Source organism: Lactuca serriola, chromosome 5, assembly GCF_051521515.1.
Source record: "Lactuca serriola cultivar US96UC23 chromosome 5, Lser_US96UC23_V15, whole genome shotgun sequence".
Taxonomy (NCBI): Eukaryota; Viridiplantae; Streptophyta; class Magnoliopsida; order Asterales; family Asteraceae; genus Lactuca; species Lactuca serriola.
Window position 1 is genome coordinate 216382813 of NC_136412.1, and position 72089 is coordinate 216454901.

Sequence of the window (72089 nt, forward strand, 5' to 3'; positions counted from 1 at the left end):
CATTTTCGTAGATATAAAATATATATACAGTTTAAATCATTTAAAACATGTATAAAATCGTTCACCGAGCATAGACAACAAGTAAACAGACAATATGCACACATAGCACGCAGTAAATAATTCATATCTATGTGTAAGTTGAAGGGGACTTGCACTCACCTGAAAGGTGATGACTCAACACTCGGACAACGCTTCGATACTCTCAAAACGATTTTCCTTCGATAAAACCTAGTACCAATACCACTAGGGTTTAGTCTAACGATAACCGCGACAAATTAATTAGTCTGACTATTATTAAGCGTTAATAACACTCAATATAACTCATAATAATAGCCCAAATAATTATTTTAAGGACCTAATAACATTCCTATAATTATTTGAAAGCTATATTAAAAATTGCGTAAGCGTAGCACACTTACAGCGAATTTTATCGAAAAACGGAACTTAATTGGAGCAACGTTTCGAAACCAAAAGGCTCTTTTTCACGGGACTCCGGGAGCCTTGGGGCTTCCTTAGGGTGCTAGGGGGTTTACCTAGGCTTAGGAGGGGGTTAGGGGGTAGTGAGAGAAAGTAGAGAGAGAAAGTTGTAGTGGAATGTGTGAAAAATCCGAGAGGCTTCGCTTCCCTTTTATAGGCCGCAGCCTCGGAGTACGCTGGGCGTACTGAGGACCTTACGCGGGGCGTAATTCGGATAGAGATTACAGGTGGCGAAGGCTCGATGGTGCGACGTGGCTTCTCTTGGACCGAGGAAGGCTAGAACGCGGAGCGTAGGGACTTCGCACGCGAGGCGTACTCGGACGTTGGGCGTCTTTGGATTACACGGGGCGTATGCGAGGACAGGTGTCACCCATCCGAAGCAAGGCGTGCTCAGCAAGCGACGGCTGAGATTTGGCCACATCATCGCATCTAGCAACAGCTTCGCAAATTCGAGTTTAATCTTTAAAAATTCGTAACTTTCTCATAAGAACTCCGTTTTTGACGTTATTTATATCCACGCGAAGGTGGGAACGTACTCTACAACTTTCGTTTAGACTCTGTCGGCTAATTTTGACTCGATTTTAAATTTTATATTATTAACAGGCCGAGACAGGATTGGTCCGTTAAATCCTCATAACTTCTTCATCTGACGTACGTTTTCGCCCATCTTTTTCTCGTTATGCTACTCTTAATGAGATCTTCGATTCTCGTTCAGGTCGTGTAGGCCAAAAACCGCTCGATCTAATATTCGAATTTCGGGCTGTACACTACTAATCCGAAACTTCGAAAAATCATAACTTCTTCATACGAAGTCAGATTTGGGCGTTCTTTTTATCGATGTTCTTAGTTTAACATACTCTACGACTTTCATTTATATCGCTAAGGCTAAAACTCGGTCTATCGTAAATTCACTATTTACGCTTCCCGGTGTCGTGTCGGTTCCGTCGCAAAACTTCAACGGGTCATAACTTCTTCGTTATAACTCGGATTTCAGCGTTCTTTATATGTACGGAAACCTTGTGGCATATTCTAGAACTTGGTTAAGATTTTTTATTCTAAATAATCTTTTGTCGAAAAGTCATTTTCGACCCCTATTGCCTCTAATTGACTAGCCCAGATTTGCGGGCGTTACAATTATCTCCCCCTTAGGATGATTACGTCCCGGAATCATCAACGAAACAGGGCTTGTATAATGACTCCATACGTCATCTCTTCATCCTGGGTAATAATTATAACTTCTACATTCCTTCAAGTCTATCTCTTAAACTCATTGACTGGAAGAGTACTCGATCGTGCACCTGCTCTCTATCTCAGGCTAGACTCCCAATTATGACCTTCAAGTCACAATCTCGATCCTTACTGGATACGAACTTGATATGAGTTATTTTATCACTACTATGGATCGATATGTCATATTCTAATGACCTATCATCGTATGTTGCAACGCTTAGACTTAGGTCTCTTAGAGTCATATTTCGGAATGAGATATGCCTTCCTTCATGGTCTAATATGAGATAATCACATTTTAACATGTAGCATTTCTAGCTACCAACTTCTTTAACAACGAGCACGATACTTCTATTGATTGCTTTGATTTCGATTGTTTGGTTTAAGTCGGACGCTACATCAAACTTGGTTCTCTAAACCACGTAACCTACTTATCGTAGTCGGAATCAATGTGATATGACCACTAGGGTCGGAATATCAACAATCCTTTTTAGTCATTACCGAAACGATGGTAACGACATACTTGAATAAAACGGTATCAATTACTAGCTTCTTGGTAACCTTGTGACTTTCCCTGATCCAAGTGTGAGTCTTGTGCTTCCGGTAGTATAGGCCTCTACTACCATTCACACCTACTCATACTCGTCCCAAGTATTGTCCCATAGTTTTTCCAAGTCACCATACAAGAAAACCACACTACAACTTAACACATCAGATAACAAAACAAAGGTTTTATATTATTTCTTTAAATGTTTACATAGGTGTTCAAGTTCACCCTAAACTATGCCCCTAACAGGCTACATCATATGAAACTATCTATATGGCTTCTTCATAACTTGATCTCTATATATCCATCCTTACTCCTGATTCCTTGCATCGTCAGCTGCTTCGTCAAGGATCATTTGAAATGCTCTTGCCTTTGGTTTTGGCGGCACATTTGGCTTTGTAGCCCCTTCTCTCTTTGGGCAATCTTGCTTGAAGTGCCCTTCCTCGTTACATTCGTAACACACCCTTTTTTTGAATTTACACTCGTTGGCATAATGCCCATGCTTCCCACACTTGAAACAAGTCACCTCTTCACCGCATTTTCTAGAGTGTTTCTTTTTGCACTTCTCACACCATCTTTCTTTACTTCCTCCTCCTCTTTCGAACTTCTTCGAGAATTTTCTCTTCTCGTTGTACTTTGAAGATCCTTCAGTTTTCCTTTTCTCTCCCACCTCTGCTCTCTCCAGACCCTTCTCTCGTATCTGGGTTTCCACATTTTTAGCAGCCCAGATGGCGGCTTTCAGAGTGGTATTTTGCTTGACCATTGGACCAAAGTCCGCTGGTAATCCGAGGGCAAACTTGTTAACCTTGGAGAGTTTCGTTGGGACGAGGTGAGGAACAAGCTTCATTTTCTCAGTAAAGCTTGCAGCGTATTCAGTAACGCTCATTCTTCCGTTCTTTTGATTCTGGAATTCGTTGTTGATCTCCAGAAGATCCTACTCAGAGCAGTATTGCATCTTCAACTGTACCAGAAAATCCTCCCACGACATCTTTCTTGCGTCACCTTTGGGCATTGAATCATCCAGTAGCTTCCACCAGCTTAGTACTCCAGATTTCAACAGAGGAACCGCAAGAGCGGTCTTCTGCCTGTTGCTACACTCGCAACTCTCAAACATCGTATCCATCTCAGAGATCCAGTTCATGACTTCCACTGGCGTCGGGCTTCCTGATAGACTCGGTGGTTTGGACGCCATGAAATCCTTGTATTTGCATCCACGTCCATCATTTCCTCCATCCTGGTGGTTTTGCCTAACTATCGGTGGGTTGGCTTGACCAACAGTCCCACTGTAGTTTCCCTCCTTAGTCTGCCCTTCGTTCAACTCGGGCTGTTTGACCTGAATGGTCGCTTCCTCTCGATTTTGCTGGAGCAAACGTCTGGTTTCCTCCATTTGACGATCCAACATCGCCTGGATCATTGCTTGCACTCCAGCCATTGTTATTGGCTCAGCAGCGGCTACCACAACCGGTATTTGCTCAATCACTGGGGGTTGGTTTCGGTTCCCATTTGCATTCACGTTTCCGCTACAGGTTCTTGCCATCTTGATCTATACACCGAATAAGGTGAATCTAGACCTTTACTTAGGATTGATGTTTAAATCATCCTTATCACTCCGAAACGTTTACATGCTAGTTCTAATATCGTAGTCGTACGTTTAGAATCCTAAACACATAAGATTTCCAGATCCGGTCGGCAACAGACCATAGATCCGAACAAATAACAGCATATCAGGCACAAGCATTTGCACATAAAAGCATTTTAGGCACAATTCCTAAAATAATCTAGTGCTCACACCTCACAATCATCGCTTAGAATTCTAAGTTTAAGTCTAGAAATAAATCCATATTCCTAGTTCGCTTAAACTAATGCTCTGATACCAACTGTGACATCCCCATTTTCATGGTTAGAAAAGACCAATTTTGTTTATGCTTTATAAAAATCATAGTACTTCTTTTAATAAAAATGTTGTGGAATTTGTTCCCAAAAAAACATAATAAATACGTTATTAAAACATTTTCGAAGAAACGTATTTATTTCATTTTAAAACGTTTGGGATGTCATCGTTAATATAGAAACATAAGCATAAACAGAACTTACAATTATTTACACTAGTGATCTACATCACTTTAAATCTCTCAGAGTAATGTCACTTCATATCGTCACCTGTGATATAAATAAACTGAGTGGGTCAGGTTGGGAAACCTGGTGAGTACATAGGGTTTTCAACCCACAATAATATAATTATTATGTTTAATCATCAAACAGTTAACCCAATTACCCATCCCCATTATCTTCTTTATTCTTAAGGATCTACCCTAAGAATCAGTTATTTCTTGTTCATTCATTCCTAAGGAGTATCCTAAGGAACAGGTATGAATTCCATCGTTGTAAATGACACGTCTGTCAAGCACAGCCTGCTAGTTCTTTCACTAGGGCACAACTACGAAAATTGTGACATTCTCTATGGGGCGCATATGCCGAAATAGTCCTTTAGGCGCATCTGCCGAGGTTATGAGGTTCTCTATTAGGCGCTTCTGCCAGTAGAGTCCTTTAGGCGCTTCTGCCGGGTTTTATTGACAGTATCGTTTTCGAGAGTCCACTCGCAATACATATCAATGGGTTTTTAGAGTATACCAGTGAACACGTCGTTCACAACACCTACAGGTTGCGAGCCTACTAGTGTTCCACTGGAATGTCTAGAATAGTCTGTGGTTGTCATCCATACTCTACTGAATGACGAGGCCATCATTTGGGAAAAAGGCTTCTCACATCGTCCACCTCTCACCCACACCTCACGGTCTATTTTACCTCTCAACTCATCATCCAACTCATATTTCATCTATTACATCTACCCATGTCTTACCCCAACATTTTCGTAGATATAAAATATATATACAGTTTAAATCATTTAAAACATGTATAAAATTGTTCACCGAGCATAGACAGCAAGTAAACAGACAATATGCACACATAGCACGCAGTAAATAATTCATATCTATGTGTAAGTTGAAGGGGACCATGAACTCACCTGAAAGGTGATGACTCAGCACTCGGACAGCGCTTCGATACTCTGAAAACGATTTTCCTTCGATAAAACCTAGTACCAATACCACTAGGGTTTAGTCTAACGATAACCGCGACAAATTAATTAGTCTGACTATTATTAAGCGTTAATAACACTCAATATAACTCATAATAATAGCCCAAATAATTATTTTAAGGACCTAATAACGTTCCTATAATTATTTGAAAGCTATATTAAAAATTCGTAAACGTAGCACACTTACAGCGAATTTTATCGAAAAACGGAACTTAATTGGAGCAGCATTTCGAAACCGAAAGGCTCTTTTTCTCGGGACTCCGGGAGCCTCGGGGCTTCCTTAGGGTGCTAGGGGGTTTACCTAGGCTTAGGAGGGGGTTAGGGGGTAGTGAGAGAAAGTAGAGAGAGAAAGTTGTGGTGGAATGTGTGAAAAATCCGAGAGGCTTCGCTTCCCTTTTATAGGCCGCAGCCTCGGAGTACGCTGGGCGTACCGAGGACCTTACGCGGGGCGTAATTCGGATAGAGATTATAGGTGGCGAAGGCTCGGTGGTGCGACGTGGCTTCTCCTGGACCGAGGAAGGCTAGAACGCGGAGCGTGGGGACTTCGCACGCGAGGCGTACTCGGACGCTGGGCGTCTTTGGATTACTCGGGGCGTATGCGAGGACAGGTGTCACCCATCCGAAGCAAGGCGTGCTCAGCAAGCGACGACTGAGATTTGGCCACGTCATCGCATCTAGCAACAGCTTCGCAAATTCGAGTTTAATCTTTAAAAATTCGTAACTTTCTCATACGAACTCCATTTTTGACGTTCTTTATATCCACGCGAAGGTGGGAACGTACTATACAACTTTCATTTAGACTATGTCGGCTAATTTTGACTCAATTTTAAATTTTATATTATTAACAGGCCGGGACAGGATTGGTCCGTTAAATACTCATAACTTCTTCATCCGACGTCCGTTTTCGCCCATCTTTTTCTCGTTACGCTAATCTTAACGAGATCTTCGATTCTCGTTCAGGTCGTGTAGGCCAAAAACCGCTCGATCTAATATACGAATTTCGGGCTGTACACTGCTAATCCGAAACTTCGAAAAATCATAACTTCATCATACGAAGTCAGATTTGGGCGTTCTTTTTATCGATGTTCTTAGTTTAACATACTCTATGACTTTTTTTTATATCTCTAAGGCTAAAACTTGCTCTATCATAAATTCCCTAATTACGCTTCCCAGTGTCGTGCCGGTTCCGTCGCGAAACTTCGACGGGTCATAACTTCTTCGTTAAAACTCGGATTTCAGTGTTCTTTATATGTACGGAAACCTTGTGACATATTCTAGAACTTGGTTAAGATTATTTATTCTAAATAATCTTTTGTCGAAAAGTCGTTTTCGACCCCTGTTGCCTCAAATTGACTAGCCCGGATTTGCGGGCGTTACAATATGTGCATATATCTTATCACAACTAGGTGTAGGTGTACAACTATATTTTATTATGATCAAATCATATGAACTATTTAAATTGGGAGTAATATTTGATAGACTAAACACTTGGTGATCCAAAATGTATAGGAACTAAACAAAATGCCTAGAAGAAGTAGCACTCGTCCAAACCTTAACTAATGACCAGAACCATAACAACAACAACAACCACAACCTCCACCACCAGAAACAAACCCTCTAATAAGTACATCAGAACTTGAAGAAATCATAGCTCAGAGAATCACTGCAGCTCTAGCTAATGTCACAAGAGGAGGAATTAAAAATGATGGCAATGTAGGGACCGCCAGAATGTGTACCTACAAGGATTTTATGAATTGCAAACCTAAGAGCTTCCATGGAACGAAACAGGTTGTTAGCTTGACTCGGTGGATAGAAAAGGCAGAATCAGTATTTCAAATAAGCTTCTGTCCCGACGACTGTACGGTACGATTTGCTGTGTGTACCTTCGCTGATGCAGCGTTAACATGGTGGAACAATCATGTTAATACAATAGGAATTGATGCTGCAAACTCCATGAAATGGGAAGAACTGGAGAGGATGCTAGTAGAGGATTATTGTCTAAGAGAGGAAATACAAAAACTGGAACAAGAGCTGTGGAACCTAACAATGAAGGGTTCCGAGATAAATGCTTATACCGCTAGGTTCAACGACCTTGCGATAATGTGTCCAGCTCTTGTAACCCCCGAATACAAGAAGATTAAGCGATATATCTGGGGTCTAGAATCACAAATCAAAGGAATGGTGATCGCATTGAAGCCTTCAACATATGACAGTACCAAGTGAATAGCTCATTAACTGACCAGCACAGAAATCCAAGTGGGATTTATAGCTGACTCTCCAGAATCTGGTACGAACAAGCGCAAATTTAATGGGAAGAATCCCATATAATCATCTGAGGAGAGACAAGATGTGGCAACTAATTATGCAGCCACAACAACAATACCCATGCAACCAAGGAGGTATGCTGGAACATTCCCAGGGTGCTCTCGGTGCAACCGTCATCACCTAGGTACCTGTTCATGGTGCGGTCAATGTAACCATCAGCACGCAGGTGACTGTTATATTTGCATGAAGTGCAAAAAGAGGGGACACATTGCGAGTTATTGCAGGAGCACCACACCTATAACAGAAAATCAAGGAACAAACATTGGAACAGGCTATGATGGAGGGAGAGCGTGTTTTGAGTGTGGTGAAATTGGACATATCAAGAAGGAATGTCCAAAGTTAAGGAGTCAAGGAAGTTAGGCCGTGGTAGGGCATTCGTAATAGGAATCAGGGAAGCTATCCAGGACCCATCGGTGGTATCTGGTACAAAATAAATTTCAGGACAAAATTATTCTAACGGGGGAGAATGTAACACTAGTCAAAATAGGTCAATAACAATCACATGTGATTATGCCAATCATGTAATGTGATGTTGTTAAACTAGTAATGTGATAAACCTACTATGTAGTTCGTGATAAATTCTAATACAAGTATGAAATTTTATGATACAACTAAAAGTATACGTCCATACGTTTCCAAAATTATAGAGAACGTCTAAATCTGACTTCGCGTGAAGAAGTTATGATAAAACGAACACTATAAATCTCTATAATAAGAGGAATTTAAAATAGAATTAGAATTAGCTATTGGAGTCTAAAAGAGAGTTGTAGTTCTCAGAATTACCTACGCATCGATATAAAGAATGTCAAAAACGGAGTTCGTATACAAAAGTTACGACCATCCGAAGTTACAGTTGTCTTAGAGCATGACACGTGTCAGAAACCCTAATCTCACTGGACTCACGACGTGAGCATAAAAACCCACGATGTGAGGATTCAAACTGCCACATTTCGAAGCTAGAAGCCTACGAAACGATAACCCAAAAGCTCACGATGTGAGCAAGGTTTTCTCACGACGTGAGGACGCTGGTTGACATTATTCGAGGCTAGAAAATACGCGTTAAAGCTATGGGATGACTCTTGACATAGCTCACGACGTGAATCTATCATTCTCACGTTGTGAGGGCCAAAAACTAGCCTATAAATAGAGGCTTCGACCTCATCCATTCCTCACACCTAATCTCTTCTCTCTCTCTCTCTCTCTCTCTCTCTCTCTCTCTCTTTCTCTCATTTGCTGAAGCCGTTTCGCTTCTCGAGCTCGATGATCGCAAACCGTTGACTGTTTTCAGTTAGATTCTATCGAAGCACAATATTAAGGTGAGCTTCACGGCCCCACTTTCTAATATTTTCGGGGGGAAAACGCATGCTAACTATTGAATTAAATTTAATATTATGTTTATATGATAGTATGTTCGTATCAACATATATAGTTATATTAACAGGGATATAGTTGGTGTGTCTCATATATACCTAAAGTATATATATGATATTTTGAAATCACACAACTATGTTAAACTTGTTAGCATTTTAGTATTATAGAAGTATACTAATATATACCCGGAATTATACTCGGGAATTTTATATATATATATATATATATATATATATATATATATATATATATATATATTATGTGTGATGTAGCTTATGAGTTATACTCTGGGGTTCTATATATACTATGTTGTGTGATAGACCCAGAGTTATACTCAGAAGTTATATATATCATTTTTTAAGTATGTTATATGTTATTATTGATGGTTTTATGTCAAGATAAAACCTGATATGTTATATGCTATTATTGATGGTTTCATGTCAAGATAAAACCTGATATGTTATATGCTATTATTATTGGTTTTATGTCAAGATAAAACTTGATACGTTATATATTATTGTTGGTTTTATGTCAAGATAAAACCTGGTTTTACTTCAAGTTATAGCTGTTATACTGCCTAAATGTTATGAAATTAGGAGTAATGTTTAAAATCATAGTCTAGTAACATAGGGTTTTAGACACAAAAATGCTTTTGTTGTTAGAACTATAGAACGCCATGAAAGTTTACATGAGCTATTGTATTCGTCAACTAAAATTAGAAATCTTAGTGGAAATCCTCTGACCTGTAACCGTTAATCCCGTGTGAGCAAGGAAGTTGTATATGGATCTATACGGGTTGACAACCCTACCCGTGGTTGCTAGATCCAACCCAACGGTATTCGGGTGACGAACTTGCCTAATTTACTACCTTACGACATTGATGAAGTGGGCGGAAACTACCGCAGGGTGTGATCGTTGTACTACAGTAAGGTGTGATCCTTGTACTACCACAAGGTGTGAATCTTATACTACCGCAAGGTGTGATCCTTGTACTACCGCAAGCTGTGATCCTTGTAATACCGCAATATGTGATCCTTGTAACTACCACAATGTGTGATCCTTGTAACTACCACAAGGTTTGATCCTTATAATAATAATAAGAGGTATAAAACTAAGTCATACAGTCGCAGCTATAGACTCATGGTAGCGCAACTTTAGAAGCATTATACTTTGTCGATATACAAGTATGAATGTTAAGTATAAGTTTCTCAAAGACTTACACTCTAAGCATAAGAATCTAGTAGGTATATTACTTGTATATTAAGTAGACCACTATACCTATTCTACTTACTCGTATAGAATTAAAATAGATTTATATGTAGCGGTTTTACTCGTATAGAATTGAAATAGATTTATACGTAGCGGTTTTACTCGTATAGAATTGAAATAAGATTTATACGTAGCAACTTTAGTTTGTATGGGATTAAAAACATTTGTATGAGACTTATAAGTATATTACTTATTTGGTAAGTAAACCATTATACCTAGGATATATATATATATATACACACACACACACACACTAAATGTTGGAGAGTCAAAACGATACTTTCAAAACTCTACTTTTGAATTGAGAAAAAGTACTATTTCTACTTAGAGTCAAAACCTATGAAATCACCAACTTTATGTTGACGTATTTTAAATTGCATGTGTTTTCAGGAAGTTGATAACTATGATATGAGAAATGACGTTACACCGCCTGGTGTTTCTGCCGACGGCCGGGGTGTGACAGAGTCCGTATGTAAAAGTTATGATTTTTACATGGTTATTAGCAGTATCATCTTCGTAGACTATTTAATTTAAGATCGGTCGAGAATTCGCCAACGGGGTCAAAAGAAAAGTTGTAGTACTCGGAAATACCTACACGTGGATGTAAAGAATGTCAACAACGGATCTTGTATGCGAAAGTTATGAATTTTTGTTGATTGAAGTTTTAACTACATTTTTTCTTGCTACCCATGCCACTACGTTGGGTGTACCAGAAAAGTACTCTGGGCGTACACCAATATTACGTCGGGCGTAATCATTGTTGGCAGCCTATAAATAAGTGGCGAAAAACCTTCATTTACTTACATCTTTTAAATCCAATTGCTTCTAGACTTCTTTCTTCTTGAGTCCAAGTTATTCTAGTCCTTAGGGGTGTTTAGCAAGGCTCTGAGGCATCAGAGAGCCCCAAAAATAGAAGCTTTCAGGTCAGAGTTCTGCCAGCGCAATTTCCCGGTTTTTGCTAAAACCTCTGTAAGTTAAGTTGTACTTACTACTCTTTAAGTGTAACTTATATTTATAGTCATAAGTCATTATTATGGACCAATAAATAAGATTTGTTAGTAATTTCAACTTCATATTACTCCTTGATCTACTTACCGAGATGATGTCTAGGTTGGATTTAGTGAGGTGTTTAAAGTGAGATTTCCAAACAGTATATTTTATATGCCAAACAGACCCTGCATCCGATATGATCCTACCTGGTTGTCTCTTATCAGCTATAGATCAATAAACATTAGGATTATTGAGAAATATAGACTATTAATTAGTCATAAAGAAATATTAGACTAAGACTTTGTGATAATGATACTAGGTTACGTCAGAGGAAAAGTTAGTTGCTAGAAGCGAAGCACTATTCGACTTTCCAGTCATCACTTTAACAAGTGAGTGCATAGTTACTTTCATCTTACACATTGTGACATCCCCATTTTCACGGCCAGAGAAGACCGATTTTTGTTTATGCTTTATAAAAATCAGAGTATCTCTTTTAATAAAAATGTTGCGGAATTTGTTCCTAAAAAAACACGATAAATACGTTATCAAAACATTTCCAAAGAAACATATTTTATTCATTTTAAAACCTTTGGGATGTCATCGTCAATACAGAAACATAAGCATAAACAGAACTTACATTCATTTACACTAGTGATCTATATCTCCTTAATCTCTCAGTGTAAGGTAACCTCACATCGTCACCTGTGATATAAATAAACTGAGTGGGTCAGGTTGGGAAACCTGGTGAGTACATAGGGTTTTCAACCCACAATAATATAATTATTATGTTTAAAAAATCAAGAAATCAACATAATTACCCATCCCCATTATCTTCTTTATTCTTAAGGATCTACCCTAAGAATCAGCTATCTCTCCATCATTCGTTCCTAAGGTTCATCCTAAGGAATCGTCACGAAGTCCTTCGTTGCCACAGTTTACACAACGAGCACTAAGTCTGCATAGTCGCCAGGGTTTAGGCATCAAGTCTGCATGATCACCAAGGTTTAGGCATCAAGTCTGCATGATCACCAGGGTTTAGGCATCAAGCCTGCATGATTACCAGGGTTTAGGCATCAAGTCTGCATGATCACCAAGTTTTAGAGTTCACCAGGTGAACACATTGTTCACAACACTTACAGATTGCGAGCCTGCTAGTGTTCCACTGGACTGTCTAGAATAGTCCATGGTTGTCATCCATACTCTGCTGAATGACGGGACCATCATTTGGGAAAAGGCTTCTCACATCGTCCACCTCTCACCCTCACCTCGTGGTCTATAACACTTCTCAACTCATCATCCAACTCATATTCCATTTATTACATCTACCCATGTTTTACCCCAACATTATCGTAGATATAAAATACATATCCAGTTTAAATCATTTAAAACATGTATAAAATCGTTCATCCAGCATAGACAGCAAGTATTAAGATAATATGCACATATAACACGTAATTTATATAAAATACTTCATATCTATGTGTAAGATGAAAGTAACTATGGACTCACTTGAAAGGTGGTGACTCAGCACTCGGACAACGCTTCGATACTCTAAAAATAATTTTCCATCGATAAAACCTAGTATCAATACCACTAGGGTTTAGTCTAACGATAACTGCGGCAAATTAATAGTCTGACTATTATTACTATTATATAAGCGATAAACGATACTTATATAACTCATAATAATAGCCCAAATAATTATTTTAAGGACCTAATAACATTACTATAATTATTTGAAATCTATATTAAAAAATGTGTAAGCGTAGCTCACTTACAGCGGATTTTAAAGAAAACCGGGCTTTGCTCGGAGCAGCATTTCGAAACCGAAATACCCTTTTTCTCAGGACTCCGGGAGCCTCCGGGCTTCCTTTGGGTGCTAAGGAGGTTCCCTAGGGTTTAGGGGGTTAGGATAGGCTAGAGAGAGAAAGAAGTTAGAGAGAGAAGTGAGAAAGGTACAAGAAATGAGGCTGGCTCGGCCTCCTTTTATAGCTGCGAGGGCCTCACTACGTTGGGCGTTCAGAAGCTCTACGCGGGGCGTAGCTTCGGATAAGGCGGACAGATGGCGAGCTTCGGATGGGGCGACGTGGCTCAAGCTGGACCGAGGAGTGCGAGGCATATGCGGCGAGTTCCGAGCTCCGTACACAGGGCGTAATGCGAGGACTACGTGTCGCAATCCGAAGCGAGTTCTTTGATCAGCATCGGACGGCTGGTACTCGGCCACGTCATCATCATCGCATCAGGCTTCGCAAATCCGAGTGCAAACTTTAAAAATTCGTAAATTTCGTGTACGAGCTCCGTTTTCGACGTTATTTATATCCACGCGAAAGTGGGAACGTATTCTACAACTTTCGTTTAGACTCCGTCGGCTAATTTGGACTTTATTTTAAAAGTTATATTATTAACAGACCGGGACACGATTGGTCCGTTAAAAATTCATAACTTCTTCACCCGACGTCCGTTTCCGTCTGTATTTTTGTCGTTATGCTACTATTAATGAGATATTCTATTCTCTTTTAGGTTGTGTTGGCCAAAAACCGCTTGATCTAATATTCGAATTTCGGGTTGTACACTGCTAAGCTGAAACTTCGAAAAATCATAACTTCTTCATATGAACTCAGATTTGGGCGTTCTTTTTTATGGACGCTCTCGGTTTAATGTATTCTACGAATTACATTTAGATCACTTAGGCTAAAACTCACTCTATCATAAATTCACTATTTACGCTTCCCGGTGTCGTGTCGGTTTTGCCGTAAAACTTCGACGGGTCATAACTTCTTTGTTATAACTCGGATTTCGGCGTTCTTAATATGTACGGAAACCTTGTGACATATTCTACAACTTGGTTAAGATTATTTATTATAAATAATCTTTTGTCGAGAAGTCGTTTTCGACCCCTATTATCTCTAAATTGACTAGCCCGGATCTACGGGCGTTACACACATAGATGTGAAGTATTTAACTACTTAGATGCTATGTGTGCCTATTGTCTGAATTTGCAATACTTGTGCTCGATATGATTACTTATACTATATTCAACTATCTTATAATGCATAAAGTATACTGGGTAGTAAAGGGTTATATGAAGTAATATATAATGAGGGATTGTAGCCAGTATGGTATTATTGCACTACTAAGGACTAGTAATCTAGTAGGACATAAAGGACAACCACATACTACTGTAGAGAAGTCTGGTCAACATGGACATGTTTGTAACTTGTAGATGTTTTATTAAGTCCTACATGGGCAGGTACGAAACCTGTAGGTGATGCTAAATCGTACACGGGGTTGGCTTGCAACCTGTAGGTGTTAATCAATTATACACGGGCAGGTTTACAACATGTAGGTGTTAATCAATCAAGCACGGGCAGGTATACAACCTATAGGTGTTAGTAAATTATCTTGTAGGCAGGTCTACAGCCTGTAGGCATTAATGAACCATACACAGTCAAGTTCTCGACTTATAGGTGTCACTAAATTATACATGGGATGGTCCCCGACCTGTAGATGTTATGGAACCTAATACGAATAGGACTAGGAACTCTAGGTATGAATGAATTATTCATGTGGGGTACTCCATTCACCCCATGGCTATCTTATTAGCACATATTGCTAATGGACTAGCGAAGGAATATTGTTCACTTAGAGATCTTTTAGGATAGATCCTTTGAGATCATCGATCTAGGATCAGAGAGTGAGAATAACGAGAATGGGTAATCGGGTTAATTGTTTGATGTGAATTATATAATTGTAACAAACTGATCATAATATTGCAGGTTGAAAACCCTATGTACTCACCAAGTTTTCCAACCTGAACCACTCATTTTATTGTATCACAGGTAGCGATCTAAAAGATATATTCTACTGAGAGATTTGAGCAGTATTAGGCCACACTACTAGAAAACAGTCCTTTAATGACGCGCAACCAATGACACGCGCTGATAGAGGACATGCATTTGTGCGTGCCCTAAAAAATAATGTCATTTTTGCAAAATATGAAGGATAGAGGACACACATTTGTGCTTGCCCTAAAATTAGTGTCAGAAAAGAAAAAAATGAAAATGCGGAGGGCGCCTTTCATAAAATGTGTGTCATCTAAGTGTGTGGCTTTATAATTTTTTAATGAAACACGCGTTTTGAGCGGGATTTCACCCGCCTATTAGATCCCAAAAATTAAAACTCCCCGCCTCTTCCAATTAGCAAGAAAAAGCCCTAGGGCGCGCCTTCGTCTTCATAGCAGAATTGCTCTTGCTTTCGTGATCAAATGCCTCGCGACGCCGATTGTTTTCATGTTTCCAATATTTATCTCAGTGTTTAAGCCACTATAGGGACTGGTGTTATGCATTTTATTTACTCATTGACTCATACACATTCTACAATTAGGGAGCTGAACTCACAGAGTCGGCGATTGGGAGGTCTACGACTCCTCACACTCAAAACGCCGGTGATTTTAAGGTTTTTTGTCCCCGATATCAAAGAAGGACTAGGATTTTATGTTTTACACCTCAAAAGTGCGCACCTAAGAACTAGCGATTTTATATCAGCTTGTTCAGGAGAACAAAGATATCCGCTCTTCCTCGTCGAAAGGTCAGTTCTGGGGTTTCGAAACTATAGGGCTCCCATTAGACTAGCATCATGTTCTTCGCGTACTCTGCTTGCTTCAACTTCTTCGTCTTCCTTCATTTTCACCAAGTTTAGATCTATACATCATTTGGGTTTTTCATTTTCAGTGTCAACTGTTGCAAATTATGTAAATCCCTTGTTCTGTTCTCGAAGAGGAAAACTTATGGCTCATACAATTGCCAAGGCCACTCTTGGCCTCACTCATCCTGCCGAAATCGAATCCCCCAAGGTCCCATTCTCAAACTTGATCTTTCTTTTGACTTATTAATGCCCTTAAACTGTTCGACGAATTGCTTATCATTTTGTGTGCGTCTATCTGTCTATGAAATTAACCAATACGCATACACAATTACACACTATCCTAATTTCATAACCTTGACCGATTTCCCATCCTACTCTGATAATGTCTTTCTTTTTCTGAAAAACGAAAGATATCTTTCGCGTCTTGGAACCAAACGGGTCAGCTTATTTGGGATTGGAAAAGCCCCAATAACTTAATCTTCTTCTATTTCTTCTTACCAAAGTATGGGTGAATCTGTTGCTTCATCTGCTAAAGCTTCTCAAGGTAACAATGTCGCTGTTGCTCATGATTCTTCACAAGACTTAACTTCTGAATTGAAGCTTACAGCTTCCTCAGCAATAGCAACGGGTATATTCCATTCAAGAAATAACAACCTAAATGCTCAAATTTTGATCTAAGTATTGCTTAAAGATTCATACTATACTATGATGATTATGGTGAGATATAAAATAGTTTTTTTTGCCATATTAAGGTCATTAAAGAAGTTAGCAACAGTCTTTCTTTCTAGAGAATTATAGTGTTATCTTTTATTTAATTGTTCGGTTGCAACACTGCTGCCTTGATGAATTCATTGCATCTTTATCAAACTTTTGCAATAACAAGGTCAAGCTAGTGTATGATCTTTATATGCATTTATAGTGCCAAATCTTGATCATAGGTCAAAGAGGACAATTACATTCAAAGAATATAATTTATGTACTGCATTTATATTAAAAAAAATTCAACATGTTTTGGTTTTACAGATTGAGGAGTTCCGTAAAAAGAAAGTTGCAGCTAAAAAAGTTGCATCCAGTAATTCTGTTAATGGAGACTTACATGAAGTAAAACCTTCAGTTGCTGATGCTACATCCGATTTAAGTTCAGAACATGTTGGAAACAATGAAAACAAAAAAAAAGACATTCATGTTATAGAATCCCATTCCATGCATCCAACAAATGAAAATCCCATAAACACTTTCAATAAACCTTCTGCAAATCCAATCCAGACATATTCAACTGATAAAAAAATAGATCATCCACATCCAGAAGAGGATAATAATCATAGAAATTTGAATCATTAAAGTAATACAAGGCTTGAAGATGCCCTTAGAAACAGTAAAGATAACCATTTGAAGGATTTTACCTCCACAAATCCTTATACAACAGCACAAGCTTCTATTAATAAGTCTTATCCTAAGATACCTTCATCTTCTAACAACTCAAATCACAATGTTCAACAAGCCAATGGCTCAACATACAGAGGTAGGTAATTAACTAATTATTAATTCATATGCTATTTCATCTGATCTCATATTCTCATAAAATTATGAATTTGATCATCTTTAAACTTTCAGATTCTTTGTTTGAAGTTGTGAAATCTCTACAATATCCTCCAGTTTCTGATAAGAACCCTAGTAATTTTCTTGATCATCCAGTATTGGAAATCAGCTCTGAATCTGTATCTACAACCTTCAGATATGATGATGTAGCCTCAACAGGATTACCTTCAAGAAGATCGCATCCATCTGTTCTGGATTCAATTCTTCCAAATGAAGAAACATATAAAGAAATTAATCTATTCAGCTCAAAATTTCACCCCGTTGATGCTCCTCATGTTACTTAAAGTTTTATTTATTTATATATTTATTTTATATATCTTCTTAATTTCACTTTTTTGATTATAGGTGCATTGTTAGGGACATATGAAGATAACAGATTTAAATCCGAGTCAAAGAAACCTTCTCTCATGTCAATTGACTTTCTTAACCTTGGAGGTGGACCCGAGTTAGAAAAGAAACTCAAGTACATAGAGCATGTTTGCTCAGGGGTAATTTTGGGAAAAGAGCTTGTAAATGCACCTCCCAATGTACTTACCCCGGGTTCATTATCCATCTCATTTTCATCTGTTAATAGAGACATAGAGTTAAAATATATATTTTCATTTTTCTTTTTTAATAATTGTAACAAGGGTATTAGCGGAAGAAGCTGAAAAGATTACTTCAACAATCAATTGTGATAAGTTATCTGATATAGGTTCCGAGTATGAAGGGTAAGATTGACAAACTTGTACATGTTTCAGACTTTCAGTTACCAATTGCTACTATGATTCCCCAATATTGCTTTAATGTCATCATGTGGATCCTCAGAACTGTATACAAATCACAAATATATATATATATATATATATATATATATATACACATGATATATCTATATCTTATGTGTCATTAGGATATGGAAATCAAAGGAAAAGTAAGAAATATACAATGTAGTTGACAAGAGAGTCTCCTTAAGTGGGCCCAGATTTCCAGATGGGACAAAATGTGTCCCAAAACCTACATAAAGTGCATCAACTGGATTTCAAATTATGTTCCCTGTGATTCCAAGATAAGCACATGTGCATACAAATGCATAATCACATGAACATGATATTTCCTAGATCTTGACACCCACTAGAGAGATTTTTATTGAAGATTAATTAGAAAATAAAGGATCAGATCAAGATTACTTGAACTATAATAGTGTATGATATTCATAGTTTTTTTGAAGGGTATATATGGAATCATTATTGGAATAGATTGTCTAAAGTTTCCCGAAACATGGAAGATCAATGAGATTTCCATGATAAGTTTTCAGTTATGAAGATATAAAGATCATTGGTTTTTACATATATGTGATATGTTTATTTATTTGTATCCATATCTGTTTTTGAGGCATTATTTATTTGTTAATCTTTTATCAAAGAAGTTGAATCAAAGAACGCCTTAGTACATGATGGATCTGATTTGTGCACAATCATAAACTAATATTTACTAATTATTTATAAAAAGTTAACATAAACTTATTTCTTGTTATAGAGGTGGATTGTCTTTGAATATTCAACCATACAAGGCAACTAGAGATAAAAAAAAAATTCAAACTTTGTCCCTATAATGTTGGAAAGCTACAATAGATGAAGGCATTGAACTGGTAAATTTTTAAATTTTTGTTAGAATAGATGAAGGCAATAAACATTGAGGTAAGTTTTCTAAATTCAATTTGGTACAAAAAAAACTATTTTTTTCTGCCATTCGTGGATCAAATTGGAACATGGTCACATCCCTTCACCCCTGTTAGTTATTTCCTATGATGCAATTGGTAGAAGTTAAGAAAATTACAAGCAAAACCAGTTTGTGGATGTGGGTTATCTAATGGGTGTATGATGTTGGTTGAAGTAATAAAAAAAATATCACACAAAGTTTCAATTATCTCTTGCACTAGATGCCATTTGTCAACATAATAAAAAATGCTACTTGTCCTCGGAAGAATACACATTCAGAATACCATTAGTGACAGGTACCTTATCTACCTTGTTGCTCATTCTTCTTAAAATACCAAATTACCCTCTTAATTTATAAGTGAAAAGCTAAAAGGGGTTTTCTGGAAGCTCTTAAGGAGTTGATATCTTACAATAACCCTATGGTTGTAGCAAATGTTGTTGCAGCTCTTGCAGAAATTCAAGATAACAACATTAAACCCATCTTTGATATTACCACCAGTACACTTACAAAACTTCTTACTGCTCTCAATTAATGCACTAAGTGAGTGTGATTCTTGAATAATGTACTTATCTTTTACTAAAATCTGCTATGAAATATATATGTTATCCTAATATGCTATCTGTTACAGTTTTTTGTTCTAAAATGTTGTTATATTTATAGGTGGGGTCAAGTCTTCATATTAGATGCTCTTTCCAAATACAAGGAAACTGATGCTTGTGAAGCTGAAAATATAGTAGAGAGAGTCACTCCAAGACTGCAACAAGCAAAATTGTGTTGTAGTTCTTTCAGCTGTTAAGGTGGATTTGATTACTTGTTGTTTCAAAATAAATTACTTTTCATGAAGCATAGGGACAGTATTGTAATTTACTCTTTTCCTCTTGTATTTGTAATATATCCATGTTATGATTTCTCTACTTTTGAACATGTTTTGTTATATAAGTATTTTATTTTGCATTATGAGACTTTAAATGTGTTATTTAATTTTAAAACTACTAAATTTATCAAAAATATATATTTTTAATACATTTAAAATTATGACACGCAAAAATGTGTGTCATCTGTCTGTATGAAAGGGTCTTTAACGATACGCAATGTGAGTCGTAAACGCGCATCGTAAATTTACGACACGCAAATGTGTGTCATCTTCTTTATGACAGAGCCTTCCTTGACACGCATTGCGTGTCGTCAGCGAGCGTCGTAAATAGACGACGCGCAAAAGCGTGCCGTCTCTCGTTATAACAGGGCCTTCCTTGACACGCATTTGCGCGTCATTTGAGCCTTTTATGACACGCAAAGCGCGTCGTAAAAGGTTGTTTTCTAGTAGTGCCACTAGTTTAGTTACTGTAAGGCTTGTAATAGTTCTTTATGCTTACGTTTCTATATTGACGATGACATCCCCACGTTTTAATATAAATAAATTACATTTATTTGGAAATGCTTTAATAATATCATTATCATGTTTTTGGGAACAAATTCTACAATATTATTCTTCAAAAACGATACTATGATTTTGAATAAGTATAAACAAATCGGTTTTTTCTGGCAGTGAAATTGGGGATGTCACATCAACCGGATCATTGGAAGTACCAGATGGAATATTAAAACTATTCACTAGATCACTAGAATTATTTTCATTATCATTTTGATTTCTAGCAAAAAATTTATTCAAAGACCCTCTTAATTGATTAACCATTACTTGTTCTTTTCTTTTTTGTTTTTTATTTTGAGCATCCGATGTTTGTTTTTAGAGAAACATATTTAAAACTCAACAAATCTAGTTATAAAAGCTAAGAAAATAAACATACAACCTGAACAATATTTTTTTTTATTTCCACTTTCAAGATGTGAAGATATCTGAAGAATGAATTTAAGAATCTGAATATTAATAATTTTTTTAATACTGTTGTCTAATAAAAACAATAAAATAAATTTATAAATTTCTAGAAACAAGAACACAAAGTAATAGATTTTCAGAAAACTCATATATTCAGATTTCAATATAAACAGAAATAAGAAGTTCAATCAATCAAACTCTTGATTCACGTCACATTCACATCACAGAAACAAGAAACAAAAAAAGTTTTGGAAGGTTGATGGCAACATATTTTGATTAAAAAAGAAAGTAAAATCAAAATAAGAAGAACAAAAGTAGAGAACTAACCCAAATATGCAAATCACTTGAAGAGAATAAGAATAAATCATTCATTCTTTCGTTATCCAACTCCAAATATTCAAAATAAATCAGATATCATATATGCCTCCAAATACTATCATTCAGATCATAGAAACAAATCACTTAATCAGAAACAATGAAGAAAACCGCAAATCAGATTCAAAATTAGAAACAAAAAGAAAAAAAATCAAAATTAGAAACAAACTAAGTAAAAACGAACTTTCCCAATGACCCAAATCAGTTGAACTGTTGAAGAGAAACCAGAAATCAGGAAAAATACAAATCCAACAGGTCCTTAGAGCTTTACTCATTTCTTTCGTTTTCCTCTTGCTTCAGGCACAAAAAAATACAACCCAATCAAGCAGAGTGAGTGTTGAATCACAACTCAGAATGAAAGATTGAAAAAAATGAACTTGATGGATTGAACTATTAAATATAGTAGCCAAAAGGTTTAGAGAATTAGAGAGATTTAGAATGAGAAGTTAAGAGTAATGAATAGAAATCAAACTATAAGGAGATGAGATAGTTCAGGTTGCGATTACCGTATTGACAACATCAAGTTTATAAGCACAAGAGGACGTTTTGTTTTTTCATGACCATTTGAATGCTTGAATACACAATCGATGCGATTGGATGGTTGTTTGGTGTCTGTCGTTCCCTGTTTCCTTACATCCGAAGAGATCAGATCACAAAATGGGCTAATAATTTTGGGCCACTGTTATATACACTATAGACATGTTCTAATTATTTTATGTTGTAAATTTTGTTACCCTGGGTCTAAGCCCAAATCACACATATATTGGGGCGGCCATATATATATATATATATATATATATATATATATATATATATATATATATATATATCATTGTCATTGTAGGCCAATGATGTTTAGTATATTGGTTTAAAAGGTCACTCATGAATTTTTTTTTTTTTGCGTTTTAAAGGTACGTACTTGTGTTTTACCGGGTTAAAAGGTCATTATGGAAAATATGAAGGGGTGACCCGGTGAACCTTATATATATATATATATATATATATATATATATATATATATATATATATATATATATATATGACCTATTGTCACTGTAGCCCAATGATATTTAGTATATTTGTCTAAAAAGGTCCCTCATATATTTTTTTTTGCGTTTTAAAGGTACGTATTTGTGTTTTACCGGTTTAAAAGGTCATTATGGAAAATGTGAAGGGGTCACCCGATGAACCCCTTCCAAATCATAAGGTCACATATGCCACGTAATGCCACCTAGATTAAAAAAAGCTACCTCAATTGCCACGTAGGTGTAATTAAGTCACCTACTAAAATGCTTGAATAACACTCAACATACGATACTAGAAAAGTTACTATACTCCCACTAGCTTTGACATTCACATATGACTCATCCTCACTTCTAAAAAAACGAAATTGTTTGACTTTCTCGTGGAAGCAAAGATTCCAGTTATGAGATGCTTGTTTCAATCCATATATGGATTTCTCAAGTTTACACACTCTATTGGGAAACTTTGTATCAACAAAAACCTCTGCCTGACTCATGTAAACATCTTCAGCCAACTTCCCATTCAGGAAAGCGGTTTTGACATCCATCTGCCAAATTTCCTAATCATGAAAAGCAGTTGTGGCAAGGGATAGTTTCGTTTTTATTACTTCTTTTCATAGTTTATTTTTAGTTAAAATCATCTCATTTTAGTTAATCTTCATGCATATTTTCTCTTTTTGTTATTTTTCTCCTTTACCGGGTGCTTTCCGGTCTTTTGAGCTTATTTGCAGGATTTATCGAAGACTTTTTATTATTGAAGGCGTGCAAGGAATGTGGGATAGCTGGAGGCTTAAAATTTGTTCATGGACTTGAAGTGGTGCAATTGGGCTTGGTTTCAACATAAACAAGAAAGCGTGTCAGACTTAAGTTTTGGGTGGGACGACGAGAATTCGAGCTATAGAAGATTAAGGTAGCATTGGGCCATCATTGGAGGCTTTGGAATAGCATAATTGGGCTACCAAGAATTATGCATGTGGGTTGGAGCATAAATTAGAAGATTGGGCTGGATTGCATTTTTAATGGGCCAATGCATGCATTCAGCGTGACCCACGCGGTCCGCGTGAATGATGGTGATGTGAACCCGGGTTTTGACTTGTTCACTCTATTTGTGGAAGGTTGGTGGGTGGCTTTTGGCAACTTTTTAACTCCGGAAATGAGCCACTTTTACTGGAGCTTTGAAGCCTTTTTGCAATATGAACACTTTGAAGAAAAACTCCATTTTGCTCTAAGAAAGTTTTGGAAGAATTGGATGATTTAGAGGATTGGTGTAATTTCTTTCCATCTTGCAACTAGAACAATGTTTGGTACCACTAAAGTACCTTGTATTTCTTTTATTTTGGCCATGCTTTGCAAAATTCTCATTTTGTTGATTAGGGTTTAACCCATGGATGATTAGTTGCTTTAAAGTCTTATTATTATCTTGTGTTTGAAGTTTATGGAAAAAAATTTCTAGCTAAACATCTTGTTATGTTGGTTTATCTTTGATCATGAGCTTAGATGAATAAATATTTATTTTTGTTGACTAATTTCTTGGTTAAGTAATGGAAAATTAGTAAGCAATAAATGGTTTATATGTTTGTTTTCATTTCATTTAGACCATGGGAATATTTCCTCCATAATGATAATGTAATCATTTGATTATCTTTTGGACTTGGTAACTCTTAGAACCTAAAGCTAATTGATTTTCACAAGATTATATGCTTCATTGATTTTGTGACTTTAATTAAGGGAATGTGTTAGAGCTCCTCCAACCATTTTAATATCTAAGAAGAGTTGAGGTAATTTGTGCTTATGAATTGCTATAGCCAAGTTAAACCAATTCACAAGTGTTGTTTCTTTTAGCCTAATGATAATTCAACTATGTCATCCATGTGGTGTATCCCAAAATCAACCAATTTCACTTCATTGAATTTAATCAAATCTTTTACTTGTTTACTTGTCATATTTATATTTTTGCTAGTTTTAATTTTGTCAAACAATCAAAAAGACCAAACCCCCCATTTTTAATTTATTGTCATTTACAAGTATTTTTACAAAGAGATTTTTCATAGAGTTATAAAATTGAGACAATCTCCGTGGATTTGATCCCTTTACCACTATACACTATTTTAGTTTGTAATATTTAGGGTTATAATTTTGTTGGCTTCGACAACCACCAAATTTTGGCGCTGTTACCAAGGATTGGTTTATTTTTATTTAGTTTGTTTCTCTATGCCCAGATCTCAACGTACAGGTTACTTGATTTATAACCCGGAAATTGAAAAAGAAGCAAGGCATTTGGCGAAGGAAAAAAGAATAGAACGTGGTCAAACTTCCAATCCTCACGGGGATCTGGAGGTTGAAGCCACTTCAAGTGACACGGAACCCGATTCTAGTACCGATTCCCGAAACACCACCTCTACAACAAGATCCACCCATTATTGAACCAGTTGCAATGGCGGACGGAGGAGAAGCTCCCGAAAGAACTTTGAGGCAAATGATGGAAACCGATGTCACACAAACTCTAACCGGTATTAATTACCCGGTTTTGGAAGGAAGCTCGGAGTTGAAGTCAAGTTTAGTCCATCACCTCCCAACTTTTCATGGATTAGAGAATGAAAACCCTCATAAGCACTTGAAGATGTTCCACATTATTTGCATTAGTATGAAGCCACAAGGGTCAACCGATGACCAAATTAAGCTAAGGGCATTCCCCTTTTCATTGGCCGATAGAGCAAGAATTGGTTATTCTATCTTCCCCCGGGGTCAATCAACTCATGGACCGACATGGAAAGAGTTTTTCTTGATAAGTTCTATCCCGCTTCAAGAGTCTCAAGTCTTAGAAATGAGATGTATGGAATCCGCCAAGGTCAAAATGATACTTTTCATGATTATTAGGAGAGGTTCAACAACTTGTGCTATAGTTTCCCACAACACCAAATTCCGGAACAACTCTTCATTCAACAATTCTATGAGGGATTGTTGCCAATGGAGAGAAGACTAGTTGATGCCTCAAGTGGTGGTGATGTCCTTAGCAAAACTCCACAACAAACAACATTTTGGCCCTCGCCAAGATATGAAAAGAGAAACTCAACAAAAAGTCAATGAAGTAGGAACATCAAACCTACAGTCTCAAATCAAAGATCTAACCTCTGTTGTCCAAAAGCTAGCCATGGGACAAATTCCAACAGTGATGGTTTGTGGAATATATGCAACAATGGGACATCCTGCGGATATGTGTCCCCTTCTTCAAGAAGATTCAGAACATGTAAATGCCATGGGAGAATTCCAAAACTACCACAACCAACCATCTGGTCACCAAAATGCTTACAATTCAAGTTGGAAGCCAAATCCCAACATGAGCTACAACCCAAGACCATTGCCTCAAAATACATTGGTTAGACCTTCCTATCCACCACCACAACCTCATTACCAACATCCACAACCACACTATCAACCCAAACCACACCCTCTACATCATCACCAACAACCTCCTCAATCCCAACCAAGTAGCTCCGAAATGTCCCTTGAAGACATTGTCAAATCCTTAGCCACTAGTACCCAACAATTCCAAAAAGAGACAAGGACTAGTATCTCCAACCTTGAAGCACAAATTAGAGATATAGTTACATCCATAAGCAAGTTGGAGTCCCCTGGTAAACTCCCTTCTCAAACCAAAAAGCACCCAAATGTCAATGTGGCAAACAAACTGGAGAATGTAGTTCAAAGAAGAAGCCAAGGGATGAAGAGGAAGAAATAGTAGTAATTCCCATTGAGGATCCTATAGCCAAGAATGATGCACAAGCCGGAGCCCCAAAGAAGACCACCCATCTAGTGACACCAATAGTCACTCAACCGCCATTCCCCTCCCGACTTGCAACTTCGAAAAAGAACATGGAGGAGAAAGAGTTTTTGGACACCTTTCGAAAGGTGGAAGTAAACATCCATCTACTTGATGCAATCAAGCAAATCCCTAGATATGCAAAGTTTTTGAAAGAACTTTGTACCAACAATAGGAAGTTGAAGGGAAATGAGAAAATCTCTATGAATGAAAATGCATCTGTGGTTTACAAAGGAAACTTCCACCCAAGTGCAAAGATCTGGGAATGTTTACGGTTCCTTGCAAAATAGGAGATGTCACTTTTAGTAGTACCATGCTTGACCTTGGTGCTTCTATTAATGTCATGCCCTATTCGGTATATGAATCATTGAACGTTGGTCCTTTAAGTGAAACCGGTGTCATAATCTCTCTTGCGGATAAATCAAGGTTCTTTCCTAGAGGTGTTTTGGAAGATGTCCTAGTGCAAGTGAACCGATTGGTCTTCCCGGCGGATTTCTATGTGATTGATCTAGATGAACGACTGTCCTCAAAGTCGGGTATAATTTTACTTGGGAGACCATTCTTGAAGACGGCTAGAACAAAGATTGATATTTATGCGGGAAGCTTAACAATGAAGCTTGATGGTGAAACAATAAGTTTTAACATTTATGATGCTATGAGATATCCTAGTGATGTTTCATCCTTGTGCTTTATTGATGTTGTCGAACCATTAACCCAAGAGTTGTTCGAGTTGTCTAATGTTGACATGTTGGAGATGATTTTGAGCAAAGGATTTGGTTATGGTAAATTAGCCAAGAAGTTAAAGCTCTACTCATTAGATCTGGAAGTTGAAAGATTGGTCAACAATTTAGAGATCAAGAAAACCACTCAATTTAGTGTGAAGCAAATTGCATTACCTCAAACTCACACAAGATTTTCTCCCTCCCTTGTTCAACCACTGGAGTTGGAATTAAAAGTCCTTCCTCAACACTTGAAGTATGCGTACTTGAGAAACAACGAGACTCTTCCGGTCATCATTTCAACTTACTTAACCGAGTGTGAAGAAGAGCAACTCCTCAAAGTGTTGAAGGAACATAAAGAAGCAATGGGTTGAACGATTGCGGATATCAAAGGAATGAGCCCCTCCACTTGTATGCACAAGATCTTGATGGAGGATGAATGCAAGCCGAGTCGATATGCGCAAAGAAGGTTGAATCTGCTAATGATGGAAGTGGTCAAGAAAGAGATTTTGAAGCTCATAGATGCGGTAATGATCTATCCAATCTCGGATAGCAAATGGGTGAGCTCGGTGCAAGTGGTGCCGAAGAAGACGGGGATCATGATGGTCGAGAACAAAAAAGGTATGATGGTCCCCACCCGTGTGCAAAACGGGTGGAGAGTATGTATTGACCACTGCAAACTCAATGCAAGCACGAGAAAAGATCATTTCCCATTACTTTTCATTGACCAAATGTTAGAAAGGTTGGCCGAAAAATCTCATTATTGTTGTCTAGACGGGTACTCTGGTTTTTACCAAATCCCGGTGGCACCGAAAGACCAAGAAAAGACAACCTTCACATGTCCATTTGACACTTTTGCAAACCGGAGAATGCTATTCAGATTGTGTAACACTCCAGCCACTTTCCAACGTTGCATTGTTAGTATCTTTTCGGAATATGTTGAAAATATAATTGTAGTTTTCATGGACGATTTTACGGTATACGGAAACTCCTTTCAAGAGGGTTTGGCCAATCTCACCAAAATTTTAAAAAGATGCATTGAAACGAATTTGGTTTTAAACTTTGAAAAATGTCATTTCATGGTGATTCAGGGTCTCATTTAGGGTCACATTGTGTCCAAAAAGGAATTGAGGTAGATAAGGCCAAAATTAATGTTATTCAAAGCTTACCTTACCCGACTTGTGTTCGGGAAGTTTGTTCTTTTTTGGGCCATGCAGGTTTCTACCGACGATTCATCAAGGACTTTTCAAAGATAACAAGACCAATGTGCCAACTCTTGCAAAAGGATGTTGATTTCGAGTTCAATGAGGCGTATAAATAAGCTTTCGACAAGCTTAAAGAGTTGCTTACATCCGCTCTCCTAATGCAAGCACCAAATTGGGATCTCCCCTTTGAGATCACGTGTGATGCAAGCAACTATGCAATAGGTGCCGTTTTGGGTCAAAAGAATGGAAGAGCCTCCCATGTGATCTACTATGAATCCAGGACACTAGACAATGCTCAAAGTAACTACTCTACCATGGAGAAGGAGCTTATGGCCATAGTGTTCGCTTTGGGGAAGTTCAGGCAATATCTATTTGGCACCAAAGTTATTGTGTATTCGGATCACGCAACTCTCAAGTACTTAATGAAAAAGAAAGATGCAAAGCCAAGACTCATCTAGTGGATTTTACTATTACAAGAATTTGATTTGGAAATCCGGGACAAGAGTGGATGCAAGAATCTTGTTGCCGATCACCTAAGCCGGATCACTTCGAATGAGACTCCTCTCTTGTTGCGGGATGAGTTTTCGGATGAGCATCTCTTTTCCCTTACTCAATCTACTCCTTGGTATGTCGATATCGTTAACTTTTTTGTCACGAAAAGGTATCCCGACACATTTACACGTGCTCAAAAAGATAAATTGAAAAGTGATGCAAAATACTATGTGTGGGATGAACCTTATTTGTGGAAACATTGTCTCGATCAAATTATTAGGTGATGTGTGCCCCAACAAGAGCATCAATCCATTTTGCAATTTTGTCATGAATTTGCTTGTAGGGGACACTTCGGACCTAGAGGGAACTTGAGAAAGGTCCTTGAGTGTGGACTATTTTGGCAAACCATGTCACGCGACTGTTACTTGTTTTGCAAAAGTTGTGAACGGTGCCAAAGGACGGGGAACATTTCGCAAAAGAACCAATTGCCACAAAATCCAATCCTTGTTTGTGAAATTTTTGATGTATGGGGGATTGATTTCATGGGTCCATTTCCCGTCTTATTTGGCAACGTTTATATCTTGCTCGCGGTTGACTATGTTTCTAAATGGGTTGAGGCTAAAGCCACACGATCGGATGATGCCAAAACAGTTATCGACTTTTTAAAATCTAATGTCTTTGTGAGGTTTAGTGTGCCTAGGGCTTTGATTAGTGATCGAGGGACTCATTTTTGCAATAAGATGATGGAGGCCTTCCTAAAAAAGTACAACATGACCCATCGTGTCTCTACCGCCTACCACCCTCAAACAAATGGCCAAGCAGAGTTTTTGAATCGTGAGGTGAAGAGTATTCTTGATAAAATTGTGAACCCGACTAGAAAGGATTGGAGTTCGAGGCTTGATGATGCCTTGTGGGCCTATCAGACCACTTACAAGACCCCGATAGGAATGTCTCCATTTAGATTAGTTTTTGGAAAACCATGTCATCTTCCCATGGAATTGGAACACCGTGCATTTTGGGCGGTCAAGCAATGCAACTTCACCATTAATGAGGCGCGAAAGCATAGGCACCTTCAACTTCAAGAGTTGGAAGAATTGAGAAATGACTCTTATGAAAACTCGAGAATTTACAAGGAGAAAACGAAGCTTTTCCATTACAAGTGCATTACCCGCAAGCATTTTGATCCGGGACATAGGGTTTTGCTTTACCACTCACGATTGAAATTATTTCCCGGAAAGTTGAGGTCAAGATGGATAGGTCCATTTGTTGTGCTAAAAGTCTTTGAGTACGGAGCGGTTGAGATCCAAAGTGAAGAAATGGGGAAAATCTTTAAAGTCAATGGGCCTCGTTTGAAACCTTTCTATGAAGGTTTTAACGAAATGTCCTAGATGTCATCCAATTGGATGCCCCAGTATACTGAAATCGAAAGGGAAGGACGTCTCGCCAAAGACGTTAAAGAAGGGCATTTTTGGAAAACTTAAAGTTTTCATCTTTTCTAATTATGAGTAAATGTCTTAGAAAGATCCTTTTTGCATTTAACATTTCTTCTTCTTCCTTCTTGCAGTACAAGAGTGTTGGATTTTAAGGCCCGGTGTTCGTTTTGCTCAAAGGGCGAAAATTGAGAAAATTGCAATAGGTTACATGCGGACCGCGTATACTCAGGGGTGTGTCCACGTTAATAAACAAATGGTCCGCGTGTGGTTCCAAATAATGTCCGCATCCAACATAAAAAACAGAAGGATTTCAGGTTAATTCACGCGGACCGCGTGTACTTGTGGCTCTGTCCGCATGGGTTATTAAAACGGATCGTGTATACCCTCCGAGTCAACCGCGTGTGATGAATACAAAACAAAATTGTTCCAAGCTTATTCATGCGGACCGTGTGTACTCACGAACGCATCCGTGTGAGGTGTTGACTTCCGTTGACCCGGTTTTGACCATATTTGACCGCAACTTAAGCCTAATAAAACCACCAGCCAACCCTCTTCTTCCTTTCTTCTTCTACTTCTTTTCCCTAAACTCCATTAAAACACCTCCATCTCCACCACTAAAACTCGATTTCCCGTCAAACCGTCGTTCGGAATTACGTGAAATCACCGCCATTCTCTTTCATTTGTCGAGCTCTACAAACCTCACCCAAAATTCGGTCTAATCAGTTGCTGCAATTCCGGGCGCCACCACCACCATCTCGCCACTTTCTGGCCAACTCCGGCCACCTCTCACAATTCCGACACCACCATTGTGCTCCTCTTGGTTAAGGCTACAAACCCCACTAGAAATATCTCTCAAAGCTCGCCGGAAAATTTCACCGGAATCTCAAGTCGTTGCTGGATTTCTCGGGTTTTCGCGGTAAAATTTTTCTCACGGGATATTGAACAAAGCTTAAAGCTTGGGGTGGAGAGTTGCATGATTTTCAAATTCCGAATTTTCCCGTGCAAATATCACGGGTAGGCCATGTCCACGTCTAGAAAATGCTCGGCTGCCGCTCGAGACAAAGCCCCCGCTAGAGCTCAAAATGATAAACCCAACATTCCAAGATTTCGGGATGCCAAGGCGGCCGAAAATTACATGATGAGTTTGCCTAGAAAGGTTGCCTCCACCAAATTTTTGTGCAAACCCACGCTCATCTCATTAGGGGTTCTTGAGGGGGTCATCCAATTGTTCCATAACATCGGGTGGGAAAACCTTCTCAATCTCATCGCACACACTGACGAGCTCCCTACTAAAGAGTTTCTTGCCGATTGCGGGTTAGATAACGAAAATAAAAAAACCACATTCCAACTTTTGGGGGGACCGAAGGTATATTGATGTTGCAACAATAAACGGCATCTTGGGCTTACCTTCCTCGAACACATCCACGGTTTTCGACATCTTTCCTGTCGAGTTCAACCACGAGACCTTTTGGATGGAAATCACTAGAGGGATCTTTTCGTGTGTCGGTCGAGATAAGGCAACCTCCATCATTCACCCGTGCCTCCGCATTGCCCATCGTATCTTGGTGTGCACTATTTTTGCCCGCAAAGAAGCCGGCCAGATAAAAAAAAAAGCTTTTCTTCCTTTGGTGCATGACACGACGTGAAAACCCACCAATCCCGGACTTTGCTTCATTCTTTTTCCATAAATGCGCACTCATGAGAACCAAAGCGTCTGGTGATATTTGCATTGGTGGATTTGTCACCCTTTTAGCCCGCGGTCTTGACATCAAGCTCCCAGACGAATACCAACCTGTTGACAATAAAACTCGTTTGGATGAGCGTGCTCTCACAAACATGCACCACATCCGTCGCCGGAGAAGGAGCAGTTTTACATGGTATTGCCCTCAGGGGGTTGGATATCTTGTTCTCCCCGACCCTCGAGTCTCCAACTTCACCCCCCACTATCGCACTCAATGGAGACTCGTGAGGACCATTACTCAGTCAATCAATGAGGATGCGCTCCAGGATCAAGATGATGTCGAGATGAAGGCAGATGAAAAATTCGGTATTGAGCCCAACGGTGGTCCACAGCAAGCCCAGCCCCAAGCACCTCCCGTATACTACCCGCTTCCCCCCAATTTTGTCGAATGGTTCGAGGCTTTTTGTGTCTCCAACCAAATCATGTCCCAGCAGATGCACCATATGTGGGGGTGGCACCAATCACAAAACCGTTTCGAGAACGTCCCACTTACTTCTCCCTATCCATATCCTCCACCCACCCACCCTTATCCACTTCCACCTTACCCTTACCCCTACCCCAATACCGATATCCTCCTCCCGATCCCCCGGTCTAGGTACTTCCACCTCTCCCCAGGCATTGAGGACAATGCTTATTTCTAAGCTTGGGGTGGGGTATTCCCTTTTCTTTTTGATTTCTCATGCATTTTAATTAGGTTGCATAACATTTAGCCCTAAATTGCATTCATTTTTTTATGTGTTTTTATAAAATTCCAAAATTTTTTATTTTCTTCCTTTTAACTTTTTATTTTTGCATGACATTTAGCTTAGGGCATAAGCATTCATGTATTTTTGTTATCTGTTTACTCTCATCTCCGAACATCTTTACTTGAAAGACACGACACACCTTAAATACAATTCTTTTGGAAACTCGCAAAACAAATAAGAATCTCTCTTAGGGACTTTCAGTTGTTGCTTCTTCTCTTATATATACATGGGGAGAGAGTGCAAGTAGTTTTGCATATGAATCGACTCATGTCAAGTGTGGCATAAGTAGGGGACAACTTAGCCCCGTGCCGACTTGTCCCTCAACTGAATTTTCCTCACAAGCCACAATCAAACCCCAAAGAAAGGAATAAAAGATAGATTTTGACATTTTGAGATCTTTAGTGTCTAACAGCTACAATTCACATCATATCTCATTACTTTATGATTTAGACACATTTTTCCCACTTGATCTCAAATTAGACTTAGTGTAGTTGTGCTCGTTTGGCCTCTTGTTTGGGTTAGACTTAGGTTCTGCTTATAGTTGTATATAATTTTGTATTTTTATTTTCAGGCTATACTTGTAAAACTCATGTGGTAAACCAAAAAAGTGAGCCTAAAAAAAAGAGACAACTACCCCTTTTTTCCAGTTTTGTTTTGTTTTGTGAGTCAAAGTAAATTGTTTCAAAAGTGTCGTTCTGAAAAAAAAAATTGCGTCAATTTACCAAAAAAATTCAATAAAGTCTAGTATTTAGTTTGTGTATGTGAAACTTCATATGTAACCAACTTGTTTGGAGAAGTCAAATTTTGATCTTTCGTGAAATGTGAACCTTATGTTTGTTGGTTCTAGTCTTTAAAAGTCTAGCTAAAAATAATAATAATAATAATAAAAGAAAAGGTCGGGTCACGGAGTTGTATCCATTTGTTTTCTTTTGTAGATGTTTAGTTTTTTTTTTTTTTCGAATTTTAGCTCATGTAATTTGTTTCTAGTTTGATGTTTTTCTAGTTAGATATCATTTTTGTTGGCAACTACGATGATGCCTTTTCTCATCATGTGCTCGATTCTTTGCTTTACATGATCTTATTTTGGTGGAAGCACTTATTCTTCTAGATGATGACAGTTTGCCGACCTTTGTACATAGCTCGTTACTTGCCATTTTTGGCCCGAGTTATCTTTTTGCTAGATTTTATTTCTTGGTGTGGGGTTGAAGTTGTGAGGAGTGAGGAACATTCTAACCGAGGGACACTTTCTTATTGCTAGTGGGCTAGATCGGACAACGAAACCATGTCACATAAACCATACTAGTGAAGTATGCATGCTCGTTTTGCATCTTGATCAACATGTATCCCTTGCTAGAAAGGTAACAAAGGCTCGTCCCTCAAAGTGATTCTTATCCCTAAAAATGGATCATATGTCTTTATTTTAAGGTCGTGTCATGAATTTCCACCTAAGATGTTCATTCTTTTTTTTCTTTCTAGGATAGTTCATCCCAAGTTCATTTTAGTCTTGTCTTACTTGAGTACAAGTAAGGTTTAAGCTTGGGGTGATTTGATAGTTACGTTTTTATTACTTTTTTTCATAGTTTATTTTTAGTTAAAACCATCTCACTTTAGTTAATCTTCATGTATATTTTCTCTTTTTGTTATTTTTCTCCTTTACCGGGTGCTTTCCAGTCTTTTGAGCTTATTTGCAGGATTTATCGAAGACTTTTTATTATTGGAGGCGTGGAAGGAATGCAGGACTGCTGGAGGCTTGCAATTTGTTCATGGACTTGAAGTGGTGCAATTGGGCTTGGTGTCAACATAAATAAGAAAGCGCGTCAGACTTAAATTTCGGGAGGGACGACAAGAATTCGAGCTATAGAAGATTAAAGGAGCATTGGGCCATCATTGGAGGCTTTGGAATAGCACAATTGGGCTACCAAGAATTATGCATGTGGGCTGGAGCATAAATTAGAAGATTGGGCTGGATTGCATTTTTAATGGGACAAGGCATGCATTCAGCGTGACCCACGCGGTCCGCGTGGAACCATACGCGGTCCGCGTGAATAGTGGTGATGTGAACTTGGGTTTTGACTTGTTGACTCTATTTGTGGAAGGTTGATGGGTGGCTTTTGGCAACTTTTTGAATCCAGAAATGAGTCCCTTTTACTAGAGATTTGAAGCCTTTTTGCAACATGAACACTTTGAAGAAGAACTCCATTTTGCTCTCAAGAAGGTTTTGGAAGAATTGGATGATTTAGAAGATTGGTGTAATTTCTTTCCATCTTGCAACTAGAACAATGTTTGGTACCACTAAAATACCTTGTATTTCTTTTATTTTTGCCATGCTTGGCTAAATTCTCATTTGGTTGATTAGGGTTTAACCCATGGATGATTAGTTGCTTTGAAGACTTATTATTATCTTATGTTTGAAGTTTACGGAAATGTTTTCTAGCTAAACATCTTGTTATGTTTGTTTATCTTTGATCAGGAGCTTAGATGAATAAATATTTATTTTTTTTGACTAATTTCTTGGTTAAGTAATGGACCCTCAAATTAGTAAGCAACAAATGGTTTATATGTTCGTTTTCAATTCATTTAGACCATGGGAATGTTTCCTCCATAATGATAATGTAAGCATTTGATTATCTTTTGGACTTGGTAACTCTTAGAACCTAAAGCTAATTGATTTTCCGAAGATCATATGCTTCATTGATTTTGTGACTTTAATTAAGGGAATGTGTTAGAGCTCCTCCAACCATTTTAATATCTAAGAAGAGTTGAGGTAATTTGTGCTTATGAATTGCTATAGCCAAGTTAAACCAATTCACAAGTGTTGTTTCTTTTAGCCTAATGATAAGTCAACTATGTCATCTATGTGATGTATCCTAAAATCAACCAATTTCACTTCATTGAATTTAATCAAATCTTTTAATTGTTTACTTGTCATATTTATATTCCATCTAGTTTTAATTTTGTCAAACAATCAAAAAGACCAAACCCCCCATTTTTAATTTATTGTCATTTTACAAGTATTTTTACAAAGAGATTTTTCATAGAGTTACAAAATTGAGCCAATCTCTGTGGATTCGATCCGTTTACCATTATACACTATTTTAGTATGTAATATTTAGGGTTATTAATTGTGTTGGCCTCGACAACCACCAACGAGCATTATCCTAATTGATTTAATCTTATCCACTGGTGATAAGGTCTCATCATATTCAACCCCTTGGATTTGAGTAAATCCCTTTGTAACCAATCATGCCTTGAAAGTGTGCACATTTCCATCCATGTCGGTCTTCTTCTTGATCCATTTGCAACCAACTATCTTTCGAACATGTAGTTATTCAACCAAATTCCAAACTTGGTTATCATACATGGACTTGATCTCACTGTCCATTGCCTCTTTCCATTTAGCAGCCTCAGGGCATACCATTGCTTCCTTGTAGTTAGTTGGCTCATCCAAATTTATCAGTGTTTGATCACTGATAAGCGTATCACCTTCTGCAATTATATGGAAACCATAAATCTATGGTGGCACGCTAACTCTACTATAGCGGCGGAGAGGTAATGAAGTGTCAACAGGTTCAATATGAGTCTCATGCTCTTGTTGACTGTTAGTATCATCTAAGGTTCCTGTTGGGTTTTGAGCACTATAACACTCCTATGGTGCACATGCAACCCTAAATGCTTTGGATCAATGTTTTCTCTATTATACATGCATATTTTCAATTTTTCCAAAGCATTGTCCTAACTAGCATACAAATTGCCAATTGAATAAAACATCTATTTAGATGACATACCTTTTGAAGGACTTGTAGTTCTTGACCCTTGAAAGCTTGAGCACCTCAAGTGTGATGTCTCTAATGGTTCACAAACACCAATATGCAAGAGGATGATTTTGTAACATTAGCAAAAATTAGGTCAAAAATAAATTTGTTCAGTAACCATAATTGAGTATACTAAGTGGTAGATATCGTAACAAGGTTTCCAAAAATATAAAGAACACTAAAAACCGAGTTATAACGAAGAAGTTATGACCAATCGAAGATCCACGACAATACCGGTAAAACACTGTTAAGCAGAAAATGCAAAATTCCAATAAAATACTTTTTAACCTTAGGTATCTAAATGAAAGTCGTAGATATCCCAAAACCGTAAACATACATAAAAAGAACGCCCAAATCTGACTTTATATGAGGAAGTTATGATTTTTCGAAGTTTCGGACATAGCGGTAGACAACTAAAAACTCAAAATAGAGATCGAGCGACTTTTAGCCAACACGACCTAAACGAGAATTGAAGATCTCATCAATGGTAATACAACGATAAAAAGACTGACGAAAACAAGCATCGGATGAAGAAACTATGGTTTTTTAACGGACTTTTCCAGTCCCGACTTGTTAAAAATATATTAATAAAAATAAAGTCAGAATTAGCCGACGGAGTCTAAAAGAGAGTTGTAGATCATTTTCTCACCTACGCTTGGATATAAAGAACGTCGAAATCGGAGCTCGTACGCGAAAGTTACGGATTTTACAAGTTCAGGGCACAAAATCCGAGATTGGTCCAAGAAGGAATGCCCTGCATTCCCTAAAGGAACGCCCTACGTTCTTCGACCAGAACCGTCCCATCGTCCATCAGAGGAAAATAAGTAAGCGCTGACCTCACAGGGGGAACACTCTGCATTCCCCAAATAATTATGATTTCAATCCCCCATTTTTTCTATAAAAGAGATCCTCAAGAGACAAATCTCTCACCTCAAGCTCCTCATTAATTTTAAAGATAGTCAGCCAAGTACCCGTAATACCACATCTAGCTAAAAGCTTCTCGTCAATACATTTTAAACCGCAATCCCACTCCTCAAGCTCATCAATAGTTTTAATAGTTATTTGACTAATCCCTATTCTAATAAATGAATAGTTTTAATCTCCTTTTGTCAAGTGTTACTCTAATACAACTTCTCATTAATATTATGTCATGTTTCATATAGATATATTAGACAACTTATTTCAAAATTCAAATTTACATTTTCTAATTATATGTTAAATTTGAAGTGATAATAACTTTAAATTTTTGATATATCTCTTAATTAATAATTTATTTAAAATGACTTATTTAAAATAATTGATTAATAACTATAATTTTTTATAATAAAAATTTAATTAATTTTATAATCGTGGTTCTCACGGGTTATAAACTAGTCTAGGTATAAATAATTCAATACATACATATGCTATATTCAAATAAGTGAAACTAAAGGTTTAGAACGTTATACGTATAAAAAATCATCCAGAATAAGATTAATATGTATCTTATTTAGTTTTAATTAACTGATTTTGTAACTTTTAATTTTTCATTATATTTAGTCATTACATATAAGAAATTACTAAATTATACAGTTTAAAATAGAGAAAAATCCATAAAAATTTGCCTTTCTTTTTCAAGTTTAACCATGTAAGCAACTTTTTCCACTCAAAGTTTGTTTTAGTTTTCATAAAAACCACTACATAAAATATTAGATTTTGTAAAAATCATTACAGTGTGAAACTTGTTCGGTTTAGCCCCCAATTTTTCTTTTTAATTTTTTTTTTATCATTTAACCATTGAAGCGTTTTCTTTTCTTCTAAAATAACCATCTTTAACAAAAAAAAATTGTTATATTTGTATTTGCTCATGTTCGTCAAAACTAGTTTATAGCGGGTAACGTTTGATTTTGGAGAATTTTAGTGAAAGCTTCTCTTTGTAGCATTTTGTTTAGGTTAAAAATTAAACGTTTCTGTTGCCAAACAACATTTTTTTTACAAGCATTTTCTTAAAAGCTAGAAATCAAAACTTTTCAAACGATGCATCCCGAACACAACCTCCTAAATCTGAAAATATTCTTCAAACTAGGTGTGAGACCCGTGTATTACACGGGTTTATAAAAAAATTAATATAAAATTATAAGCATTACATATTTTTTAAAATAATAATTTTACATAAATACAAAGAATATAATAAATAAAGTAAATAATAAAGGTTGTAAAACATTTATTATGAAATTTAATAGAATGATCTACTTTATATATATAAATCTCATTAAAATGTGGATTTTAAATTTAAGAACAATGAAACATTTAAGAAAATGACAAGTGGAAAAGAAATAATTCAAAAACTCTTAAAAAATGACATGTGTCAAAATTAATGAGAATATAACATTTGGCAAAATTGATTTTCATTTATTATGTTAGATGATTAAGTGAAACAAAATCTAATATTTTTTTGAAATTTTCCAAATAAACTTATGGACAAAAACTAAAAAAAGTTAACTAGAAGATCGTTGACATTTTAATTTTTGTTTTGAAAACTTCATTATCAAAATTAAATAGCCAAAATCTTCCAAAGGTGGACGCCAAAATCTTCCAAAGGTAGGACACTTGACAGTTCCCACCGCTTATAAATACACACACCAAACGAAGGAAAGTGTGTGCTCCGAAAACCAATTCTCCCTTCTTCCCTCTAATCACACACATTTGTGTGTGTAATTTCTGAAAACCCACCTTCATTTCCCTTCAATTTCACGATGGGAAGTGATCAAAAGATGATGATGAAGGTCAATATAAAGAAATCATCCATCATTCCTCCTTCAGAACCCATTGCAGACTGTCCTAAGCAGCTATGGACCTCCAATTTGGACTTGGTTGTGGGTAGAATCCATATTCTCACTGTTTATTTCTACAGACCAAATGGATCTGCGAATTTCTTCGATCCAAACGCTATGAAAAAGGCGCTCGCCGATGTGCTCGTCTCGTTCTATCCGATGGCAGGGCGATTGGATAGAGATGAGAGCGGCAGAATCGTAATTAATTGTAACGGCGAGGGAGTTCTGTTCGTAGAGGCGGAGTCCGATTCCACCTTGGATGACTTTGGCGAGTTCACGCCATCACCGGAATTCCGCAGTCTTACTCCGACTGTTGACTACTCCGGCGACATTTCTTCCTATCCGCTATTTTTCGCACAGGTACATCATACATCCCCTAATTACCTCAGATTTCTTTGCAGCAGTAAACATAATTTGCCCTAAAATATGTCTAGTTTCATTATTCATGGCTGAAATAGTCTAAATGTTATAGATCTGCTAAAAAAATTTAGGATACACAGCGAATAAATCTAGCCTTTCACATGCATTTGCAACTTTGCATTGAATTTCACAACCCCCTTAGTAACAGTTTCAACAGATGCATACTTTGATAATCATATTTATCGAGAAAAACAATTTATTTCAAGCAATTTCATCACAAAAAAAATTGAAAAAATGTTTTGGATTCGTACTATTTGCTTTGCTACTACGTCATGAGGCTGCCATGGACCAACAAATTCATAACTCTATTTCAGTATGTGGGTCCTGAAGGGTTTATTATGGTTGTATGAATGCTCATAATTCATAAAGTTTTCAAACACCCCCTAATTGAATTCATATCTCCTGTTTTATTTTCTTTCCCAAGAAATCAAATTGCTTTACCACTAATAATGCACGTAGTACATGTCACAACAAGAAACTTGTATATGGGAACAAGGGTCAAAATAGGGTCATAAAATAATAATATAGTCCAAATTGTTCTTTTCTCCATTGGTATAATCCATGTGCTTAACTGCCCAAGACCATGGATCTTAACATGTGCTGTGACTTTATTTGAAGCGAAAAGTTACAAAAAATATATTAATCTGTTTGGGTCGATTCAAAAAGTTTGAAGCTATTTATGAATTTATTCTAACGTATATGTGAAAAGTATTCGGTAGTAGTTTAAAGTAGTAGCAAGTAGTAACATTTAATTGAATAGCCATCTTTATCAATTAGATAAAGAGTAGGTAGCGTGCCTTCAACAAAGAAATAAACAACCAAAACTACTATTTTAAATGTTTTTTTTGTAATCTTTGACTTTAAAATTTTGTTTCATTTGCTTAAATTAATTAAATTTTTTTTCAGGTAACACATTTTAAATGCGGAGGAGTCGCTCTCGGTTGTGGTGTATTTCACACGCTCTCAGACGGTCTATCGTCCCTCCACTTCATCAACACATGGTCTGACATGGCCCGCGGGCTCTCAGCAGCTATACCTCCGTTCATTGAACGGACACTGCTAAAAGCCCGCGAGCCACCAACCCCGACATACGACCATGTCGAATACCACAAACCGCCTTCGATGAGCCCGACTGCTCAAAAACCAGGTGCGGGCTCATCCACCACCATGCTAAAGCTAACCCTAGATCAACTCAACACTCTCAAACTCAAAGCCAAGAGTGATGGCGGTCAAACTCATAGCACGTACGAAATCCTAGCCGCCCACATATGGCGGTGCGCGTGCAAGGCCCGTGGGCTCCCAGACGACCAATTGACCAAACTGTACGTAGCCACAGACGGTAGGTCGAGACTCAGTCCCCGCCTCCCGCCAGGCTACCTTGGCAACGTGGTGTTCACTGCCACACCCGTTTCCAAATCAGGTGATCTTACATCAGGATCATTGTCGAACACTGCAAAACTTATTCATGCCACACTGACGAAAATGGATGATGATTACTTGAGATCGGCGATTGATTATTTGGAGTCGCAAAAAGATATCTCGGCCCTGATTCGTGGGCCGAGTTACTTTGCGAGCCCGAATTTGAATATCAACGCGTGGACCAGATTACCGGTCCACGACGCTGATTTCGGGTGGGGCCGACCGATTTTCATGGGACCCGCTTGCATTTTGTATGAGGGGACTGTGTATGTTTTACCGAGCCCGAATAACGATAGAAGTGTGTCATTAGCGGTGTGTTTAGATGCAAATGAGCAGCCACTTTTTGAGAAGTTTTTGTATGAATTGTAAGGTTTTGTGACCATACAAAATCTTGGCAATTTGTTTGTTTGTGGTTTTTTTTTTTTTTTTTTTTTTTTTTTTTTTTTTTTTTTTTTTTTTTCTATTTTATTTGTTCTTTTTTATGTAATAATAAAATGTAATGGCAGCCCATGTGAATGAAAAGCCTGGTTGAGGGTTTTTGTACATGAAAAATGTTTGACTTTGTTTATAGTTCTGAAAGTCAGGAGCTTCATGATGTAAATGAGGTATAAAATTAAAGTATGTTAGATAACCGTCTACATCATTGTATTGCGATATATATAGACCCGCATGTCACATGAGCTATTTGATTGTTGAAATATATCTAATTATTAGATCATTCACTAAAGGTTCTAGTATCATCCTAAATCCTAAAAGTTTAATAATTAAGAAATTTGACTAATATAAAGAATGTTTTATTTTAGAGAGCTTTATTTTGGAGAAAATTGTGTGTTATCTTGTTATCTGGATCGGATAACGATTTATTTGTAAATCTTGCTTATGAATTTATATTTCATTTCTCAAACGCCATCTCAAAAGCGTAGATTTAAATAATTGATTGAAATCTTATGCTAAAAACTATTAATAAAAATAGACGATAGAAAAATAAATCATGATAGCCCATTAACCAAAGAGTTTACAATTATGGTCTAATTGGGCTGGGTTTATTTTTTTAGCTATTATAATACCAATAGGCAATAGTATAACTGCAAATGAGCGTAATTAATCTGTTTTAAAAATTTTAATATTTGGATTGTATAAAAGTGGATTTGGGCTATTAGGATATTTTGGACAAGGGACCAAATTGTGTTTGAAAGTTGAAAGATGAAAGTATCACATATATTTGAATGTAGATACTACAAAGTATAAACCAGATCTTTGAAATATATGGATTAGATATATGATTTTATTTATTTATTTTTTAAAATTAAATCTAGGGTTAATTCAAAAAAGAACTAAATTCTTTTACCTTTGGACATGACAAATTTTTTTTCATAACTCGAACACAATAAGACTTGATCAATTCTACGTGAACACGATCCAATTAAAAAACGACAAACACAAATGATATAAATATGTTAACACTTTAAGAGTTACTTATAAAGATAAGCTTAATAGATAAATAAAGACAAAAAATGGTACTAAATGTCTTCAAACTTCAAACTTATGTCTTCAAATTTATTTTTTAAAATCCACCGCTGCTCCCCGTTAAAAGGTTTTCCCCCCAAAGAAAGCTCTTCGTTTCTCCGTAGACTCTATGACCATTGAAAGCCACCACCAAACACCTGTAGCAGCTGTTGGCCGTTAGACCGCCACCAATCACTGCTTTTGTTTTGGAGTTTTCGGTTTCTGTCCAACGGGAAGGTTGGGAATCTCAGGCGAAGGAAGAGATATTCTGAATTCCGGTGACACATGGAGACCGCCTGTTACATTGATTTTCCTCCACCCGAACTTATCCTAGCGTCGACTAAACGTATTCTGAATTCAAGCGAGACACCAATCCTTACCTAAGATGCGTCTAGCACTCCTTCAGCTTTCCCTTCTTCGTCCACCATTGAATTCGTCGTTCGTCTCCAGGTGGGTCTGTCTATTCACATTTAGGTATTTTTATCCTCTTTTTGTAACTTCTATCACCACTTATTTGGATTTCAGGTGCGATTACCATCATCTCTTCTCCCCCTCTTTCTGCCAACTCCATCACTTCCATCCTTATTTGATTTGACTTCCGTCCTATCATGAGCAAAAAAATATTTTCACAGGGGTGATTTTATATTTATTTGATATAATCGTTTAGCAAAAAAAAAAAGTGAAAGGTCATTATTGTTTCTTAAATCTGACTGTATGGTCATAGGTTCAGTAAGTCAGATTAACGATAATCAAATTCTAAAGGGAAATCAACAAACAAATAGAATGTAGGGGCATTTTATTTTAGTTGCTTTGTTATGACAGATAATAAGAGGGTAGCGAAAAAGGAGATTGATGTATGTATATTTTGAGTGAAATCTAGGAATTTATTTCTTATGGGAGAGTGGCTTTCTCCAATCATCCAACCATTAATCTTTCTATCAGAACTTACAAAAAGATGTGTAAAGTTTATAAGATTGTCAATTAAGTAGTAAATTGAATTTTGTTATTAATATTTGTCTTCGTGATAGAATGTATCTTAGATTCATCTGTCAATTCCAACAAAACTGGTGTATAATCTTCATATGCATATTAAGATGCCACTTATAATATATAGACATGGGTACAATAATATATAGACATGGATACAAGTGTTGGTATGTTGTTCTAATTCTGGAAATAGAGCAACATACTTTTTTACAAGTAAAGATTTTAAATTAAAGAAAAAGATTTTTTCTTTTGTAGACTCTGATAGGTTTTTATGCATTGAGATGAAAGAAAGATTATGAAAGATTGCAATCTCCCTCCTTCACATTATGGGTACTCTTTCAATACAAATTCCTCACAATTTGCAATCTTGATTCCAAATAATATGGAATTCGGTCTCTTAATGGGTTTGCCTAAAAACCTCTATTTCTTGGACATAGCTGGTGAAATTGCTTTCCTCATAGACAAACATACAAAATGATTTCTAATTGCAACTTAATTGCTTTTAGGTCACTTCACTAATAAAACATTATATATATATATATATTAAATCCACCTTTTTGTCATTTCAGGTACCTTGAATCTCATTTTATGTTGGATATACTTGCACGTGTGCATTCATACATTAATTAATTACAAAATGATAAATTATTATTTTTATATTATGCTAACTGAGATTAATGAACTGTATGAATTAATATTAGGCGTTGGGTAGAAAAGAACTGAGGTGCCTTTCGCTAAGTAGATTGGTTCGAGTACGCAAAGTATTGAAATTCTATTGACCATTAGAAAATGGCATTCAAGTCGATTATCTATTTTCAAGGATTATAAAATTAATTGTTGTTGAAGTGTATTCCACACATACGACTGCATTGTAACATCCCAAAATTTAATACCAAAAATTTTATTTTTAATTTAATAATTCATAAAACGGATTATTGAAAACATCATGAAGTTATCTCATATCATAAAAACTCATAAGTCATGTCTCAAAACATGTCATAATATAATAATGTTAGAGTACAAAATCCCAAGAATCTCATATGCGGAAAATTGTGTGTGTGAAGCGTTGCTACCGTGCCGGCTCCTTTCCCTTTGAAGAAGAATGACCTGAAACAAAAACTGAAAATTGTAAGCACAAAGCTTAGTGAGTTCCCCCATCATACCACATATCATACAATAAACATACTGTCTAACATATCCGGGTACTGGACTACCCCTTTGGTCTCTTTCAACCGGTAACTTACCTAGCATATGTAACGACCCAAAATTTAAGACCAAAAATTTCTTTTAATAAAACATTACTTTAAGCAAAGACATCATTCCAAAACATAATTTGAGTATAAGTTTTCAAAACACATGTTCATTATCAGAGTAAACATTCCCAGGTTGGCTAATCTATAGTGTGTGTGCCATGCGCTCACCCCGAGCTCTTCCCTCCGCTACCGGAAGTACCTGAAACCAAAACTGAAAACCATAAGCACGAAGCTTAGTGAGTTCCCCACCCTACCACATACCATACAATCACATATCATACACACTGCCGGACAATTCTGGGGTGCCCGACCTACCCGATACGACCATTCTAGGGTGCCGACCTACCCGTGTCAAGCCGTTCTAGGGTGCTGACTACCCATGTCAAGCCATTCTGGGGTGCTGACTACCCATGTCAGGCCATTCTGGGGTGCTGACTACCCATCGGTCCTAACGATCGAACTTGGGGACTATTCCCCTCCTACTACCACTATCACATATAACATAACTTGCCAGCATATAAACGTATCATCACATACTGTCAAACGTTTCTGGGGCATCTGACTACCCTCCGGTCCTAACAACCGAACTCTACCGATGAGTCATGGAACCCCATCCATGCTCCTACTGATAGTGAGATACGGGCCCAGCCCACACTCACTTTTTCCCTAACTTGGGCCTCGCCCCTGATCTGCTGCTAATGAGATGTGGAACACCATCCACACTCTGCAATTGGTGAGACACAGGACCTCGCCCACACTCACCTCCTTACCAGGCACATACAAGTATCACGCAGACAACAAGTATAAACTATCACATAAACCACTCCTTGGGCACCCGCCTTCTATCATTGGACCTCGTCCCGAATATCTTACTAGCATACTGTGCCTAGGGCTAACCCCCGGGTCTTCTACTCATAACTACATGGGCCGGTATTGTGGCCGTAGACCCATTCATACAAAGGGAAACTCACCTGCACTGGCTGAATTTGCTGATGATCCCACTAGCCGCTGCCCGGCAACTCTCTGAACTCCTGCTCCACCCGCTCCCCGAGCTACCAATAAGAATGCAACACTGAGTCAAACTGACCCCCGAAAGACTACCAAGTCAATTCTGGTCAAAGTCAGAGTCCTGGTCAAAGCCAACCTTCCAGGTCAACCCTACTCGCCGAGTCACCCTATTGACTCGCCGATTTCATAAGTTCAGAGTCCTTCCACTCGCGACTCTACTCGCTGAGTCAGTCCAGACTCGCCGAGTCTACCGATTTCCGAGTCCTGACCTGTCCAACTCACCGAGTCTCTAATCGACTCACTGATTCGAGTCTAAACTCGAAGGGTTTGGGGTTTCGCGACCTGACTCGCCGAGTCCAAGAACAGACTCGCCGAGTCCAAGACATCCTTCAACAGACTCGCCGAGCTGTTCTTCCAACTTGCCGAGTTCCTGCCCAACTTCATCTGACTCGACGAGCTGTTCATCCCACTCGTCGAGTTCCTCCAAATCTTCATGCTACTCGCCGAGTCCACTCAAAGGAATCGTCGAGTCCATTCAGATCTCCATACATGCATAGGACTTTTGAGTCATGCATGGACTCCAAACTGTAGATCTACCCTTCCCAAGCCTATTCCTCACGTAAAGTTGCAAACTTTACGTATAGAGAAGGAGATCTAGGCAAAATACACCACAAACTAGGGTTTAAGGCAAGGAGGCTCCATAATCAACTCAAGGGCTGCTACTTTACGCTTCTCAAGACCATAATATGCTTAGATCTGAAGTAGCAACTCCAGATCTGGCTTCTAACTCAAAATAATAACATTATGGCTAAAAGCCCCGACAACCACACATAGATCTAGGTGCAAAAAGGGTCCAGGAACTAGTTTATTACCTCCAAATGCTCAGAATGAATTCACAATCCCAGATCTATAGTCCCTTCTTGCTCCTCCAAGTTCCTTCTTCCTTCTCCAAGCTTTAATGCACCTTCCAAGGCAACAAATGGCTCAAATAGAGGATATGGCGGCTAGGGTTTAATGTTATGGGTGAAAGAGGCAGCAAAGGAACCCTAGGGGAGAGAATGAGGCGCTTAAATAGGCTCCAAGTCCCGAATTTAGGGTTTTCCTCGCACAGACCAGACTCGCCGAGTCCACTTGGCCGACTCGCCGAGTTGGTCACTTACACCTCGACCCGGATCCCGCTCGGACTCGCCGAGTTCCTCCTTGAACTCGTCGATTCGCCCCTAAAAATTAGGGTTTTCTTTCCTTTCTTGGCCATCAAAACTTTGGGTGTTACAGCATATCAGGGTGCTGGCCTACCCCTTCGATCCTTTCGAACGGTACCTCGCCTAGCATATCAAGGTGCTGGCCTACCCCTTCGGTCCTTTCGATCAGTACTGTGGACTATTTCTCCCCCTACTTCTACCATATAACATCCTAGCTGATAAACACAATTCATATATTGCCTAGCTTTTCAAGGTGTTGGCATACCCCTTCGTTCCTTTCGACCGGTACTGGAGCCTATCATACCCCTCCTACCACTATCACATAATATCATAGCATACTGGCACATAAAGCATAACATATAATATCACAAAGACAATCATCTCTACTATAACTCTTACTAGTGGGCCGGCATTGGTGCCTTCGAACCACTTTTACTTGAAGGTAACTCACCTCAAATGTCGTGTAGTAGCTGAGCTGTCATCGTCTCTGGGATCAACTCCTCTTAAACTCTTACACATAAAAATCTCCTTTAATCCTCGACCGAAAGTCAAAGGATCTGAGGAACAAGAGGGTGGAATTAGTAAAGGTGCAATGGCACCACCGAAAGGGTTCGGAATGGACTTGGGAGCCGGTGGAAGAAATGATGGAGCATTACCCCAAGCTGTTTCAGGATCGAGCAGCAGACTTCGAGGACGAAGTCTAAAATAAGTGGGGGAGATTTGTAGCACCTGGTTCCTAGTACGTAAAATTTATCTAAGTATTTTACATTTTTAGCCTTGGACTCGGCGAGTTGTAGGCCCGACTCGCCGAGTGGAGACGGGTTTGGGAGCATGTTTAAGTTGGCGACTCAGCGAGTCCACATTCTGGACTCGGCAAGTCCCAGCTGTCTGATGAAACCCTAAATTTCAAGGGTTTGCACCCTATTTAAACCCTCTTATCCGCCCCCAAGCTCGCCCCTTTCACCCTCAGAGCTCCCAACATCGTTCAAACCCTTATTTCTTGTGAGATTGAAGTGCATTGGTGTGTTTCTTGAAGATTTTGAGAAGAAAGAAGAGTAGATCAAGAAGAAAAGAAGGAGGCCAGGCATCTTTGTGTTATCTCAGTGATTTCCTTGAGGTATAACTCGGTTTCCCTCTGTTTTCATGCTTATAGTCCCTTATAGCTCCATGAAAGTCCTTCTTGAGCCTTTCCCCAAGCTTGATTGTGTATTAGGGTTTGTAATAAGTTGTTTAGCCTCTAGATCTAGGCATGATTGAGCTCCAGGAGCTTGGATCTACTGCCTTTATGGAGCCATATTGCATGAAAGCCCTAGATCTACTCTTTTGGTGCATTTTGAGCCCTAAAACCTTCATTGGTGATTATTTACACGTAAAGTTGGAAACTTTACGTGTTATTCATGCCCTAGAAACCCAGATCTATGAATGGCATGAGTTGGATTCAAGCAAAATCGAGTATATAGTATTTGCATGTAACAGACTCGGCGATTCGTTCATCGGACTCGGCGAGTCGAGTCGCGAGTCCCCGAGTTTCCCCCCCCCCCTTTTCGTGTTTGCGGGGTGGATTAGTGAGTCATGGGGTGTGACTCAGTGAGTCGGAAGCTAGACTCACCCATGAAGAAACTCGGCGAGTCAATGCCTTGACTCGGCGAGTTCAAGGCAATCTTCTTGCCTCAAGAACAGACTCGGCGAGTTGTTCATGCAACTCGGCGAGTCTCAGCGTAGCATGTTCTTCGGATGAGTCATGGGGTGTGACTCAGTGACTCGACGAGTAGAGTCGGGATGATGGTCAATCGAATGAATAAGGACTCGGCGAGTTGGCAAGCCAACTCGGCGAGTCGGGTCAACTGGCAGTTGACTTTGACTTTGACTCTTGGTTTGGTTAGGGGTAAATGGTCATTTTACCCTGAGGTCGGTTAGCAGTATTTGACTAAGTGTTTTGTGGGAATTATAGCCAGAGGATTTCCGGAGCAGCAGCAGCAGAAGACAGTCAGTTCCCACACCGATCAGCAGCTACTTTGAAGTGAGTTACCTTCTAGTAGCGGTGGGTCTACGGCCACAATGTCGGCCCACCAGTAGGAGTTGTATGATAGATGATTGTCTCTATGATATTCATCTAGGGTTGCTACTACCTGTGTTATGTTATTGTGCTAGTATGATACGATGCTATGTGCTAGTGACAGTAGGGGGGAGATAGTCCCCCAGATTACCGGTCGATAGTGTCGAAGGGGTGGTCATGCCCATCCATGCTAGATAGATTATATGATATATGTGTTATGTGGTAGTAGTAGGGGGTGAAATAGTCCCCAGTACCCGGTCGAGAGGACCGAAGGGGAGACCAGCACCCAGATATGCTAGTCAGTATCTGGTCGAGAGGACCGAAGGGGAGGCAAGCTCCCATATATACTGGTCAGTATCCGATCGAGAGGACCGAAGGGGAGGCCAGCTCCCAGATATACTAGATAGTATCCGGTCGAGAGGACCGAAGGGGTAGGTCGGGCACCCAGATATGCCTGACAATATATGTATGTTATGTGATTGTATGGTATGTGGTATGTTGGGGGAACTCACTAAGCTTCGTGCTTACAGTTTTCAGTTTTGGTTTCAGGTACCTCTTCTTCGAAGGGGAAGGAGCTGGCGCGGTAGCGGTACATCACACACATGCTTGTATTCCGCATCATGAGATCTTCCTGGGGATTTGTACTCTGACACTTTTATGTTTTATAAAAATGTTTTCCAGACATGCAATATCTTTTGTGAAATGATATGATCGTTGAACGTTTTACTCCTAATGTTTTGCTAAGTACATGTTTAAAAATGAAATTTTTGGCTCGTATTTTTGGGATGTTACAAGTTGGTATCAGATCCCTGGTTTGAGGGATTCGGACACACCTTCGGGGGTGTCCGAACTCAAATCAAGGGATTAAAAGATTTTAAAGAAGAAAATGTTTTCTAAAAAGCTAAGTAAAGAGTTTTAAGAAGGAACAAAGTCTGTGATGTGTGCGACCGGCCGAGCTCAAGTAAGTATTCCCCAAAATACCCATACAAGCTTATGTTATGTTTATCAGTTTCAGTAGAACAACATGCTAGATTAGGACTAAGGATCTAGGAGTGATGCCTTATGTGCATGCTTTATGTGCTTCAATGTATGAAAACTGAATGCAAGAATTGAGTAGACAACAGTAGGATAGCCTGTTTAGGTTATGCCTGATAGTATGAGTTTAGCATTGTATGCTAGTCAGTTTCTCTTTATGAGGGTGGATTTGCTTGAGATTGTTTCCTGTTGTTTGAATGCTGCTTGCTTTGTGCTTCGTGGGACTCTGAGTGATGGGAGTTAGACATTAGGTGAATACGTCACGTCACATGTGATCAAGGTTGAATAATCTTAGAGTGCTGGATTTGGCTCTATTGCGCAACTCTTGTCCGAGTCTAACCGTTGTAGAGCCGAGTCTGTTACTCGAATGATTATCTGAGCCTCACCACATGTGATGGTATTCAGGTAATGGCTAACTGGCATTGCAAGGATGCCTTCATCAGCTGAGGACCGGGTAGGGTGGAGTTAGAGATTTTCCTAGGGCAAGCCTAGGATGAATATAGCAGTGATCAACGGTAGTGAGAGGGAACTGGTGGAGTCAAGGCAGCCCTTGGAGAAGGTACGGATAGATGTGGAAGGTGTTGGATTAGTGTCTAAGTCCATAACTATTTTGGTATGTACTTGACCCGATGGTGCATGGTCCTTTTGGGTTGCCTTCACCAAAGCAACTTGATAGGTTGAATAATGGAGAGAAAGGATTAAATATGATTTATTAATATATTATGAGGATAATATATTAAAGGAGAAATTATATATTTTAATTAATATTAGTCAAGAATTAATAAGAATTAAGTTTGTGGCTAAAAGAAACTAATTAAACTTAAGGGACTGGAATTGTAATTATAAGATAATTGCAATTGGGCCATGGATTACCTTATATTATAAGGTTGGATGAATTCTATGGGGAAACCCATTAGAAATCGTCCAAGGCTTGTTAAGGAAGGAGTCCATGGGTTGCTTAGGGCTTAAGCATCCAAATTTGGGTTTCCTTGTTAGATAACCCTAATAGCCTCACTATTTAAAGAACCCTTATGTCCTAAAAATGTAGTGAACTGGTTGATTAGGGTTTCCACATGTTTTGGGCAGCCTCCTTCTCTTCTCTTCTCTTCTTCATCCTCTTGCTCTTAGTGTTTGTGAACCATTAGAGGAGTGACATTTGTGACTCTAAGCTTTCTAAAGTCATTACAAGGAGGAATTGTGATTGTTATTGCTACATAACAATCAAGGTAATATCTTAAACTCATTCTTATGTTAATATGATTACTTGTATGCTAGAACTAGGGTTTATAGTCTTGGATGAATTGCATGTACAATAGAGAAACCTATATCCAAGCATAGGGTTTGTATGAGCACATAGGATGTTCTTATAGCCAAAACCCATCAGTGGTATCAGAGCCTTTTTTTGGTTTCTATTGTATTGATGCCTTGTATGTTTGTTCAAGTTGAAAAATTCGATTTTTGTGAACCTGCCTGATGAACTCGGCGAGTCCCATTGTGGACTCGGCGAGTAGGCCCCTACTCGGCGAGTCCATAGGGGTACTCGGCGAGTTCAAACGTCAGAAAGAGGGGATTTCGGGATTTCTTGCTGTTTTACTCATGGATACTTGCCTTATCTGATTTAAGTCATTAAAATCCGATTTTATACATATTCATGAGTATATCCTTGATTAAACAAAAGATAATTACCAATTGATTATATAATAACTTCCTTATATGATTATAGTTGATTATTTGTATTAATTGGGTAACTTATTTTGCAAGAAATTGAAATTAGGTCAAATATAGATAATGATAAAATTAATTGTATAATTTATATTATTTGTTATTTGATCCTTGTGTTATGAAAAGTTTCAATTTTTCCCCTTTAAGTTTTATAGTTTAAATTTGAACTCAAAAGTTTTGTTTTGAAATTTAAATAGTTGAAACCCTAATGTTTTGAAAAAGGTTTCAAAACTTGCTCTCAAGTTTTGGAATTTAAATTTTAATTGAAAAGTTTGATTTTGAAATATTTAAATTCTAAACCCTAATGTTTTGAAATGTTTCAAAACTTGCCCTCAAGTTTTGGAATTTAAAAGTTGATTAAAAGTTTAATTTAGGAATGTTAAATTCTAAAACCCTAGTGATGTTTTGAAAAATTCACATCACACCCTTATGTTTTTATTAATTAATTAAGGTGTATAATTAAAAGTGGTTTAATAAATCCATAAAGTTATGGTTTACAATTTAATTGAATTAAAAGTATAATTGTTAAATTTGACCACCTAGTATTTTAAAAGTATAAAATACACCTTATACTATATATAACATTAAAAGTCTAACATTATATATATATATATATATATATATATATATATATATATATATATGTATGAGTAAAAGTCAGTCTTACCGTTAGTAGGCCTCATTCACGAAGCTGGTCTATAAGGGGTGTTTAAGGAAATTGCCTATAAAATGGCGATTGAATGGGTATCCACTCTTACCCACCGCACTCTTGACTAGTGGAGGGTCGTTAGCCGAACGGGTAGGATAGGACAGAACTTTCCATTATGAATATAATGAAGTACAAAAGTAACTAAATGTTTTACAAATTCCTAATCTTAGTTACTTTAGGCAAAAGTGAATTGATGCAATTCCATGAAATTACACTTTGTGCCCTTGCGAAGACGTTAGTGGAGCGTGTGTAGTTTACCGACACACTAAATGGTTCTAAGCAAAGGTAGCAAAGGGTGACTCAATGTTTGTCATAGTTCGGTGGAGCGTGTGTGGTTTACCGACACATCGAATAGGTGACTGTAACATGTGGGGGCACCATGTAAGTTTGCATGGTTATTCACACCCGCTTTGTGATCCTCGGCATCCCAGTCACAAACTAGAGGAGCATATCGAGATTTAAACATATCATTGAAAAGTTCAATGAATCTCAAAGTATCTAGAAGTTTTCATAGATTTAAAAATTAAATTTTCTTTTTCGTTTTTCATGGTGGAAATTAGTGAATCGTTATTCACTTACCTTCAAATATTCTGCAACTAGATTACGGCATCCCTTTTCTAGGTTGTAGCATATTGTGTTGGATCCTAGCCTTAATATCTCATTTGGGTGATTTATTAAGGACTCAATCAATCAAATAACTTGAATTTGTTTTCTCCCGTCATAGTATGACAACTATGGTATTCCCAAATCCCGTGGAACAAGCTTTCCATATGAAGATGATATTCCACGATTCGATCGAGGAACAAGAGATCATGCTTCATTTCCTCCACCTCCTCCAATTATTCTCCCTAAGCCACAAGTTCGAAGGCTTGAAAATTTCAAGCTCACTCAAGCCCTTTTGGAAAGTAAACACGAAGAAGGAAAGTCGGTGTGTGCACACGTCGTAGAGATGAAGTCACACATTGATAGGTTAAGAATGTTGGGATCCGTTGTCTGTGAGGAGCTGGCTGTTGACTGGGTTCTTCAGTCGCTTCCTAACTCATATAGTGAGTTCGTAAGAAAGTACTATATGATTAACCACAACGTGATCCTTATAGATCTCACCTACATGCTTATTGCTGCTGAATCAACAATGACTTGGCGTACTGGAAAAGCAAAGTTGATTGGTGAATCTGCCTTCTAGACTTCCATGGATATAGGCAATGGAAACGAAAGGCATGCCATGATCGAAAAGTTTGATCATAAGAGAAAGGCAAAGTCTGAAATAGTTCCATGTGCTATTCCAAAAGAGTCAATTTGCTTTTATTGCCAAAGAGAAGGGGCATTGGAGACGAAGCTGCCCTATTTACCTAAGAGATCTAAGAGATGGGATAGTCAAACCATATGACTCTGCTTTAGGTAAATTCCATTAACTGACTCTTTTAAGTTCCTACTCTAGATTCTTAATACATGATGTGATAAGATTACATTTGTTTTGTAGAATCGAAGAAAAGAGAGGAAACATAAGGGAAGAAGTGAGCGGAATCTAATCGTGAAGAAATGGATTTCGATCGCATTACTTGAAGATTAGATTCTTGAGCTACTACTTGGAGTTAGAATAAGATTGCTAAGAAATATGTATTAGCATAGTTTTTCAAAGAATTGCATTGTAAGGACAAATTTTTCCGCAATAAAATAAATTTTTTATTTTATGTTATTTATTTATCCTTGCGATGGCGTGTATGAAAAATTGATGTTTTGAATGTTTCTATTATTAGCAATAATGGATTTGATTCTTAATTATGTGGAAATGTCGAGAATTTACCAAATAGGGAGAGTTTCTCATCACCCAAGTTTCAATTGGATAGAAACTTGGAATCATGCAACTTGGTTGTATGATGAATGAGAAATTTCATATTTGGAAATTAGACTAATTCGTTGACAAAGTGTCAAGTGAAGGACTAGGAGATCGAGTACACAAAGTTGTGTGTTGATCAAGTCCACCACAAGAGTAACAAAGATATTTGTCATGATTTACTAAAGGTTTAGTGAATATGATTATAATTATAAGATTAAGTGTAATTCTGAATTGATTGAAAGAGTTTAAATCAATAGCAGAAAGAATAAGAAGAATCAAGTAGGCAGAAAGATAAAAGTTTCTCTATTCTAAGAAGAAGGGAGAGTACCTTTTATTATGTTTTATGATAGGTCTTAATGATTAAGAACCATATTTCAATTGATCCTCTAAATAAGTCTTAGTACAAGTGTATGTATAAGAAGAGGAATCAAGAATTGAAGAAATGGTTAAATCAAGAAGTCAATCATACTTCATTCCAAAGCAAGTCTTAAAGTTAAGATTGTAAGAAGGTTTATAACATTCATCAAATGTAGAATGTGGAAAAAAGGTTTTCTTATTCTCACACATTTGAAATTGGTAAGTTGTGATGTCTTGGACAAGACAAAGACCAACTAGGACCAATTTTATGAAGTGTTTTTGGTCTTGATAAAAGATACACTAACTCTTGAATATTTGTTTGTCAAGAAATGTTTATTGATAAGAGAATCTTATATGTCAAGGAGTCAGTGGGAGTCTTAATGGTCTTGAAAGGTTTCAAGAACTAATCAAGAATAAACCTTATCGATCATCACTAGCACACGAGTAGAGGTTTACAACTTATCGTGTTGACATTACCCTGTTTTTGTGCCGTTCCAATTGAGTTAATTATGCATGTGAGCCTATGAGTTCTCATTTGAATGCATAAAAGGCAAGGACCTTGATCAATTGAAAGTACATTGATAGGAAAGGGTGAGCTACTTAACTACTTGGAAGACATGGTGGGCAGCCGTGTTACCATAAGGCAAGAAATCAAGATTAAGAAAGTTCGGTCCATATGAGTTTGAACTTGTCGTAAACTTTTGTTTTGACAAATTCACATGGATAGGAACACATACACCATTAAAATCTAAGTGTCATAAGATTTCCTCCTTCATTAAAATGACTGTGAGGAAATGCTTGCACTAAGGAAGATTTTAATGAGATAGTGATTGTGAAAATTGTATTCTCGAATTCGATTTGATATTCTAACACTTATGATTAGGGATGTTATTCGGGTCGGAACCAAACCGAACCGACCCGAATCCGAATAAACCGAAAACCGAATAAGGGTAATTGTATTAACCGAAAACCGAACCAAATAAGCAATACGGGTTCGGTTCGGTTCGGTTCGGGTATTATTCGGTTCGGTTCGGTTCCGACCCGAATAACCCAAATAACATGTAGAAGATGATTAAGGAGCCAAATAACCCGAATAACCCGAATAAACTGAATAACATTTACAAATAACATTTACAATGTGATTATAAATATTGTATTTTGTATGACTTGAATGGAGTTTGATCATAGTAGAAACTAGAAAACAACGACGATGAGATGATTATTTTTTCCAGACGTAAGGGTCGACTTTTTTTTTCTTATCATGAATAGACTTTGAAGTTTGAACTTTGAACCGGTGATGATCGATCAATGAGTCCAGGTTATCGTAAGTCGCAAGGGCAGTAGCTGCAACTGTCGATCAAAGAGTAATGTCGCAAGGATGATAAAAAACTCAATCGATCAAAGAAGTAATGTCGTTGACTCGTCGATTTGGTGTAATACGGATGATCGAATTCGATTGCGTTGATTTTTTTGGTGTATTACGTGGGTTTTGTTGGGTAACGATTGATAGAAAAGAAGATCGAATAAGCAATCATGTTAGGAAAAAAAATGTGACTTTTCATATTCGGTTCGGTCCTTTTGGACCGAATAAGCCCTTATTCGGGTAACCCGAACCGAATAACCGGAAAACCGAATAAGCCTTATATAGATACCCGAAAACCGAATCGAATTGCTTATTCGGGTCTAATTCGGGTCGGTCCGGTTCGGTTTTCGGTTCGGTTCGGGTTTTCGAGCCAAATTCTCATCCCTACTTATGATAGGGATTGGGAGTTATGAAATGAGTATGATTGGAAATTGTTCATTTGATCTATTTCACAAAGTAAGGACCGTAGGTAAACATTGTGTGTATGCTAAGAGCATGGGACAAGTGTAGTAAAAATTCAAGTAAGAAGTTGATTACCCGAAACAACAAATAATGAGTAATCGATATGGTGATAAATAAAAGGTGTTTTATTTATACTCAAGGGTGTGGGACCATATAGGATTAGTATTATTCTTGTGTTTCACTTTGCATGTTTTGACTTCCTGAATAATTAATTATTTAGAATAATCGAATTATTCGAATGGGCCACAGTCGTTCATATGTTGGAAGTAGATATGAATGAAGACTGTCGTGAATTGGTGTGTGGATTGTCTAAAGAGTATTAGACATAAGCAAATGTTTGCTGCAACGTTCATGAGTGTTTATGAATATGATTTGAGCATTGGATTAAACCCACGCTCACTTGGATCACTTCATGGATTTTATCACGAGTGATTGGTGAGATGATAACATCTTATATTCTTGAAACCGAGATGTGTGAGTTGTATCTTGTGAGTCGGTTGCACATTGATAATATGTAAACGCACCAATAACTTGGTGTTATAAAATATATTGTTGTGTGTGATTCGGTGAGTGATTGCAAGCGAGCATTGAGTCAAAGTTTATCCGTTCCTTTTATCCAAAGTAAGATAAAAGCGATATTTGTGGGCCCCTCGATGATTTAGTGATGACACCTAAGCGCTTGGCCAAGCCGAGACTAATTTGATGTGTTCAATTGTAGTCTGTTGTCAGTCGTCATAAATCGGTAATCAGGAAACAACACATAGACAGAGAGAATGATTTAAATCCATGTATCAGTCTATACGATATCTAGAATGGAGGAATATATGATCTCTTATCTAAAGGACGCGTATCTGATAAGATCAGAGTTGACAGCGGCTTTTGAAAGCTACAATTGCGGATCAGGATATGAAGTCATATGCATAATAGTTATTAGACTTATCCAAGTGGGAGACTGTTAGATTAGTGTCTAAGTCCATAACTATTTTGGTATGTACTTGACCCGATGGTGCATGGTCCTTTTGGGTTGCCTTCACCAAAGCAACTTGATAGGATGAATAATGGAGAGAAAGGATTAAATATGATTTATTAATATATTATGAGGATAATATATTAAAGGAGAAATTATATAGTTTAATTAATATTAGTCAATAATTAATAAGAATTAAGTTTGTGGCTAAAAGAGATTAATTAAACTTAAGGGACTGAAATTGTAATTATAAGATAATTGCAATTGGGCCATGGATTACCTTATATTATAAGGTTGGACGAATTCTATGGGGAAACCCATTAGAAATCGTCCAAGGCTTGTTAAGGAAGGAGTCCATGGGTTGCTTAGGGCTTAAGCATCCAAATTAGGGTTTCCTTGTTAGATAACCCTAATAGCTTCACTATTTAAAGAACCCTTATGCCCCAAAAATGTAGTGAACTGGTTGATTAGGGTTTCCACACGTTTTGGGCAGCCTCCTTCTCTTCTCTTCTTCATCCTCTTGCTCTTGGTGTTTGTGAACCATTAGAGGAGTGACATTTGTAACTTTAAGCTTTCTAAAGTCATTACAAGGAGGAATTGTGATTGTTATTGCTACATAACAATCAAGGTAATATCTTAAACCCATTCTTATGTTAATATGATTACTTGTATGCTAGAACTAGGGTTTATAGTCTTGGATGAATTGCATGTACAATAGAGAAACCTAGATCCAAGCATAGGGTTTGTAAGAGCACATAGGATGTTCTTATAGCCAAAACCCATCAGAACGGGATCTCTGTAGACCCAGCCAAGGTGGAGGCCGTGATGAGATGGGAGGTTCCGAAGTCTCCATCCGAGATTCGGAGTTTCCTAGGATTAGCAAGCTACTATCGGAGATTCATTCAGGATTTCTCCAAGATAGCCGTACCCCTGACACGGTTGACTAGGAAAGCCATGGTCTTTCGATGGGGACCTGAGCAGCAGGCAGCGTTCGAGATTCTGAGGCAATGATTGTGCGAGGCGCCAATCTTAGCCCTGCCTGAGGGTGTAGAGGATTTTGTGGTATACTGTGATGCGTCTATCTCGGGCTTAGACGCAGTATTGATGCAGAGGGGACATGTCATTGCTTATGCCTCGAGGCAGTTGAAGCCTCATGAGGCGAGCTACCCGACGCATGATTTAGAGTTGGGTGTGGTGGTTTTCGCCCTTAAGATTTGGCGGCATTACCTCTACGGGGTTCGATGTACCATTTACACGGACCACAAGAGTTTGAGGTACCTCATGGATCAGCCGAATCTGAACATGAGGCAGCTTCGGTGGTTGGACGTGGTGAAGGATTATGATTGCGAGATCCTTTATCACCTGGGGAATGCCAATGTGGTGGCCGATGCGCTTAGTCGCAAGGCGGCGCCGATCAGGGATGTGTGTAAGAGGATGACGGTGGTGACTCCACTGTTAGAACAGATTCGAGAAGCTCAGCAGGAGGCTATGAAGGAGGAACATCGGAAGAGCGAGCGAATAGTGGGTCAAGTCACCTCCTTTGATTATGATAGCCGAGGATTATTGACACTACACCGTAGAGTGTGGGTGCCGTATCACGGAGGCGTGCGCCAGATCTTGATGGAGGAGGCGTACAAATCCCGATTCTCTATTCATCCAGGGGTGACGAAGATGTATAGGGATCTTCGTTTAGACTATTGGTGGCCCTGCATGAAGCGGGATGTGGTGTGGTACGTCGAGCGATGCTTGACCTGCAGGAAGGTCAAGGCCGAGCATCAGAGACCGCACGGCAAGATGCAGTCGTTGGACATCCCGTTGTGGAAATGGGAAGATATTACAATGGATTTTATCACGAAGCTTCTCAGGACTGCGCGAGGAGTAGATTCGATTTGGGTCATCGTGGATCAATTGACCAAGAGCGCCCATTTTATTCCGATCCAGGAGAGTATCTCGGCCGAAAAGTTGGCCGATATCTATATCAGGGAGATAGTGGTGCGGCACGGGGTGCCAGTGTCAGTGGTATCAGACCGAGATGTGCGGTTCACTTCTAGGTTTTGGAAGAAATTTCATGATGAGTTGGGCACTCGTCTGCATTTTAGCACCGCCTTTCACCCGCAGACGGATGGTCAGAGCGAGCGGACCATCCAGACCTTGGAGGATATGTTGCGGGCATGCGTGCTAGATTTCGGTGGTAGCTGGGATACTTATCTTCCCTTGGTTGAGTTCTCGTACAACAACAACCACCACACGAGTATTGACCGTCCTCCATTCGAGATGTTGTACGGTCAGAGGTGCAGGACCCCGATATGTTGGGGTGAAGTTGGCCAGAGGGTCATGGGGAGCACCGAGGTGGTGCTCAAGACGACCGAGAGGATCCAGCAGGTTCGAAGCAGGCTTCACACTGCGTAGAGTCGGCAGAAAAGTTACGTCGACAAGCGTCGATCAGACCTGAAGTTCCAGGTCGGGGATATGGTTCTCCTGAAGGTGTCGCCTTGGAAAGACATCATTCGATTCAGGAAGCGGGGCAAGTTGGGCCCGAGATACATTGGTCTGTTTAGGGTTGTAGCCTGGGTGGGCAAGGTGGCATATAAGCTGGATCTGCCAGCCGAGCTCAGTCAGATCCACAGCACTTTCCATGTCTTCCAGCTGCGGAAGTGCCTAGTGGATGATTCAGCGGCGGTGCCGCTAGAGGATATACAGGTTGACGACAGCCTGAATTACATTGAGTGCCCAATCGCAATCCTCGACCAGAAGTCGAAGGATCTGAGGAACAAGAGGGTGGAATTAGTAAAGGTGCAATGGCAGCACCGAAAGGGTTCGGAATAGACTTGGGAGCCGGTGGAAGAAATGATGGAGCATTACCCCAAGCTGTTTCAGGATCGAGCAGCAGACTTCGAGGACGAAGTCTAAAATAAGTGGGGGAGATTTGTAGCACCTGGTTCCTCGTACATAAAATTTATCTAAGTATTTTACATTTTTAGCCTTGGACTCGGCGAGTTGTAGGCCCGACTCGCCTAGTGGAGATGGGTTTGGGAGCACGATTAAGTTGGCGACTCGGCGAGTCCACATTCTGGACTCGGGGAGTCCCAGCTGTCTGATGAAATCCTAAATTTCAAGGGTTTGCACCCTATTTAAACCCTCTTATCCGCCCCCAAGCTCGCCCCCTTCACCCTCAGAGCTCCCAACATCGTTCAAACCCTTATTTCTTGTGAGATTAAAGTGCTTTGGTGTGTTTCTTGAAGATTTTGAGAAGAAAGAAGAGTATATCAAGAAGAGAAGAAGGAGACCAGGCATCCTTGTGTTATCTCAGTGATTTCCTTAAGGTATAACTCGGTTTCCCTCTGTTTTCATGCTTATAGTCCCTTATAGCTCCATGAAAGTCCTTCTTGAGCCTTTCCCTAAGCTTGATTTTGTATTAGGGTTTGTAATAAGTTGTTTAGCCTCTAGATCTAGGCATGATTGAGCTCCAGGAGCTTGGATCTACTGCCTTTATGAAGCCATATTGCATGAAAGCCCTAGATCTACTCTTTTGGTGCATTTTGAGCCCTAAAACCTTCATTGGTGATTATTTACACGTAAGTTGGAAAATTTACGTATTATTCATGCCCTAGAAACCCAGATCTATGAATGACATGAGCTGGATTCAAGCAAAATCGAGTATATAGTATTTGCATGTGACAGACTCGGCGAGTCGTTCATCGGACTTGGCGAGTCGAGTCGCGAGTCCCCGAGTTTTCCCCCTTTTCGTGTTTGCGAGGTGGAGTAGTGAGTCATGGGGTGTGACTCAGTGAGTCGGAAGCCAAACTCACCCATGAAGGAACTCGGCGAGTTAATGCCCTGAATCGGCGAGTTCAAGGCAATCTTCTTGCCTCAAGAACAGACTCGGCGAGTTGTTCATGTAACTCGGCGAGTCTCAGCGTAGCATGTTCATCGGATGAGGATGAACTCGACGAGTTGTTCATACTACTCGTTGAGTAGGATGAAGGACTATTGGACCTTTTTTTAGAAGCAAAACTCTTCGAGTCAATGCCTAACTCGACGAGTAGAGTCGGGATGATGGTCAATCGAATGAATAAGGACTCGGCGAGTTGGCAAGCCAACTCGGTGAGTCGGGTCAACTGACAGTTGACTTTGACTTTAACTCTTGGTTTGGTTAGGGGTAAATGGTCATTTTACCCTGAGGTCGGTTAGTAGTATTTGACTAAGTGTTTTGTGGGAATTATAGCCGGAGGATTTCCGGAGCCGCAGCAGCAGAAGACAGTTAGTTCCCACACCGATCAACAGCTACTTTGAGGTGAGTTACCTTCCAGTAGCGGTGGGTCTACGGCCACAATGACGGCCCACCAGTAGGAGTTGTATGATAGATGATTGTCTTTGTGATATTCATCTAGGGTTGCTACTACCTATGTTATGTTATTGTGCTAGTATGATACGATGCTATGTGCTAGTGACAGTAGGGGGAGATAGTCCCCCCAAATTACCGGTTGATAGGGCCGAAGGGGTGGTCATGCCCAACCATGCTAGATAGATTATATGATATATGTGTTATGTGGTAGTAGTAGGGGGTGAAATAGTCCCCAGTACCCGGTCGAGAGGACCGAAGGGGAGACCAGCACCCAGATATGCTAGTCAGTATCTGGTCGAGAGGACCGAAGGGGAGGCAAGCTCCCATATATACTGGTCAGTATCCGGTCGAGAGGACCGAAGGGGAGGCCAGCTCCCAGATATACTAGATAGTATCCGGTCGAGAGGACCGAAGGGGTAGGTCGGGCACCCAGATATGCCTGACAATATATGTATGTTATGTGATTGTATGGTATGTGGTATGTTGGGGGAACTCACTAAGCTTCGTGCTTACAGTTTTCAGTTTTGGTTTCAGGTACCTCTTCTTCGAAGGGGAAGAAGCTGGTGCGGTAGCGGTACATCACACACATGCTTGTATTCCGCATCATGAGATCTTCCTGGGGATTTGTACTCTGACACTTTTATGTTTTATAAAAATGTTTTCCAGACATGCAATATCTTTTGTGAAATGATATGATCGTTGAATGTTTTATTCCTAATGTTTTGCTAAGTACATGTTTTAAAAATGAAATTTTTGGCTCGTATTTTTGAGATGTTACAACTATAAGTTCTAATATATTAATATGAAATAATATGTTTTAATTAGTATTGATCAAGAATTAATTTGGAATTAATTTACCGATCAAAAGAGACTAATTAAATCCATAGGGACTAATTATGGTAATTAGTTATATTTATATGTGTTGGCTTATGATCCATGTTGGACCAAGTTTATGTATGGACACATAAAGAGTTGGGCCACATGAACCATGGATTATAGAACCCATGGGTATGGATTTGGGTTATACCCATGATCAGTGGAATCATACATATAAATATGTGCTCTATAGCTAAAAACGCCAACACTTGTAGTTCTTGGAGGTGTTTTTGGTGCATGGAGATTCTCTCTCAAGAGCCACCTTTGTCCTAGGTGAGTTGTGATCCATTTGAGGCATTCATAGTTTTGGTGCTAAGCTCTTAAGGCCAAATACAACAAGGTGTCAAGCTACATAAGAGGTATGTCATCCTAACTAGTATTTCATATTATTTATGTTAATTGTATGCTAGTTATAGGCTTAATGCTTTGGAAATTCCATTACATGTATAATTAGAGAAAACATAGATCCAAGGCATTTATGATTGTATGTGCACCATAAGATGTTGTAGTATACAAAAACCCAACAGTGGTATCAGAGTCATAGGTTTTTTCTATTATACTTGATGTTATTATTAGGTTTCGAAGCAAAAAAAAATCGAATTTTCTGCATTCTATCATCCGGACTCGCCGAGTCCACTGGGTGACTCGACGAGTTGCTTGAAGATTGTCTTGGACTCATCGAGTGCATCAAGGGGATCGACGAGTTGGCAGTCCTGAGTGCAGATTTTTCAAGTTTTTGGCCTGTTTTGGATTAGGATCATTACCACAAAATTTTTTTGTTCATAAAATTTGATTTTGATGCTATGGTAATGATTATCCTCATCCAAACAAAGGATAATTGTCAAAGTTTCAAGATTTGTATTAGTTTATGTGATTAACTAATTTCTTGAAAATTGTTGATGTGAATTATCTTTACTTATGAGTTTGATCATAGAAAAATTATTTGATTATTGTGTTAATTGGAATAATTGATCTTAATGGTTTTTTATGAATTCCATTACTTGTCCTCAAGTTATGGAAGATGAAGAGTTTTTCTTTTAAAAGATTCATTAAAGTTCAGAGGTTATGAAAAATGAAAGGTCTTATTTTAAAATAGTTTTATGTCTTCCATAACTTGTCTTCAAGTTATGGAACTTGAAAAGTCTTCCATCAAAACCGTATTAAACTCATAAGTTATGGAAACCAAAAGTTTTTTGAATTGTTTAAAACTTGTCCTCAAATTTTGGAATTTGTAAAGTTACCCCCCATGTATACTTTAATTCCAACCGTCAAAATTTTAAAATTTAAAATTCAACCCTTCTACTATTATAATATTAAAAGTTATATATATATATATATATATATATATATATATATATATATATATATATATATATATATATATAAGAACAAAGTCAGTCTTACCATTAGTAGGCCTCATTCACGAATATAGGGGGTATAAGGTTATTGCCTATAAAATGACAGTTTAATGGGTGTCCACTCTTACCCACCACTTCCTTGACTGGTGGATGGTCGTTAGCCGAACGGGTAGGACATGTCATTAATTCTCCCTTCATTAAAGGTATAATGATAAACATAAAGTGACTAAACTTTATTAAATTCTCAATCTTAGTTACTTTAGGAAAATACGAATTTGGTGCTAACTCATGAAATTGCACTTTGCACCTTGTTAAGTCGTTAGTGGAGCATGTGTGGTTAATCAGCACACTAATCTGGGACTGACAATGCGTGGCAAATGGTAGCTTGATGTTAATCATAGATTAATGGAGTGTGTGTGGTTAATCGACACATTGATTAGGTGGTTGTAACATTAAATGTACCAAGCTAATTTGCATGGTTATTCACTCATTGTTTGTGATCATCGGCATCCCAGTCACAAATGTAACGCCCATGAGTTAGGGCTAGACGTTAAAGGGATCATAATAATAAATATTCATTTTATTAAATAAATAAAATCTTCGAATATGATAATTGTTTGTCGTACGCGTTACGAGTTATATAAATACATCCAATGATGAATACAAGTAGTGAAACGGGATTTTTGTGTTACATCCGTTTTTCGATGATAATTATCCTTATATATTTTACGACGTTAGCAATTGGTGATTAACTTTAATATATCATAAGATAATATCAATCAAACTAGTTGTTTTATATATATGACGTATTAAATAAATAATAAAGAAATGAATTAATTATTCATTAAAAATAAACGTTTAAATGTATATATGGAGGTTGTTGGAGATTGTGATATATTAGATAATCATATATACATATGTCTTATATATGTACGAATAGAAATATTTACTAAAGTCATGGTAAAAAAATTTCTTCCACTACGACCATTTCTCTTTTTTAACTCATCAACCATGTTTGGAATCCAGAATAGCAACACTTGATGATCCTGTAAAAGTTAATAAACAATAAAATTATTAACTTTATTACATAAAAAACAACAAAAAATTTAAACTATACATGAATATAACAAATTTTTATACCAAACCACATGATTCTTTATAAGTTTCTTATATCTTTAGTATCAATCATGTTTTAGCAACAAAAAAAACTCTAACTTGTTATACCGATATAAACTTATTCTTCACAGAATGTTTGTATTCAATAAATGTTTCATTATAGAATATGATTAATAGAGTACTCTTACTCATTAATGACCACACAAAAAACCCACAAATCTGTGTTTTTTTAAACTTACAATCAAATAGAAAGTAATACAAACTTTAGTTATAATTTACATACACATGCAAAATAGAATACACTGTCATCATTTACTTATATTAATCAACTATGTTCCATGAACAAAAAACCCTAACTTTCTATATGAATATAACATCATCGTTCTCAAAATGTTTTGATTCAAAATGTCTTTCTTGTTGAATATGATCGACATTCTAGTATAACTCAATAAACATAAAAAGAAACCCACAAAACATCATGTTTAGAAAAACCCCAATCTCACAATCAACTTAGAAGTAATACATACCTGAGATAATGTTAACAAAATCATCTTCATCAACATCTATTGCAGTACTTTCAGTGTTTGAAAACTTCGACAAGCACGGACTTGCCTTCATTCTCAAAGCACTTCGTAAAGTTCTCATTCTCGGTTCCTTTTACGCTGCTAACATATTTATACTGGAATGTAATCGATCGGATTATGGGATATGATCGGAATTGATTGAGTGTTTTTGATTATCAGAAAATCTTTTGAATTTTTTCTTGATAAATCTTTAGAACGACAAAACAATTTCAGGGGAGAAGATCATGGGATATGATCGGAATTGATTGAGAAGCCAGCTAGGTTGCCTTTTCAATTAACTATGCAACTTTACTATTTTAGCCCTCTATCATTTTTTTAATATAAAATTTCATTATGAAATTATTTTAAAAATAAAAAAATCTAATACTATTAATAACATTAAATTGCTTAATCTAATGGATAATAGTAGTCATCACATCCTCACTTTAACTATTGTCTTCAATATATATATATATATATATATATATATATATATATATGTGTGTGTGTGTGTGTGTGTGTGTGTGAGCACGATATAATGTTTAAAACTACAGAGTTGATAACCGATTACCACACATGTTTTATGACAAAGCTTTTTATACATAAAAAGTCATAGCACTTTGTAGTAGAAAGATATATCATTTTTATTAGTTGTAATATAATTATAAAAACTATAATATATCCATATGACATATGATAACTAGTTTATTTGTATATGAGGTGTTATTCAACAAAATAATCTATATAAATTAGGGGATATATACACTTAAGTCCCAATATTTTCAACCATTTGACAAGAAATTCCTAAACTTTATTTTTTTGACAATAAAGTCCTAACTACCGGCAATTTTTGACACGGTTACCCTTTTTTGCCGGTTAGTTGGTAATTAGGACTTTACTATCAAAAAAATAAAGTTTAAGACTTTCTTGTCAAATCGTTCAAAATATTAGGACTTTAGTGTATACTCTTTGTTTCCCTAGAAACAAATAATTTATCAGTCTCGTGAGACCCAATTCGTAGCCAATAACTTTTAATTGTGATTTTTGTCCCAACACCACTATTTTTCTTACTGTCATCATCTTTACACTGCTACAAACACGATCAAAGGAAATAGATGCAAGAGAGAAAGAGAGAGAGAGGAATGAAGACTTGTAAAGCTTTCTTCTTGGTTCACCGCCAAATCGTGAACTGAAAAGAGGGGACAAATTATATAAAAAAATAACACACGCCTACTCAAAAGGGTGTGAATGTGGGGAATAGGTAAGAAAGACAGTTTCGTCTTTTTCGGTTTCCTAGTTCTCCGTTTTTAGGACTACAAAAGCCCACACAACCCTAGTTCTTTCTTTATTTCTTCATTATCTCTACTTTTTTAATGTCGGTTTGTTGAGAATAAAAAATTTATTTAACAAGAAGCAAACGTTAATGATTTCAATAGGATCTAGTTGACCAGTTTCAATAATTTTTATGCTTAATGACTATCATACCATTAAATTTCTAAAAAAAAGGATATATACACTAAAATCCAATATTTTCAATGATTTGACAAGAAATTCTAAAACTTTATTTTCTTGACCGTAATGTCCTAATTCATGATTTGACAAGAAAGTCCTAAACTTTATTTTTTTGATAGTAAAGTCCTAATTACCGACTAACCTGCAAAAAAGGGTAAGTGTGTCAAAAACTGTCGATAGTTAGGACATTATTGTCAAAAAATAAAGTTAAGGATTTTCCGGTCAAATCGTTGAAAATATTAGGACTTTATTGTATATATCCTATAAACTAGTTCTAAATTTGTAAGTGCTTTTCATAAACGAAATAAATTATAGCACATGTATTCTAGCTTTTTATACATAAAAGGTCATAGCACTTTGTAGTAGGAAGATATATCATATTTATTGGTTGTAATATAATCATAACAACTATAATATATCTATATGACATATGATAACTAGTTTATTTTCAAATAACTTGTTACTGGTTGAAATAACATTTTATAAACTTGATATGAGTTGTAAGCGAAAACAGGAAAATTAATCTAGAATAACGATTTTTTTTCCTGTTTTATAAAAATTCTATAAAAATCATCGGGAGTTAGAATTAGTACCCGTAAACTCTCAAGGTTTAGAAATTGAGTCTACTTTGTCCTTAATTTTTTCTCTGACGTGATATCAACCTAACTAAGGTAAAAGTGACCGTTTTTATAGACTAGTCCGAAAAAGGATAGCAATGATAGGCAGTTTTGAAAATATCATAATAAAATGTATAGAAATCGTATGAATATGTGAGAGTAGTCCTTGAAAAGGTATTGATCTAAACTACTTTCATATAAAACAGTTTTGGAAACTATAGGGTTTAAGCTGGAAAAAATAGGTCTTGAACAAACCACAATTTTTCATATCAATTGATAACATTTTGTAGTATGTTTTCAAGAGTGTTTTTGTATAAATGAAATATGTGAGTACATGTATTCCCCCCCCCCCCCCCCTAATATATGTAAAAACATTAAAAAGGGGCCGTAAACACTCACCCTTGATGTATGATTTTTGAACTAGAGTCGAGAGTGCGGTTATCTTTGGACTTGATTTAAACCCACAAAAATCAATGAAGACTAAATTGAACTAGGAAACACTACAAAAAAGATAACAACACAAAGGTGTCACAAGATGGTAGTGGTTGGTCGTCAAAAATAGGGGCAAAAGGAGGTGGCTACGGTGGTTTATGATGGTGGAGTGTTGGTTCTTGGGGGTAGGTTCCAAACCAAGAAAAGAGAGAGAATGGAGAGGGGAGAGTAAGAGAGGAAGTGGCTGATTATTTGTGTATGAAATGAAGACCCAAAGCCTTCCTTTTATAATGTATGAGGTCTCTCACATGCACCATGCACCCATAAGTTCATAGAAAGTCCAACACACAACATACACCATGATTGTACTAGAAGGAGAAGTGTGCACTCAACTAAGGAGAGGGGGGAGGTGGTAAAAAACATGGGTAAAGGTCCAAGAGGGAAGTATTTGCTGATTTTTCACTCTTCCAAGCAAGCATGGTGGGGCTTAGACCAACTCCAATGGATACACAAAAATAGTGTTTTGATGTGAAAATATGTTCCAATGTACCACTAAACTCAACACAAAAATGGTAGGATTGAATAGTGGCCTCTATATTTGGTGTAACACTATTCATCACACAAAAACAACTTTTTGAATTGTTAAATACTATTTTGGTTAGTTTTATAACTTTTTCAACTTTGATAATTATTATATTCTATATTATAATATGAAAATATGTTTTTTGTGTAAATTTTTAGTGTGTGGTTGGAGTAAAAAAAAAGTTTTGGTGTTAAAAATACACCAATTTAGTGCTTTTTTTAGTGGAATGATTGGAGTTACTCTTAGTGATGTCATCTTCTTAAAAATGCTCTAAAAACTTTGCGTGCTATGATCCTAACTCCTAATATTTTTTCAAAAGTGTCAGATTATAGTAGAGTTCAAGGGTTCCAAAAACCCAAACAAATTAATTTTTCGAGTTGTAGAACTCCGGGAAATTGCATTTAAAGTTTTGCATCTAAATGGGCCGAAACGCTCGAATTTTTGAATTTTGAAAATATTTTCGCTAAAAAAATTTCAAGTGCAATATTAAATATTACACCATAGCATGAGTCCAAAAAGCTCTCAGAATTTCCATCTAAGGTGTGCAAGTGCCTCAACGGATTGATTCGGTTTTAGCAGTTTCAAGAAAGTTAGTGTTTATTGGTTTGGTTTCTTATAACGGTCGTATCTTTTGCATATGAACTCCGTTTTGGATACGAACTCCCTTTTGGACGTTCTTTTATTTTTGGAAACAGGGGAACATGTACTGTGAGACTAGAATGATTATTTCGCTCACAACTACTTAATACAAATTTTTAGTTTTTCAGACGTATTAACTAGGGTTGTAGTTGTAATGACACTATATATTATTCAAAATATGCATTAAAGCTTAATAGGCCATATTACCAAGAAGTTAGTAGTGGACTGACTATCTACAGTTTTAGACCTAAATTTCGGGTGTCATATAGGGTGCATGTACACCTAGGTAAAATATTAATTGTTTATAATACCTATTTAATGTGTATTTAATGCTTAAAAAACAAACACATACTCCTTCTAGAATCAGTTCGGAAACTCCAGCTAATCCCTTGCCCTACCTCGTAGGATGTTCACAACGAACCATACATTTCCATCCTTAGGGAAAAAAACATGTGCGAAAATTGCTCTCCACATCTGCTATCCAAAGGATGCTCACTATTAGATCCTTCCTCCCCTCGAACAATGGAGGCTGACATGCGAAGAAGTCACAGTATGTGATATCTCCAGTCCTCGTTTGTCCGACCCTACTAGTTGTTTGCGCGTCCGCATACCGCTTATCAAATGTATATATTAACTCCTCATTGATCCTACCAAACATACCAGGTAACTCCTTGAGTATGATCCACAAAACATAAAAAGCAACCAAATCGTGTAAGTTAGAATCACTCGAACCTTCTCCAAAACTCTCTCCTCCAAGTCTAGTAGCCACATTTTATGAAAACAACGGAAATAAGTTACAACAATTTCATAGTGATATTCTCACACTACTACCTATCCACCAACTTCTCAGAACCCTTGTGACCCTTCCCGACCCAATTTCATATCTTGTGCTTCTGGTAGTACAAACCCATATTATCTTCCACACATATCCATACGTGTTCCAAAGAATTTCCCCAAAGTTCCTAAGTTGCCCCTTATAGTCGTTATTAGATATCCTATAATACATGTACATGTCTATACATGAACGTATCATTAATCTTCCTAGAATCTCTAGTAATCCTTACCACTCTCATGCCGAACAAAGTTTATGCTAATATCAACGAGTTGCCTTATGAATGCACAATCATATGTAGTCGAGAATGAGATAGACAGTCGAATAATTGATTCTACCCTAAGTCAACAACCTAACAAAGAATATGTAATAAGACCCATTTAATCATTCTAAGGCTATTTAATCGTATGTACATACAACCCTAAATCATTCACTTAATGACTCATCAATATTAATATTGGCTTCAAGTAGCACAGGGCAATTAACATTCATGGAAAACCATATATTTCTCCTAAGAAGGCAATTATCACATGCAAAGCTTGAGCAAATACTTAGCCTACATTCTAGCATGCATATTTATCAATTTCATAAATAGCATACATAAAAATATAGGTACATTGGGAATCACTTTCCTTGTAACATCCCAAAATTCAGAACCAAATCATTTTTAAATAGATAGTTATAAAACCAGTAGTCAAAAACATCAATAGTGCCAACTCTTATCATAGTTAAAACCAGTATGTCAAATAATCGAAACATGTCATAGAAAAGTAATATCAGAGTACAACTCCCAAAGATCTCATAATGCGGAAAATCATAGTGTGATGCGCTGCGATCATGCCGACTACTTTTCTTTTGAAGAAGAAGTACCTGAAACAAAAACTGAAAACCGTAAGCACGAAGCTTAGTGAGTTCCCCCATCATACCACATAATCACATACTTCCAGGCATATCTAGGTATCTGACCTACCCTGTAAGGCATATCTGGGTGCCCGACCTACCCTGTCAAGCATATCTGGGTGCTCAACCTACCCCGTCAGACATATCTGGTTGCCCGACCTACCAACCGGTTTATTTCAACCGATTACGGGGACTATTTCACCCCTACCACTACCACATAATAACATAGCATAAACATACTGTCAGACATATCTAGGTGCCCGACCTACCCTTCAGTTTATCTCAACCGGTTACGAGGTCTAATCTACCCCTCCTACCACTATCACATAATATCATAGCATACTAGCACATAGAGCATAACAGATAGTGGCATACCAGACAATTATCACAAATACAATCATCTCTACTATAATAAACTACTAGTAGGCCGACATTAGTTCCTTCCACCCGCTTCTATAGGAAGGTAACTCACCTCACACTGCTGAAGTTCACTACAGGAAATCCTTGGTTGCTGTACTGACAACTCCTTGTGCTATCAATACCAAAATATAAACCAATTAGCAATTGGGTTCCAAACCATGATCCATAATCCTTACTTTGGGTGAAATAACCATTTCACCCCCGACCCATCACGGCCCAAATTATAAAATCCACGAAAGTCCATCAATGGCCCAATTTTCCAACTTAGGCCTAAACCCTTACATGAAACCACCCTTTAGAACCCATTCTGTACTTCATAACCCTACAGGGGTCA

General features: G+C 37.7%; 3 protein-coding genes across 3 annotated transcripts; all 3 read left to right on the top strand.

Moving 5' to 3' along the window:
- The first annotated feature begins 7076 nt into the window (after positions 1-7076).
- Positions 7077-7571, top strand: LOC145050170 (uncharacterized). Its single transcript, XM_078998460.1, has one exon. It carries the CDS (start codon positions 7077-7079, stop codon positions 7569-7571), a length of 495 nt encoding a protein of 164 aa, XP_078854586.1.
- Positions 7572-26351: 18780 nt separating this feature from the next.
- On the top strand, positions 26352-27391 carry LOC145050171 (uncharacterized). The gene is made up of 2 exons (XM_078998461.1): positions 26352-26547; positions 26589-27391. The coding sequence occupies exons 1-2, from the start codon at positions 26352-26354 to the stop codon at positions 27389-27391; spliced, it is 999 nt and encodes a 332-aa protein (XP_078854587.1).
- An 11675-nt stretch (positions 27392-39066) lies between these two features.
- On the top strand, positions 39067-41641 carry LOC145053571 (shikimate O-hydroxycinnamoyltransferase-like). The gene is made up of 2 exons (XM_079001634.1): positions 39067-39619; positions 40586-41641. The coding sequence occupies exons 1-2, from the start codon at positions 39182-39184 to the stop codon at positions 41465-41467; spliced, it is 1320 nt and encodes a 439-aa protein (XP_078857760.1). The 5' UTR covers positions 39067-39181; the 3' UTR covers positions 41468-41641.
- The last annotated feature ends 30448 nt before the right edge of the window (positions 41642-72089 follow it).

What these genes read in the sequence shown, in the direction of transcription:
- LOC145050171 (XM_078998461.1), top strand. Translation starts at nt 26,352, where the DNA reads ATGGAGGAGAAAGAGTTTTTGGACACCTTTCGAAAGGTGGAAGTAAAC. An exon ending in CAAAGGAAACTTCCACCCAA is followed by an intron (nt 26,548 to 26,588) that starts GTGCAAAGATCT and finishes CTTGCAAAATAG; the next exon opens with GAGATGTCACTTTTAGTAGT.
- LOC145053571 (XM_079001634.1), top strand. Translation starts at nt 39,182, where the DNA reads ATGGGAAGTGATCAAAAGATGATGATGAAGGTCAATATAAAGAAATCA. An exon ending in ATCCGCTATTTTTCGCACAG is followed by an intron (nt 39,620 to 40,585) that starts GTACATCATACA and finishes ATTTTTTTTCAG; the next exon opens with GTAACACATTTTAAATGCGG.
- LOC145050170 (XM_078998460.1), top strand. Translation starts at nt 7,077, where the DNA reads ATGTGTACCTACAAGGATTTTATGAATTGCAAACCTAAGAGCTTCCAT.